Consider the following 72,089-nt stretch of genomic DNA (forward strand, 5'->3'; position numbering starts at 1 on the left):
AGTTGTGTCTGACTCTATGTGACCCCATGGACTGTAGCCCACCAGGCTCCTCTGTCCATGGGACTTTTCAAGCTAGAATACTGGAGTGGATTGCCATTTCCTCCTCCAGGGGATCTTCCCGACCCAGGGATCGAACCCCCGTCTCCTGCATCTCCTGTATTGCAGGCAGATTCCTAAAAGAACAGCAGAATATGCACTGAAATATGTTTGACTGTTTAAGCCAGACTCTTCCTACACTTACATACAGTTTCTACAATTACATACAGTTCCTACTGTGTCTCACTTTATCAGGATCTGTATTTACTGTATTTTAACACTCACATTGTGAGACAGGTATTACTGTCCACGTTTTACAAATGAGCATTAAGCTTCCTGAGGTGAACAGCTGTCATGGAGTAGAGCCAGGGTTTCAAATCAGGGCAGTCTGTCTCCCAAATCCATGCTGTCCACCGCTAAGCTCCACTTACTGTCTTTAAACTTCCAGGAGCAGGAGAACTCACAATCATCGAGGTTAGCATGTTCCATTGCTGAGCACTTCTGTTTCATCTATTCCCTTTCCTTGGTCTATAACTGGACTCTGAAACAGTTACAAAATACGGAACCTATATTTTTGCCAAGGTGTCCTTCTTGTCAAATTGAGCAAACTTTGTCCTTCCAAAGTTCTAGTTCCTTATGGACATCTTGAGAGAAAACTTGATGAAAAAGAGAAGACACAGGGCTGGCAGAGAGACCCAAAGAGAAAGAGAGATGACGCTAATGGCAGGAGAAAGCAGGTGTCTAACTGTTGGCCAAAATGTTAAATTACTAGAGCAATTCAGTTTCCCAATTTGCCATGATGCCAGCTACACGAAATAACAAAGACCTGCATCTATCAGCAAACAGCTGAAGATAATTTTCAGCAACACTGTGCCCAAAGCAAAGAAAGGCATCCGAAAGATCTCATTAAACCTTTAGAGCCTGAATGATCAACTGATTTCATTGTAAGCCACAGACTTTGCCTCCTGCACTCTTCAAAGCATCTCTTAGCTCAACATTTTCCTGGGAAAGTGATGTGTCACACTGAGCAAATCTACTTGGCAGGCATCGTAAGACTGGTCCATGCTATTCCTTGCTCAGGGATCTCAGAAACATCTCCCTCTGTCTGTCCTGTTTGAGGCTTGGGGTTGTGTTTTTTAGGGTCTGCTCTTTCCAAAGGGCCAAAGTATAAAAGATAATTCTTTGGATATGAGTGAAGTTTCTGATACGACTTATCCATTGAGGCAATCAGTGACAAAGATGTTTCTGAACCTTTCTGTAACATCAGTTTCCTACCACTTTAATTAGGAATATCAATACCTTTTCAATGGACATAAATTTGAGCAAACTCCAGGAGACAGTGATGGACAGGGAAGCCTGGCATGCTGCAGTCCACGAAGCAACTGAACAACAACAACTTTTCAGTGGCTTCCCAGGTAGCTCAGTGGTAAAGAATCCGCCTGCCAACATAGGAGATGTTGGGCTCGATCCCTTGGTCAGGAAGATCCCCTGGAGTAGGAAATGGTGACCCACTCACTATTCCTGCCTGGAGAATCCCAGGGACAAAGGAGCCTGGTGGGCTACAGTCCAAGGGGTCACAAAGAATCGGACATGACCTAGCACTCACTCACACACACCTTTTCAGAGTGATTTCATGTTTTAGAGAACCATCTTGAACTTTCTAAAGAAAAAGAAATGCTTCTCACAAGTATTTGGGCTGACTGGGTATCATTGAACTTGTATTTTAAGAGGCCTGGTGGTGTCCCCTCTCAAAATTCCTTCACTGCATGTGATAAAACACAATTCTCTTTCTCTCTCTCACACACACACATATATACATTTCAACAATTCTCCATCTCTAACCAAGTAACTGGGTTTAATGAATGTAAACTACTCTGAATTCCACCTTCCTACTGAGTGATCTCAGAGAAAATGTCCAACCCAGGGACACTTATTTCCATGACTCCAAGACTCTAAAATCGATGGAACCACTCTTTTATCCCTAGTTCTGCAGAGTTCAAATGGGACTAGGTTCCTCTTAAAGCTACTGCACTCTTATTCCAAATGTTAGTGGGAAGAGGGTAAGAATGCAGAAACAGGAGAAAGGCGAAGGAGCTGCTGAAAAATTGAGCTCCATCTGTGGATTTAGAGTATCTTTTGATCTCCTAAACTGTAGCCCTCAGGTCAACAGATTACCACATCTGCCTGCAATGTGGTTAGGTCTGCATCTGCCTTCCACACCTGCAACCAGCTAATCTGAATGACAGACCAACTCCCTTCCCAGGTAACTTTACCAGCCAACTGTTAGCTCTCAAGTGTCACATCAAATTTAGAAGACAAGATTTATGTATTACCCACAAAGAAAGAAACCACCCCCATAAAAAAAATTCTATCAAAAGAGAACAGCCCCGGCCCTGCTTTAAAAAAACTTAGTAGTAAGTAGAGTATCAATCTTGAACAGCATGTGAATGGCATTTGAAATAACAACAGAAGTCTTATTCACAAATGTATAAGAAAAATTCTTATAATGAAAATCTTCTCTGCCTTCCATCAACCCACTCACGGGATGGGAAACAGAAATTGGAAATTTTGTATTTTACATTTGTGTTTTTAGCTGCCTGGGGTTTTTAGTTGTTTTGGTTTTCTGGTTTGTTTTTTTTTTTTTTCGTTATTCTTGCTCATTTTTGTTTTTTTCTGGCTTGCTGCACTTTTGCTGGGTTCACAGACAATTTGTTCTTTTCACACTGGTGTCATCTTGATACCCTTTAAGACTATGGTTCCATAAAGGCAGAAAGACAGCAGGATATATCACACCGCATTTCTGAACAAACTTTGTTTACCAGCAAAATAACACAAATTCACTGTAATATTATGAGTGCCCCCCTCCCAAGTATTCTGACAGATCAGAAATGCAGCAACAAGAATCTTCAGCAAAACTTCTCTCCAAGTCATGGAGAAGGGAATGGCAACTCACTCTAGTATTTTTGCCTGGGAAATCCCATGGATAGAAGAGTTTGGCATACTGCAGTCCATGGGGAAATAAAGAGTTAGACATGACTTAGCAACTAAACAACAGTTTAGTTCAAGTCAAGACCAGTTTTTAAAGCACCAAAGAGTGATTTTTTTTCCCTGAGTTGGCCTGAGGGTTGACTGAAACTACTAAATATCTATATAGTTACACGGCCACGTGGGGAAACTAAAGAATTGCTAGAGCTGGGCCTCCTATGTCTTTTACCTGGAAGGCAATATCTTATGTTCTCCTAAATTTAGAATTAGGCCATTCTATCGTAGTGGTTAGATTTCCATCAAAATAAGGCATACAGAATGCCCTTACTTTGGAATTGAAGGGAGAGTTTTGAAAGTCTTCATATTGGAAGAAAGATTAAATATTCAACTTTTCAAATTCATTTAGATAAGAGAAAGCACACCCTCTCAATTTATAATAGCTGCCATAGCCTTGGCAAGTGAATGTTCTGTATATTCCGTCTAAAAATTATTTACAAGGCACCTTATCAAAGCTCAGCCTTATTTATTTCTGACAAGACAAATATCCAGAAATAAAAGACATCTTTTTATTCCTTCTGAATCTGTCAGTCTATTGCCTTCTATATCAGAAGCATGAATGATTGGGAACTTAATTCTGCGTGTGACACAAAGAGGCTAATATAGTCAGTGATGGGAAATAAACATAGAACATGATGGAAAATTGTCAGCTCCCCAAACTGGGGCTCTAACAGTCCCCTTCTAAAGAGGAAGGGTGTGAATGGAAAGGCTCTGGATTGACAGGATTCAGATTCTGATTCAGGGTTGTGAATCTAAAGCAAATCACAGTACTTTTCTGGGTCATCGTTTCTTTGTATACATAATAAAGTATATAAATTGGGCTCATTGTGCTTGTAAGTTATAGAGACTCAATTCAAAGTATTTTAGATTCTAAAAATTGCATTATCTCACGTAATCAAAATTTCTAGATCACATACTGCAGGAAAGGCTGAATCTAGGTGCTTAAGCAGGACACTACTGAACTGTCTCTCTTCACCCTTCACTCAGCGTCCTACGTATGAACTTCCTTTTCAGAGAGGCCCTTCTCAACAGGATATAAAAAAGGTCTTTGGAAACTTCAGCTGCTATTCTACCTGCTGTGTACGAGAGAACATTCCCCAGTAGTTTCAGCAAAGGACCTAGAGCTAGCAAGCCTAAGCTTTCACTCACCCAACCTGAACCCACATCGGCTCCTGAACCAACAACCATGACCAAGATGAGACCCGGGAACTTTGGCTTGACTGAGTCACATGCTCACAAATACAATTCAAAGAAGTACAGGTGCTATTAGAAGGGAAAATGCAAACATATGTCAGTGGGAAAAAAATACCAGATATTAACTACATGAAGGAGATGGATTAGAAGATACCAAAAGTTTCCCCACAGACCCTAATAATCTAAGAATCAGTCATTGTAGAATCCTCCTGGCTTTTAAATACTCAAAAATAAAGGAGAGAAAAAATTTTAACTTTATTACTTGCCCAAATTATTATTAATCTCTTTATATAATACATTACATGATTTATTCCAAACAAAATAACTGCATAAATAAAACACTATCCCCAAAATGGGGTAGTTGTGAATTATATAATTTTTAAAAAAAAAGAAAAATTATTTGGTGGAATTTATCAGATTTTTTCCCCCATAGATCTCCTTGTAGAGAAACATGTGGTCACCACTAAAGGTCAGTCTTTTGCCAAAGAGTAGGCCATTTGATTCATTATGGTAAACAATTGGAAATAAAATAAAAGACACTAGTATATGAAAAATCATTAATTCTCAAATGGACTGGGGAAAACTTAGAAACACTCCAGGAATCATAGCCATAATTCTTAATAATTGTGGAAAAACCCACTGTGTTCTAGCTAGGAGGCATGTGAACGAAATTCTTGTATGAAAAGCATGAGAGCAATTAATTGAGACTGCAGGCAGCTGAAGATATAGTTTTGCTGTTGCGGAAGACAATGGAAGAGACACTAACATTGCTACCAAGAGAAGAAAAACTAGCAGCCCCCATAGGAGGGGATTTCATGATCAGCATTTCAAGGATGGTGTTTAGGATGGTTAATTTTATGTCAACTTGACTGGGCTAAGGAATGCCCAGATAGTTGGCAAAATGTGATTTCTGGAGGTCTGTGAGGGCGTTTCTGGAAGCAATTGGTGCTTGAATCTACAAAAGTGAGTAAAGAAAATCTACCCTAAATAATGCAGACAGGCATCATCTAGTTCATTAAGGACTTGAACAAAAAGGGAGAGGAAAAGTATACGCTCATTCTTCTGGAGCTGGGACATCCATCTTCTCCTGTCCCCCTTCACGGGAACTCCTGGTTGATTTCAGACCTTTGGATTCTGGAATTTGCACCAATAGCTGGCAATGTACTCCCCTCCCTTCTCAGGCGTTCAGGCTTTCTCAGGCCTCAGACTGGGAGCTATATCATCATCTCCCCTGGTCTTTAGGCCTTTGAACTTGGACTGAATTATATCGCAACTTTCCTGATTCTTCAGCTTGTAAATGGCAGGGCCACATCATAGCATATCTGGTGCCTCTGTGATTGTATAAGCAAAATTTCCCCCCAAAATCTCCTCTTACATATCAATAATCTAGATTTTTATACCTATACCTATCTATATCCTTTTGGTTCTCTTGGGGTTCATATTTCATTTTCACTGGTTATTACATAAATGAAATTTCTAAAAGCTTTTTTTATTAGAAATTATTCCATGAAATTATGCAATATATGCAGGCAGCATTGATCTTTTTTCCTTCCCCTTACAAACCATAGCCCCTTTTCTTTCCATTTACTGTGACTGTTTGTAACTCTGTGAAGTAGTCACTGCACCCTTGTTTTTTCTCTATCAAGGTCATATTTGATAGAAGCATCAGCTCTGTGGAATCCAAGACTTTTCCTCCCAACAGAGGCAATCACTCTAGTACCTCAATATCACTATTAAGTATGCCACTAATATATATAATGATTTTTTTCAGTGCTTTGGGGATGTTTGTAAGAGATAATTGCTAGATTTTACACAGGCAAAGAAGATAGTATGGTCTTAAAATTCCTTTCAATATTGTTCAGACTACATTATGTATGTATGTAATTCACTTTTTTATTGATATAAAACAGCCACAACCAGCAACTACAACCAAAGTTCACTTATTCATGTGAGCAACAATAACAGATGAAAGACTTCCAAGGGATGGAAGCATCTCCCAGAAAATACTCAGTCCAAACATTTTCCATTTATCACTTGCATAACATCAAGGGCTATAAAACATTCACAATCAAAGCTGTGGGATTTTAAGAAAGCATTATTTTAGAGAGCAATATACGTTCTCACTCATATAGCTAGCCTGTTGTGCATCTGTATACATCTATGCATACAGCAAAAAAGCTGGCTTAAAACTCAACATTCAGATAACTAAGATCATGGCATTTCGTCCCATCAGTTCATAGCAAATAGATACGGAAACAATGAAAACAGTGACAGACTTTATTTTCTTCGGCTCCAAAATCACTGCAGATGGTGACTGCAGCCATGAAATTAAAAGACACTTGATCCTCGGAAGAAAAGCTATGACCAAACTAGACAGCATATTAAAAAGCGGAGACATTATTTTGCCAACAAAGGTCCATCTGGTCAAAGCAATGGTTTTTCCAGTAGTAATGTACAGAAGGATGTGAGAGTTGGATCATAAAGAAAGCTAAGTGCCGAAGAACTTATGCTTTTAAACTGTGGTGTTAGAGTCCCTTGGACTGCAAGGAGATCTAACCAGTCCATCCTAAAGGAAATCAGTCATGAATACTCATTGGAAAGACTGATGCTGAAGCTGAAGCTTCAATACTTTGGCCACCTGGTGCAAAGGACTGACTGCTTGGAAAAGACCCCAATGCTGGGAAAGACTGAAGGCAGGAGGAGAAGGGGATGACAGAGGATGAACTGGTTGGAGGAATCATTGATTCAATGGACATGAGTTTGAGCAAGTTCCAGGAGTTGGTGATGGACAGGGAAGCCTGGTGTGCTGCAGTCCATGGAGTTGCAAAGAGTCGGATATGGCTGAGCAACTGAACCAAACTGATACATCTATGTGATGATAGGTAGTAACTAAAATCCTTGAGCAATAAATTCCCTTGGTAGGTTGCTATCTCTCAGCAGAAGTTTTCTGTTCTTTGAAAACTGAACTTGAAAGAAGAACAGCAGAGACTGAGATCACCTCATAATTAGTATATACATGTGACCTCTTTGAGGCTTCCCAGGTGGCTCAGTGGCAAAGAATTTGCCTGCAATGCAGGAGACTCGGCTTTGATCCCAAGATCAGCAGGATCCCCTGAAGGAGGAAATGGCAACCCACATCAGTATTCTTGATGGGAAAATCCCATAGACAGAGGAACTTGGCGAACTACAGTCCATGGGGTTGCAGAGTTGGACATGACTTAGTGATTGTGCACGCATGCACATGACATGACCTTTATGCTGAGACACTGTATCTAGCAGTGTGAAATATCACACTGCATGGGTATCAGTCAGGCTTCCCAGCTGGCACTAGTGGAAAAGGACCTACCTGCAAATTAGGAGATGTAAGAGATGTAGGTTCGATCCCTGGATTGGGAAGATCCCCTGGAATACGGCATGGAAATCCACTCCAGTATTCTTGACTGGAGAATCCCATGGTCAGAGGGGCCTGGGGGCTGCAGTACATAGGGTCGCACACTCAGACACAACTGAAGCGACTTAGCATACATGCATGCATGGATATCAGTCAATAAAGGCTAGATGATGCTACAGCAACAATCTCCCAATTCTTTATAGCTTGAGAAATGAAGACTCATTTTTCACACTACATATTCATCATGGGTCTGGAAGGGGACTCTTTCCTCACTGAGAGACATAGTCTGATGGAAAAATCACCATCTTGAATGTTGCCAATCCAGTGGCCAGCCCAAAGGGAAAAGAGCACTCTGTAAAATTCCTTACAGGAATCAGAAATTCCTCCTGGAAGTGGCACATGTCACTTCCCCATTGTCAGAATTGACCACGCTGTCCCTTTAAAGTCATAACGTCCCTAAGAAAGGTTGTTGCTGAATCATGCAAAGATGCCAGGGTTCTTGGCCTCTGGAGGAGAAGAATTCAATCCGGGGCCAGAGACGAGGCTGGATCGCTCAGAGCTCTTGTGTAATAAAGTTTTATTAAAGTATAAATGAGATAGAGAAAGCTTCTGACACAGGCATCAGAAGGGGGCAGAAAGAGTGCCTCCTTGCTAGTGTTAGCAGTGGAGTTATATACTCTCCAATGAATCCAAAGAATGTCTGGAGGTTGCAAAGACCTCACCAGACCCACTCCCATACTTTACATTTCAAGATAACAGAATTAGCCAGAAGGTTTAATCCAGAGACTGTCTTCAGGCAGGATACATTATCGTTATATAATCGTAAGCAATGTAGAGGAAAAGAAAGTTTGTCCTTTCTTCCTCCTTGAGAATTCCAGACCCCTCTCTCCTTGGGTACCCCTAGACTTCTTATCAACCTGCCTAGGAAATGACTCTCTCACCTACTAACCACAAGAATCAGGAAGTACAATTCTATCATGTGTCTCAATGGAGGAAAGCTAGATGTACTCGATGAGAAACATTGATGACTACCAAGGAATTAGATTGCAATGGAGTAAAGCTCTGAAAAGTAGGATCAAAACTATATTATAGTTTTCATAAAAATAGAGGGTCCCTTGAATCCTGGTATGAAGGAAATGAACAGCAGTCTGGAAGTGAAGAGCAGTTCACATCATGATACATCATAAAATATTTGTTTCCTGTTTAACAGGCACTGTTCATTCAGTGGGTTCTATTTCTTTCACATTATCTTGCTTTCTTTACAAAATCTTCAACAAAAAGAAATTACACTGGCAATATTAAGCAAAGGCATCTGAATTCCTGAACTGGCCAATATCATTTCGTACGATAATAGAAAAGGTTATTAATATCTCCTACCTGATGATCTTGAATAACACAGATTCAAGCTATCTGTCTGTGAAGTTGCTTAGTCATGTCCGACTTTTTGCGACCCCCATGAACTGTAGCCTACCAGGCTCCTCAGTCCATGGAATTTTCCAGGCAAGAATACTGGAGTGGGTTGCCATTTCGTTCTCCAGGGGATCTTCCCAACCCAGGGATTGAACCCAGGTCTCCCACACTACAGGCAGATGCTTTACTGTCTGAGCCACCAGGGAAGCCCCCTGATTCAAGCTATAATTGTATTGAATATGTGTGATGGACACCCCTTTCCAAGGCATACATAAAGTATGTCATTGCTTGTCTTCTTACTGTACAAATTATGAAATTATGTAATTTAGTTGGTGTCAAATATGTTTTAAGCATTGTAGGAATTTTTTATGGGAACTTCTTGGACTGCAATCTCAGATTTTATCCCTGATTTGAAGGATTTCACTGCAGAGCTAATTCACCTCGCTGCCTCCTCAGGTGCTCCATCTCTGCACTGAGGGGCTGTATGTGCCCCTCTCATGATTCATAGTGGGGAATGGTTTTGATCAGAACATGCATCTTAATTTATATAGCTTTTAAAACATTGCCACATAGGGACTTCCCTGATTGTCTAGTGGTTGAAGCTTTGCCTTCCAATGCAGGGGGTGTGGGTTCAATCCCTAGTTGGGGAGCTAAGATCTCACATGCCCCATGGCCAAAAACCAAAACATAAAACCAAAACAATATTGTAACAAAAACAATAAAGACTAAAAATGGCCCACATCAAAAAAATCTTTAAAACAGTAAAACAAACAAAAAATAACCTTGCCACATTTACTCCATCCTGAGAATACAGGAAAATTCCCCTATCAGTCACCCACTCTTCCCAGACACATTTATTATAACAACATTTAGGTCTTGGTGTGACTATTTGAATGGTGCCAATTTTAGGAGTACTGGCAGGATATTTTGGTCTATGAAGCGAGGATGTGCTTACCTGGCCAACTTTATAGGACCTATTATGAAAAAAATGAAAAAGTAATTATATAGCCCACTACTTTTTATAGAGAGAGATAAATGATACATAGAAATGACATAATGGCCCTTTTGTTTCCTGACTCCCTACTTGATTTAGGATATCTTATTACATCTTCTCTGGCCCTGGGAATAGGATTTAAACTGTTGGTTCCCTTTATTCTTCTGCCTTCAAATTCACACTCAGACAAAAACCACAACCGACTTTCCTGAGTCTCCAAATGGCAGGTGGCAGGTCATGGGACCTAGTCTCCAAAATCACCTACCTTTATGACTGAAGGTCACTTTTGTAGAGTCCCTGTCTGCAGAGCCCTTCTTATTGGGTGGTTTCTTGTGAAGGGTTTAGACCACACATCTAGTGCCCCAACATTTAACACTGCCACCCAAAGGACAGGAACCCCAATCACCTAGGTCTGGAATTCAATGAGATTTACATTCCACAAATCCAACATGGCTATAGCAAACAATAAAGCAGTTGTTACGCGAATACTCATTGCATCCATCCCCCCAAGGCTCAGTGGTGACGGAGCAGGCCCAGAATATCCATCTCCCAGCTTTTACCCTGGAAGGTGTTGGGCTGCCTACTTTATAATCTGGATTCTTGAAATCACTTTTTTAGCAAGTAATGAATAGGTCGTCTCATATATTCTTCAGCTTGGTAGAAAACACTTAATATATCACCATCCCCAGTGACCAAGGCTGGCCCTGTAGCATCATCAACATATGCCCAGCTCGAGGAATTGGCAAATCTCCTAGCTGACCATGTGTTTTGAATTTTATACCGCATGTACATAAAACAGCAGCAGTGTGTCCCATCTTCAGAATTTTCAAGTCATCAGAACTTCCCCCAAAACCTACAGCGCCATCACACTGCTCTCACACACAGTACCCTCAACCGCATCCAAGAATAAACCTCCAGATGCTACTGTCCTCCACACTGCATCAATTACATGCCTAAAAGACCAAGTGTCAAGGACTGAGGGCAGAAGGCTTGAGATGTGCAAGAGGGCCAGAATGAGCAGAAGCAACAGAAGAAGCAGAGGCAAGGTCAACACCTGCACCGTGGCTCAGCGCTGGGCAGTCAACTTGAGAAAGATCACAGGCCCATTCGACCGGCACAAACCTAGCTGCTGGCCCCTACTTTCATTTCTGATTTTAATAATTTGAGGACTTTTTCCCCTTTAGTCTATGCTGCTAGCTGTCAATTTTGTTGATCTTTTTGAAGAACTGATTTTTCAGTGTCATTGATTTTCTCTATTGTTTTTCTACCCTATATTTCATTTGTACCTCCTTAATCTAATCTTTAATCTCTTTAATTTGTATTAATATGTCCTTCCTTCTTCTAGTTTGTTCTATTTCCTTAAGTTGTAAAGTCAGACTGTCAGGTGTTGATTTCAGATCTCTCTTCGTTTTTAAGGCAGGGATTCACAACTATAAATTCCCCCACCCCTCCACTTAGCACTGTTTTCACAGTGTCCCCTAACTTTTGGTATATTTTTGCTTCATTTGTCTCAAGATATTTCCTAGTTTCTCTTATGATTTTTTTTTTCTTCATCAATTGGCCATTAAAACTGCTCAGACAGTAAAGAGTCTGCCTGCAATGTGGGAGACCCGGCTTCCATCCCTGAGTCGGAAAGATCCCCTGGAGAAGGAAATGGCAACCCACTCCAGTACTCTTGCCAGGAGAATTCCGTGGACAGAGGACCTGGTGGGATGCAGTCCACAGGGTTACAAACAGTGGGACATCACTGAGCGACTTTCACTTTTTCTTTTTTTTCAGTGTATTTCCACAAATGTTGGATTTTCCAGTTTTCCTTCCATTATTGAAACCTAATTTTATCCTGTTGCAAGTCAGAGAAGATACTATGTATTAAATCTGTGTTTTTAAAATCTAATGAGACAATCTGTGGCCTAACAAATAGTCTCTCTTGAATATGTCCATGTATACTTAGAAAGAATGTATATTTTCTTGTTGTTGGGTTGGGTAGAGTGCTGGATTGAGTGTGCCTTGAAAGTTAGATCTAATGGGTTTATGGTGTTAAGTCCTACGATTCCTTACTTCATCTCCTATTTGGTTGTCCTATCCTTCATTGGTATTGAAATTTCCAACAGTTACTATAGAACTGTCCATTTCTTCCTTCGATTTTGTCCATTTTTGCTTCATATGTTTGGATGGTCTGGGGGTTTTGTGCATACATATCTATAATTGTTATATTTTCTTGCTGTATTGAAACTTGTATTTGTATATAATGTCTTCCTTTCCCCCCATGTAATCTTTCTATTTAATAGGCTTTTGATTTAAATCCTATTTTGTCTGATATTAATATATCTATCCCTGTCTCTTTCCGTTACTATTTGCATGAAATATGTGTTTTCATCCTCTCACTTTCAACCTATTTATGTCTTCAGATCTAAAGTGAATCTCTTATAGACAGCATATAGTTGGGCCATGTAATTTTATCCATTTTATCAATCTTTGTCTTTGGAAAGTTTAACCTGTTTACATTTAAAGTAACTTTGATAAGGAAAAACTTCCGCCACTTTGTTTCCGATATGGCTTACAGCTTTCTGTCCCTCATTTCCGGCATTACTCCTTTCTTTCTTAGTTGTGGGCTCAGTCGCTTCCAACTCTGCAACTCAACAGACTGCCGCCTGCCAGGCTCCTCTGTCCATGGAATTTTCCAGGCAAGAAGACTGGAACAAGTTGCCATTTCCTCCTCCAGGGGGTCTTCCTTACCCAGGGATCAAACCCATGTCTCCTGTGTCGGCACACAGATTCTTTATCACTTATGCCATCTTTCCTGTTTAGCTGGTTTTTATGTTTTCTGCAGTAAAACATTTTAACCCTCATTTCTTTTTGTGTGCATTCTATTTTCTCTATGGTTACCATGGAGATTACATTTAACATCCTAACATTATAATATTCTAATTTGAATTTATACCAGCTTAACTTTAACAACATACAAAACTGTGCTCCTATACAGCTGTATCCCGAACCCCCTTTCCATTATTGATTTCAGAAAATTACATCCTTGTATGTCGTGAATCTAAAAACATAAACTAATACTTTTTGTGCATTAATCTCTATAATATGTAGAGCAGAAAATGCAGAGTTACAAACCAAAGTTACAATAATGCTAACTTTTAGACTAATTTTTAAACACATTAGTCTCTTAAATCATGTAAAAAATAAAAAAGTATAGTTAACAAACAAAAGTTATAGTACCACTAGTTTTTATAAATGCTCTTGCATTTAATTTCACTGAGCTCTTTATTTCTTCATACAGCTTTGAGTTACTGTCTTGCCTTTTCATTTCAACTTGTAGGACTCCTTTTATTATTTCTCACGGGACAGATCTAGTGGTAATGAACACATAATCAGCTTCCATTTATCTGCAAATGTCTTAATTTTTCCCTCACTTTAAAGGACAGTTTTGCCAGATTTGGGATTCTTCATTGACAGATCTTTCTTTCAGTACTTTGAATATACCCACCCATTGCCTTCTGGCCTCCAAAGTTTCCAATGCAAAATATGCTATTTTTCTTACTGAGAAATCTTACATGTGAGGAAACACTTCTCTCTTCCTGCTTTCAAGATTCTCTCCGTCTTGGGCTTTTAACAGGTTGGTTATAAGTGCCTCAGTGTGGGTGTCTCCTCCTTTTCATCCTACTCGAGGTTCATTAAGCTTTTTGATGCTTATATTCATGTCTTTACCATCATGAATTTCACAGGTAGTTTTCCATGCCATTTTAAAATATTTTTAAGTTAATATATAACCATAAAGGAATATATAATGTTGCTTTTACATGTGATATTAAACTGGTGGCTCAGATGGTAAAGATTCCGCCTGCAATGCGGGAGACCTGGGTTTGATCCGTGGGTTTGGAAGATCCCCTTTAAGAGGTCATGGCAAAACCCACTCTAGTTTTCTTGCCTGGAGAAAACCCATGGACAGAGGAGCCTAGTAGGCTACAGTCCATGGGCTCGAAAAGAGTCGGACACAACTGAGCGACTAAGCACAGTACATACATTAAATATTAATATAAAATTATCATACACAACATGCTCTTCTGTAACCTGATACTTTTACCCATTTTTTAAAATCTGAACGCTATCTTCATTGATGATGTTTCCTTATAATGTCTGTATACTATGCCACCACATGAATTTACCACACATCATTTTTCAATCCATTTAACTTTCAAGTTGTTGTCCTTTTGCCTGTTAAAAACTATGCTTTATTTAAAACATTGAGTCCACAATTTTTTCTGGATATGTACAAAGGTTTCATTAGAGTTTATTCCTATAAGGAGAGTTGTTAGATCATAAAATATGAACATTTTCAAGTTTATAATATATTCAGTCTTGAACCATAGCAAAAATAAGTGTTAGTTGCTCAGCCATGTCCAACTCTTTGCGACCTTATGGACTGTAGCCCACCACACTCCTCTGTCCCTGGAATTCTCCAGGTAAGAATACTAGAGTGGGTTACCATTTCCTTCTCCAGAAGATCTTCCCGACCCAGGGATCAAACCCACATCTTTCTTGTCTCCTGCATTGACAGGCAGGTTCTTTATCACTAGTGCTACCTGGGAAGTCCAACAAAAATAAAGACCTGGACAAAAACCCAAAGCTTTAAAATTAGAAGAAAATTTAGGAGAAGGTCTTTGGGAGGGAATAATTAAACAAGACACAAAATGCACATATATTAAGACTCCTGAATTTGACCACATTAAAACTAAAAACTCCCATCCTCAGAGAAAGTTCATACACATAATTAAAAGGAAATCAAGACATTGGAAGATGATATTTACAATATTTTTAAAGAAATCATTGTAAATAATATATAAAGTAATTCTTTAAAGCAAATGAGATAAAATTACTTCTTAAAGCCAGAACATAAAAGACGAATCATAGAAGATGAAATCTGAACTAAAAATAAACAGATAAAAAAGCTTTTCAGCCTCATTAGTAATTGAGCACATTCAAATTAAAACAGTGAGTGCTATTTTTCAGCTATCACATTGACAATAACCAAAAAAACTGATCATTTCAATTACTGTGGAAGATGTAGAGAAACAGGACTTTTTACAACCTACCTCGAGAGTATAAATTGATATATTCCCTTTTAAAAAACTTGAATGTATTGGAAATTTGAAAATGTATTATACACACTACAGAATTACAATATTTAAAACAATGAGCTACTATTAAGAATAAATCAAAGAAAATTAATTGAAAGGCCAGATATATATGCCTGTTTTTAGAAAAGTGTACAAAAGTGGCATTCTCAGTGAGTAAGGAAAACATGAGTGGATTTACTCTGGCCACTGTGACTTCTTTTAAATGAGATATCTCCCTACTCTGTTCCCAAGTACTTCTAGATAAGGAAAGTTACTACAAATAATCCTTTACTGCAGAGAAAACCACTTGAGGCTTACCTCATTGAACTAGCACAGCATAATATTACAGTAGTTCTCTGTAAGGGAAGGTATAATTAGGGTGCCACAACACTGCTGGCATATATAACACAGATTATGGCTGAAGGGAGGTGGACCCAGTGTTGACAATCCCAAACGAGGGCTCCTCCCAGGAAAAGGAGAGGTTCAATTGACTTTTCTGTGGTATTTTTGGTGACAAAAGCCTCTGCTGTGAAAACAATTTTTTATTCAGGAATGGTGAGTCACATGAGGCTTAAATCCATGTAGGATCAAGACAAATTGTGGGATTTGGGGTTTCTGAGGGCCAATATTTCTTGCCACCTTTATTGATTCTTCTTATATTTAAATAGATGAACTGCCTCATGCTTTATGTCCTAGGTACTTCTGAGGCATGGAATTAATGTGGGTGTGTCAGACTCGCTGTTGAGAGACTTTTCTCAGGTGGAAGCTCGAGACAAGTGAAGTACAACTCTTCAAATATCCTAGTGGTTCAGAATACCAGTATTTCCTACACACAAGCTGGACCTTGACTTGGCTGCTAAGGCAAACGGATTGAAAGAGCCAAGTTGCAGTCAAGAATGTGTCCAAATTAGCTAAATTAAGACTTAATATGTCTTCTCAGCAGCAGCTTCAAACTGAATGCTCCTCTCCTCCTCTATTATAATGAGGAAGATAATAAAATTTGCCATGCTCACACTTTCAAATCATGGGAAAAGTGAAAATCCTTTCTCAGGAAATCTTTCTTACCCTTCATCACACCCATCTCCAATCTAGGGAAGGTAACCCTCTATTATACTCCCACAGACCCTTTATGTGCCCAATCATTGCAATCTGAACAACATATCATAATTGTCTGCTAAGTTTACCATCTCAGTTCAGTCGCTCAGTCATGTCCAACTCTTTGCGACCCCATGAATCGCAGCACACCAGGCCTCCCTGTCCATCACCAACTCACGGAGTTTACTCAAACTCATGCCCATCAAGTCAGTGATGCCATCCAGCCATCTCATCCTCTGTCGTCCCCTTCTCCTCCTGCCCCCAATCCCTCCCAGCATTAGGGTCTTTTCCAATGAGTCAACACTTTGCAGGAGGTGGCCAAAGTATTGGAGTTTCAGCTTCAGAATCAGTCCTTCCAATTAACACCCAGGACTGATCTCCTTTAGGATGGACTGGTTGGATCTCCTTACAGTCCAAGGGACTCTCAAGAGTCTTCTCCAACACCACAGTTAAAAAGCAACAATTTTTCGGCACTCAGCTTTCTTCACAGTCCAACTCTCACATCCATACATGACCACTGGAAAAACCATAGCCTTCTCACTAGACCATAAAGCCCATGAAGGGTATTTGTCTATTTCCAGCCCTACTCTCTGCACTTAGGATAGTGTCCAGAGCAGTGTTTAGTGATTAAATGTCTACTGAATGGCAGTGAGTAAATACGGTTGGCACTTATTCACATGTTCTACTCTTGAATAGAGCGATCTTCACTGTTGCTGTTCAGTGGCTAAGTCGTGTCCAACTCTTTCAACCCCATGGACTGCAGCACACCAGGATCCACTGTCCTTCACTATCTCCCTGAGCCTGCTCAAACTCATGTCCATTGAGTCGGTGATGCCATCCAACCATCTCATCCTCTGCTGTCCCCTTCTTCTCCTGCCCTCAATCTTTCCCAGCATTAGGGTCTTTTCTAATTAGTCATCTCTTCACATCAGGAGGCCAAAGTACTGGAGCTTTAGCTTCACCATTGGTCATTCCAGTGAATATTGAGGGTTGATTTCCTTTAGGATTGACTGGTTTGATCTCGTTGCTGTCTACAGGACTCTCAAGAGTCTTCTCCAGTAGCACAATTCAAAAGCTATCTGTACTATTACTCATATAAAGGACAGAGACCATACTAATAAAGTCACATTTACAGGGACTAGGCAATGGGCAGTGCTCATTTTCTTTTTGATTCTATTTGATGTGTAAAGCAGGGGAGAAGTTGTGTCAGAATCAGTGGAAGGAAGGAGGAGAGAGAGGGAAAAATGGGAAAAATTAGAAGGTAACTTCTGTACTGAATCTGCCAGATACTGAACTGTCTACACATATTTGAGGTTCAAATAGTTGAATAAGTGTTAAAGACCTCTTGCATGAATCTCTCTCTCCTGGGGAGCTATTTGTCTTTCCCTAGTGGTGGCTGTTTCTCCTAAGCCATTTTTCAATGTCTGCAGCGGTCATAATAGCAATCTGTCAGCCCCCAAAACCTTTAGCAAGCAGGCAGAATAAAAGGCTGAAGAAATTCACTGAGCCAGCAGTAGTTTAAGTCATGGCTGTTATGAGCCCAGTTTGACCATGCACACTCTTACACCCACATTGTTTTAACACCAGAAGTGCGTGTGTGTGTATGTGTATGTGTATTCTTTAAAGCAGTATATTTTCCCCCATAGGTGTTTAACACTGTTTTTCTTCCAAAGATCTGCAAATATTTTTAAAGTTGTATGGTTCTCAATATTCTATACACTAATAAAGAAAATCATTCCATACATGAAACTGTGAGACAAGCAATGTATTTTAAATTATGTTTATGATAAACAGTTATTAAACTATGCTAATGCTTGTAATGGAATCCATTGCTAATTCAAGAACTAATTATACAGATAATGATCCCTGCTTCCACTTGTCATTTAGCTACTTTAGAGCTTCCAACTTGTTTTATTTAGTGCTTAGAATAATCTAGGAATGGGACAGCACAAAATTAATGCATCAATAAAAGTTGTAATTACATATAGTATCTGTATAGCACAGTTTATACAAATCATTATTACCAATTTTCTCATTTGTTATAATGCTTTGAACAAAACTATGACATTTTACTATACAGATAAGAAAACTGAGATTAAAACTTCTGAATTATTTCCAGGGGAGTTATAGTCAGTAAGTGACAAATGTAGAGCTTAAACAAAAGCTTCCTATTCAGTGTCTTTCTACTTTCTAAGGAAACCCTTGGGTGTTTTTAAGGGTCTAAGATTTGCCTACTTCTTTCTTGAGGATAAGTGAGTGTTATGAGTTGACAGCAAGGAGACCAATCAATCCTAAAGGAAATCGACCTTCAATATTCAGTGGAAGGGCTGATGCTGATGCTGAAGCTCCAATACTCTGGCCACCGGATGAGAAGAGCCAACTCACTGGAAAAGATCCTGATGCTGGGAAAGATTGAGGGCAGGAGAAGGGGGAAAGAGAGGATGAGAGGGATGGATTGCATCACCGACTCAATGAACATGAGCTTGAGCAAGTTCCGGGAGATAGTGAAGGACAGGGAAGCCTAGCATGCTGCTGTCCATGAGGTTGCAAAGAGTCGGACACAGCTTAGCGACTAAACAACAACATAGCCCTGAAAAAGATGTTAAGGTCCTTCCTATCTCTCAGCATCTGTGACTATGACCTTATTTGGAAATAGGTTTTTATAGAGGAGATAATCAGGTTAAGATGAGGTCATTGGAGTGGGCCCTAGTCCCACGTGACTGTGTCCAAATAAAAAGGGAAAGTTTGTACATACAGGGAGACCTGGACAGAAGGAAGATGGTGTGAGGACGCATGGAGAATCCATCCACAAACCAAGGGATGCCTGATACTGTCACACACAAGGACACAGTCGTGCAACATTCTCCCTCACAGCCCTCACAAGGAACCAATCTTGCTAATGCTTGATTTTGGGGTTTTGGTCTTCAGAAGTGTAAGAAACTGAAAGAACTGTAGGAAAACAAACCTCTGTTTTCTAAGCCACCTAGTTTTTGGTATCTTGCTGAGGCATTCCACGGAGACTGTTACAGTCAATGACAGTCACTGATGACTTTGTATTTCACATGCAACCGTGGATTGGGTAGAGATTTTAAAAGTATATGACTCTGTACACTGTACTGCTTCTCACTTAAGGAATCCAGAACATAATTAAGGAAACTCTTTTATTTTATTGAAACCCTTCCTGTATGGGAATTGAACCAATCCTGAGCAAGACATAGTGTTCAATAAAACAGTTGATCACCATCAACAGAATTCATTTTATTGCCATTGGCCCAGCATGACAAAAAATGCTTTGAATGCAAAGAATGTTTGAATGCTAACTAACCTCACCTACCAGAATGTTTATCTTTAATGAACTGATATCTGGCCTTAAAAACCCTCCTCACCATTCCAAAGCCTCTACCAACACACAGGAATTAGAACTAGAGATGATACTCATTTGCCTACCCTTCTCTAGATCATGTGTTTACACATGTGTGCATGTATGCAGGGAGAAAATGAAACCTAGCTTTGCAGACCCATCCACAGCCACCCTTAAACTTTCACACCACACTTCTATGTCCATCCCACATTACACATCCCACACTACACTGCCATGTTGGTTCCATGTCTAAACCTGAGTTTCTGACTCATTTTCTTCTCTGTACCTTGTCCCTGCTGGCGATTAGACTTTTCGCTTAACCAAAGCCCGTGGTTTGGACTCCTGACACAACCTAGTTTTTGCCAATCTTTTCCCCAAACAGATGAGATGTTTCCACTGGAAGAAAATCTATTTTAAAATGAAAAACATACTAGAATGTTGATAGTGCTATGTCTTTTCTGTTTAGTCACTGTTCCTGAATATTCCAATGGTGTGCCCCACTCACCCTTAGTTAAGACTGCCTACTTACTTCAGACCCAAGCTCATTATGAAATGCAAGGGTGCTCAGTCGCTAAGCTGTGTCCAGCTCTTTTGCAACCCCATGGACCATAGCCCACCAGGACCCTCTGTCCATGGGATTTCCCAGGCAAGAATACTGGAACGGGTTGCCATCTCCTTCTTCAGAGGATCTTCCTGACCCAAGGATCGAAACCACATCTCCTGCATTGGCAGGATATCATGAAATCACTACCACTTATTGAGAAATTCTTATTACTATGATAAATACATAATTCATGTATATCACACAATAATCCTAAGAAATAGGCAAACTATTATTCAAATTTTGCAGAGAAAGAAACTTAAACTGTCAAACAAATGGATGATTTAAATACTGGTATTAATGTTGAGAAAATGAATGACTCTAATAACTGGATTTTTTTAAAATCCTATTATAAGTCAAGGAGTTGTCAATTCTTTGCCTTCAAGTAGATTGACTGAAGGACTTATCAGTTGACAGCTGTTCCTAAAAAATGTTTTTGATGATTAATCATTATATGATTTTTGTCAAGTATCTCAAAAAGATTTTAAACTGAGTGACATTTCCATCACAAAACTCCTTCCATTTCTATCTACTTGTCAGTAAATAATATTCCTCAGATATCTATAAAAATGAAAAATAAGAATAGAATTGATATTGATCTTTATCTCATTTAGCAATAACATAAATACATGAACTAATTGGAAATAAAAAGGATCCCATCAAAAGGTGCATCTCCAGAAAAATAATGACACTGGTATAGACACTAATCAAGAAATCAAAGAGCTGGACTGGCTCTCAGTTACTGACAGGATCATTTTGAGTGAGTCCAATGCCAGTCTTGGAAATCACCATGAAAGACCAGAACAGAGAATATTACATCTTACATCCACAGAACAGCCTTCTTAACCAGTTAGAGAAGTTTGATCAAGTCTGAGTAACTGACAGCCTCTGACATAAATATGATTATTTCCATCAACTTAAAGAAGGTTTAAATAGGTCAATAATAATCATTATTTCTCTCCCACTAAAGTTCAGTAGACCTGGGGTGGTAAAGAATAATCTGATAGCCCTCTGTGACAGCTTTCATGATCTAAGTTAAAACAATCTACTCAAATATACCAGTTCAGTGATACACCAAAATTTTCTAATCTGGCAATCATATCAAGAATAGAACTGGGAACAAATAATTTAATCTCTCAGAATTTATCCCAACATCTTAATAATGTGTCAAATTACAGATTGTTATGAGAATTAAAGAAATTATAGTATGTAAAAGTGAAAGTGTTAATCACTCAGTTGTGTCCAGCTCTTTGTGACCCCATGGACTATAGGCTGCCAGGCTCCTCTGTCCATGAGATTTCCCAGGCAAGAATACTGGAATGGGTTGCCATTTCCTTCTCCAGAGGATCTTCCTGACCCTGGGACCAAACCCAGGCCTTCTCACATGGCAGGCAGATTTTTTTACTGTCTGAGCCACCAGGAAAGCTCATGGTATGTAAAGCACCCACTATTTAACTTGTGATGACTGACACCATAAATAAGTACTGATAAGATTTAATTTTAACAGCTGATCAAGCAGGATCTAGGTTTGCTCCTTCTCATGATAATCCTGGTACAGGCTCTCTCTGGTACAGGCAGTACCAACACTAGAACAATCTACATTCATTATAAAAAGCATGGGGAAAAGAAGTATTTAAGTTTTGTCTTTGACTTAAGCATTAGAGATGCGCATTAAATAAACCCACTAAACGGGGACATGAAAGACATGTTTGTAATTCCATTCATTCATTAACAAAACATGTATTAGGCACCTGTATATACCAGGAAATAAGGCTGTAAACCTAAAGAGAAAATTAACCTTAAGAGACTCTTGAATAACCATGAAAATTAAACACGATATAAAATGTGCTTTAATAAATGGATATATTATGGTAAGGGCTTTCCTGGTGGCTCAGACAGTAAAGAATCTGCCTGCAATGTGAGAAGACCTGGGTTCTTTCCCTGCATCAGGAAGATCCCCTTGAGAAAGAAATGGCAACCCATTCCAGTATTCTTGTCTGGAAAATCCCATGGACAGAGGAGCCTGGCAGGCTAGAGTCCACGGGGTCGCAAAGAGTTCGACATGACTGAGTAATTAACACTTTCACACTTCTCACTTTCATGATAAAGGGGATGATTAAAACAAGTTAGTAGGATTACAAAAGAGGTGCTATTAGAGGTAAAATGTATAAAAGTCCTGGATTTTGCAAAAGGAGCAAGAAAAGAGACCGTGGCTGTTATGAGCACTACTGGCTGGCACATTTGTTGGCACTCAATAATCACTTACTACTTTTCAATGGGTTAAAAGGTGTATGAAAAAGAAAAATCTGTATGCTTAGATCTTAATATGTATGTTGGTTGACTTTAGATGAGCTGCAAAACTATTTGGGTTTCTTTGGCACAGGTCTATCTATAATTATTTAAATTTTACCCAGCATACCCTCTGGACGCATATAGAACAAATTCCTCTTTCACTAGGAAATGCTTGCACTATTTGCATAATGAGCTCTAATCTTCACTTCTCTGACTTAAATATTTCTAATATTTACAAAGATTTTCATCTGAATTCTAACCTTTTCACTATAGTTGTCATTTTTCCTTAGATATACACCAATGTCCATGGTGAAACTGAGTGTCCAACATTCAAACGTATTGTTACAGATACAAAAGCCAGTAGGACAGATGACAGTAGCTTCACCTACACACTATTTTCTACTAGAATGTGTCCCACTGGAGAAAACAAAGATGTCAACACAGACTATCTGGGCAAGATCTTTTCTTGTCATGATTTATTAAGTATTGTTTCTTTTCTTCTACTCTGTTTTTTCTATTGCTAGGAAGAAAACCCAACTTATACCCTGGAAATGCATTTTTTTCCCATTGGGATAACCCATTTATTACTACCATGTAACTTTAAAAGCCAGAACATTCCTTAAACATTACCCAGAAGCCCAGCAACCTCAAAGTTTGTGCCCAGATAAGACTCAGAAGAAAGAAAACCCCAAATTCACAAAAATGTCCTTATGTCATAATAATGATGTCTATTTTCCAGATGGCCCATCACCAGAGTCTCTTGATCCTGGTCATAAGCATGTTCATAGCCATATGTGGAGATGCATCTAGACCCTTTAATTCTGAAGCCTTGTCCTCTTTTCTTTCCTTACTTTGGGCCATTCTAGAGTCCCAAATATTTTCTCCCTATGAGGTTATAGTATTTTACCCTTTTGGGTATTAAGATAATCTGACATTTTTGTAAATAGCACAGTCAGAGCACTACAACTTCTTACTTTTAAAACTCAGGAGCCAGGAAATATAAATCAAATCCACAATATCACCTCACACTTATCAGATGGCTATCAAAAATACAAAAATATTAGCAACTGTTGATGACGATGTAGAGAAAAGGAAGCATGGAGCACTCGTACCCTTTTGGGTGGGAATGTAAATTGGTACAGCCAACTAGGGAAAATGGCATGAAGGTTCTCCAAGAAATTAAAAATAGAACTACCATATACCTTATCAATTTCACTCTTGGTTACTTATCCCAAGAAAATAAGAACACTGTTAGAAAAGATATATGTACTCTAATATTCATGGCACTATTATTTACAATAGCCAAGATATGGAAGCATCCTAGGTGCCGAGTCATAGACCAATGGATAAAGCAGGTGTGGTACACAAGTACAATGGACTAATACTCAGCCATAAAAAAGAGAGAAATATTGCCCATTGCAGCAACATGGATAGAGGATGTTATAGCTAGTGAAATAAGTCAGATGGAGAAAGACAAATACTGTATGTTTTCACTGATACGTGGAATCTAAAAAATGAAGAAACATAACAAAACAAAGACAAACTCATAGATACAAAGAACAAACTGGTGGTATCTGGGGGGGGCGGGGGGCAGGTGTCAATGAGTGACATAGTAAAGAGGAATAAGAGATACAAACTACCAGTTATGAAACAAATAAGTTATAATGATTTATTAAAAGACACTTACTCCTTGGGAGGAAAGTTATGACCAACCTAGATAGCATATTAAAAAGCAGAGACATTACTTTGTCAACAAAGGTCCATCTAATCAAGGCTATGGTTTTTCCAGGAATCATGTATGGATGTGAGAGTTGGACTATAAAGAAAGCTGAGTGCCGAAGAATTAATGCTTTTGAACTGTGGTGTTGGAAACGACTCTTCAGAGTCCCTTGGACTGCAAGGAGGTCCAACCAGTCCATCCTGAAGGAGATCAGTCCTGGGTGTTCATTGGAAGGACTGATGTTGAAACTGAAACTCCAATACTTTGGCCACCTGATGCGAAGAGCTGCCTCATTGGAAAAGACCCTGATGCTGGGAAAGATTGAAGGCAGGAGGAGAAGGGGATGACAGAGGATGAGATGGTTGGATGGCATCACCAACTCAATGGACATGAATTTGGGTAAACTCCGGGAGTTGGTGATGGACAGAGAGGCCTGGCGTGCTGCAGTTCATGGGGTCGCAAAGAGTTGGACGTAACTGAGCTGCTGAACTGAACTGAATATATAACATAGGAAATAACAGCTGATGTTTTATAATTTTGTCTAATATATAATCTATAAAAATATCAAATCACTATGTTGCATGCCTGAAACTAATAATATTTTAAGTCAATTATACTTCAATAAACTATTCAATAAAAATAAATAAATAAAAATAATATAGGAAGTTGCCACACAGCTCTAAAACAATGATTTTATATTAGTACATATGAGTTATGGATCAGTATGTGATTTTCTAATCTTATACATAGGCATGGTCACACCTGGAGACTGTCATCAATTATCCATTAAGGAGGTGAAGGCTTTTCTTCTCTTATGCCTCCATCTCTACTGAAATTCAGGTAATCTGTCATAAGCTCAAAAAAGCCAGTCATCTCTTGTAAACCATGAATGCCTATTATTCTTCATTTCTTTCTCTTTTTTTGATCCCCAACTTTCAGATAAGTCTTACACAAATAATGTAAACATCCCAACTTTGGCTTAACTCTCAATAGAAGGACAGCTTCCCTCTTAGACAAGAAAGTCCACAGGGAAACAATACCATACATCTATACCATCATCAAAATGGTGGCAACAGAAATTCCCAAGAAACACCCTCCAGAAAGGAAACAAAGTCTGGTTATAGATATGGAAATTCTCCCTTTGCTGCCAAATCTGAAGAATCTGGTTTCACCCAAGAAGATGTCAATGTATTTCTGCATTTGAGATTCTAACCAACTCTAAGCCTGTGGGATCCAAGGTCTTCCCATCAGTGCCCAACACTGGTTCACAACTCTAGCTGGGTTTCTGGACTCCTCTCTGTAAGACCTACCACCAACCCTCTAGATTCCTCAGCACCCTATTGTCCTTCAGACCTCTAGAGCTATGAAAGAACTGTAAAAAGATGGATTCCCTGGCTGATGACCTCAGAAATCCCCAAATCACATCCACTGAAATCCCGTCACATAACAAAATGACTCAGAGAAGGCTTTCCCTGTATAGAAAGCTCTCTATCAAAGCAAATCCATATTTCACTTCTATACCTGGGCAATTAGAGAAGATCCCATTTGGGTCCCTGTTTATCCACAATTGCTGGAATTAGGGACCTGTCTTCCTGCCTCTCTCTCTCACTGGGGATGATGTTTAGGGAACAGTTCCTTCTGCTGATCACCAGGACAAAGGATACTACCATGCTGAAACTTAAGAAAAGACTGAAATTTGAAAACAAATATCTCCCCTAATCCATTAAAATTTAGATAAGAGTCTCAAACATTCTCTCAAGAATCAACAGTCCAGGGCAGAAAAGTATCATGTAGCAAGAAAACAGAAATCACCACCCCACAAAGTTTTGCCTGGTTTCTAGAAATCTCCTAGCAATTCTATATAGATTCAAAGAACTACTTAACTGTGTAGATTTCTAAATACCATACATTTGATATTATCCTCCCAAATGGTGCAAAACTCATAAAAAAGCATTTGCTTCATTGCTTTCACACTTACAAGAGAAATGTTAGCTTCTGGGCTAAGGTTAGCCCTCAACCCACATAATCTAATCAAGAACACACCGCAAGATTCCCATGTCTTGAGTATATCAAGAAGAGTGGATAACACCATCGTCCAATTTCTACCCTTCCTCCATTTCCATATCATCTATAACAGGAAGTACATTTTAGATTTCCACACCCTGAAGACTTTAAAAGTAATTATAACTACCAGCTGAACTTCAAGAGATGTTCTGCTGAAACACAGCTTGGTTTGCTTCACACAAGTTCCTCATCAGAACAATCATATTAGGAAGATAAAAAAGATTTGCAAGAAATATCTTAGTTGCTGATCCTTAGGGCTTTAACTCTCCAAGCCTCTTTCTTACCTTTAAAAACCTTGGGGATTTTTCAGGTACCTAACTACAATATCATCTTTAATTCCACCGCTTACTTCTCTTGTGATAATATGCAGTAAATGAAATATGGGAGCGTCGAAAGATAAGTAAATGTCTTTTAAAAGTTTTACAAGTGTAAGTTTTGAATTAGATTGTTGTCTTCAGAAGAGCAGTGTTCAAAGGGCTAGATCATCTGTAGGTCCTTAAGAGACCTAGCAAGAAAATAACAATTCCTCTACCTTCTCCATCTCTTCCAAACTCTATCATGAGACTGGACATGAGTTCTAGGGTCTCCCTCTCCCCTCTTTAAAGAGAAAGCTAAATTCAGATCATCACCACATCTGCCACAAAAAGGATTGCAACCAGTACCTATAAGCTCTTGGATAGCTTCTTTGAGAGGCACAGATATACTGGGTTGGTCAAAAATTTTGTTCAGGGGAAAATCCTGAATGAGCTTTTTGGCCAACACAATACTTCTTTTGATTCTGCTTCCAGGTCAGAGATCCACATGACTCTTAAAAGCTCTGAAAACCTGGGATTCCTTTTCTCTCATACGATCTCATTCTCACGTCTTGAGCAAGTGGTTGCAATAATATGTCTACATCTGGGTTACAATCTCAAAAACTGTATGAGAATTCTGTACTCTTTTTTGAACGGAGCAGCAAATGTCAGCGTTCACGTGTTTGAAATGTTGTTTTAGCTAAATGCTCATCTGGGACTTGACAGTGTTCACTGGCCTCCTGGGGATATGAGCACACTCTACCAATACAGATTAAACTTAGGCCACTGAAGATCTTCAGCCCCATTATTTTCAGATATGTAACAAAAATGTCACTACTTCCACAGCACAGCTGCCTATCAGCAAAGAAAGAATTGCTCTTCATTTCTTCAGGGCCCTCCCAGTGCCTGACTCTGAACAATAAATCAAAAAGGAAAAATGACCAACCGGAGTAGCTGTCCTATGAGTTCTAACCACTGAGATGAACCAAGGAGTAGCACTTGATTTTTCGATCAGCACAGCCAAGGAACACGTTTTTAATTGCAGTGATACAATTTAATAACAGAAATTTTCCAAATGAAGAAGGTAGTCACTCTCCCATCCTTTCAAAAATACACATTTAATTTTTCTAAAAATGTATACTCTTCTATGGATATTTGTCATTCAGTCACTAAGTCGTGTCTGACTCTTTGTAATCCCCATGGATTGTACCACACCAGGATCCCCTGTCCTTCACTATGTCCCAGAGTTTGCTCAAACTCAACATCCATTGAGTCAGTGATGCCATTCAACCATCTCATCCTCTGTCACCCCCTTCTCTTCATGTCCTCAATCTTTCCCAGCATCAGGGTCTTTTCCAATGAGTTGGCTCTTTGCCAAAGTATTGGAGCTTCAGCTTCAACATCAGTCCTTCCAATGAATATCCAGGGTTGATTTCCTTTAGGATTGACTGGTTTGATCTCACTGTAGTCTGAAAGTCTGAGAGACTTCTGTGGATAAGTATATTCATATTGCTTGGTGTCTAGAGTTTTAATTTAACAGTTCAGGACAAAGCACTCAGGGCAGGTCCTGAGTCCCCGTGGGTCTCACCCACTCCCTAGGCCCTGCGTTGACTTGAGGCAAGGGTTCGGGATGGGGTGCTGTGGAAGAGTGGGGCCCAGATCTGTTCCCTCTAAACAAACCAGAAGCATCAGAACAATGGCCACCTCAGCCTGGGAGTGGAGAATTTTGGCAAGAGGAGGCAGGGAGTGCTCTGGGAGCTGACCTTGCCTCAGGTCCCCCATGTGAACACTGGACACAGATGTGGACACAGACTGGTCAGGTCAGGCTCTTCCAGTATTTTTTTTTTTGTAAGACACATTTTTTGCACACCAAAAAGCAAAAAATGCATTTAAAAAACCCACTAAACTCATTCTCAGTGTACTCAATGCTCAACCTGCACACTCAATTTATTTTTTCACATTTTGACAGTCAAATTGACACAGAATTTGAAACCACTTAAAATGAATCAGGAGCAGTCTGCCCAGAAAATACATCTATGTACCAAGAGATGCAGTCCCCGCAAAGCACCTAGTGATGAGTTTCCTGATCATTTGTCCTAAAGAAGATGGAGAGGGGCTCTCTGCTTATCTCCATGGTGACAACATTCAGATCTGAACAACTCCGACCTCAAAAAGAGCTATCTCTCTATTAGCCAATACAAAGCAGAGTGCTGGAGATATGGTGATTTTTCAAAAGCACTCTACTCTTCCAAATATTTGAAACTCTTTTGCATATACCTACACTGCTTCTAGATCTAAGATAAGTGGAAAATTTTAGTCGGTTATTTTTTTAATAAAAATGCACTTTGCTATTGAAGAACACATCGACTTTTTAAAAGAATTTTGGCACTGTATTAAAATATTACAATATGTGTTTAACATAGTTTGCTTATAAGTAATTGCCAAGTGTTTCTGACTCACAATGAAAGCTGGGTAATAAGAGGAAGACAAAAGGTGGGCAAAGTACCATGTGACACCCATGTTTAAGTAAGGAAAACACTTAAGAATGTTTCTCTGCTGAAACAGCCAGGCTGCTGGAAGGTCAATGTACATGACTCAGATAATGAAGATCATGTGGCTGTACTATGAAGAGGCACCAAAAGCCTCGATGATACATTTAAGCCTTCAATGCTTACGTTAGAAAAGGAGAAAAGTAAAAATTAATGTAACAAAGGAGAACAGAAATGAATGACACAAAGGAGATGAAAAAGTAAAGCCAACAATTATTTGGAAAAAAGTAGACAAATTGCTGAAGGGCATTATTATCAACTGTTCACTAATTGATCTCTTGACAACTCAATTTCCATCAAAATCTCAGCAAGGACCTGCATGGAAGTTAAGAAGTCTACTATGAAATTTATATGGAACAGTAAAGGGTGAAGAATTGCCAACAGACCAACTCTTTTCTTTAGGGAGAGTGTAGGGTGGAACTTACCTCCTCATAAAATGAGAAGAAGAAAAGCGAGGAGGAGAGCTGAGAAGACAGGACAGTGGGGCAGACCACATGTGTGTATGTATCTTGTGCATCACAAGACCTATAAAATGCTGTGCGTGTGCCATGGTAAATCGTTTCAGTCGTGTCTGACTCTGCGACCCCATAGACTGCAACCCTCAAGGCTCTTCTGTCCATGGGATTCTCCAGGCAAAAGTATTGGAATGGGTTTCCATGCCCTCCTCCAAATGATCTTCCCAACCCAGGGATCAAACCTGAGTCTCCAATGTCTCCTGCATTGGGCGGCGGGTTCTTTACCTCTAGTACCACCTGCCAAGTCCATCTAATGCTGAATCCTGATTAAAAATAAAAGTTGAAAAACCCCACTCAAGGCAAACTTGAACATGTGAAGAAATATGTTCAAGAAAGTCCACAGCAACACTACTGGAATAACTACAACAAAAAGCTACAAATATCTACCAAGAAGAAAATGGACACAATGCATTGATAAAGAGGGATACTAGTCAGCAGAAGAGAAGAAAGAACTACATTCATATCTCAAACATGAATTAATCTCAGAAACACATTAAATGAAAAATATAAGTTTGAGAAGAACACTTACACTACAATTGCATTTATATAGAAATTTGAAATCACTGCTAAGTAATTTATAGGTGCAAATTTTATAACAAAACTATAAAGAAAAATTTCTAAACCTATGGGAGGAGAGGAGAGGAAATAAAATGAAAACCTAATGGGAAAGCTACACAAAGGGTTTTAGAAATATTAGGAATCTATTCTTAAACTGGGTGGTAGGTATAGGCAGGGTTGATATTCAAAATATATAATAATCCAAACAGTCTAACTACCAACAAACCTAAAGGGAAAACTGCTATAGAAATGAGTCAGAGTCCAAACAGTGCGTTCTTTCCAGGCATTATATGTTTAAGGCCTGAATCTTGGAGACGTTCAGATCCACAGAGATGGGGCAGTGGGGTAAGAGGTACTTGGAGGTTCAGACCAGCAGCTAACTACCAGCCAGTATGGATACCCTTCAACAGTCACTGCAGCCACACTAGTGCCTACCATCTGAGGGAGAACCAGTCCTGGATATATGAGTATTCTTTATTCCTTGTAACACATAGTATATATTATATTTTTGTAGATATACAACAGCACTTCCAATAGTCATATAACATATGCCACATGTGTAAGTCATATATACAATTTTGAATTTTCTGTTAAGCCTCATTTTTAAAAGTAAAATGGGTAAAACTAACTTTAATAACATTTTGTTCAATATAACCAAAATATAATTTCAATAGACAACCAATATGGAAAAATTACTAATAGAATATTTTACATATCTTTGTCCTAAGATTCAATATGTGTATTTTACATATAGAGCACATCATAAGCTGAACTAGCCAATTTCAGGTACTAAATGTGACTGGAGGCTAAGGTCCTGACCATCACAAATACAGAATAAGAATTTTTATATGTGTAGATATGGATGGAAAGATCTCAGACATATTACTGAATTAAAAAAGATACAAAAGAGTACATACAGATAGTATAATTCAACATGCTTGAGTATATGGAAAATACACTTTTTTCTGGAAAACTATTAAAACTATTAGTAGCAGTGTTTTCTTGAAAAGAAGAGCTAGAGGACTCAATATTTTTTCTGAATTCTAAAGCCTCTGTGAACTTTAATTTTTTACAGCATGTATGTCTATTATTTTTTAGGGATAAAAAGTTAATAATGAGGCATATGAAAGTGAAAGTTGCTCAGTTGTATTAGACTCTGTGACCCCATGGACTATACAGTCCATGGAATTCTCCAGGCCCGAATACTGGAATGGGTAGCCATTCCCTTCTCCAGGGGATCTTCCCAACCCAGGGATCAAACCCAGGTCTCCTGCATTGCGGGTGGATTCTTTACCTGCTGAGCCCCAGGGGAAGCCCAGGAATACTGGAGTGGAGTGGGTAGCCTAACCCTTCCCCAGTGGATCTTACTGAGCCAGGAATCAAACCAGGGTCTCCTGCATTGCATATAACAGTGAGAAAAATACTATGAAATAGAAATAGCTAATTTAAGGGAGCCTCACTTACATTTCCTACCAAAACATCAAAACTCTAGATTTTGTAATGATGTGGTCATTTGCCCTTCTCTATCTGCTTTGACAGACAGGTAGCCCAGACACACCACAGTGATCACTTGCCCTGTGAACACTCTGCTTTTCTCCACATTGCAAGTCCTGATATAACTGAAGATAGATGGCAGATTAGGGAATTAAGCAAACCTAGAAGGAAAAATGTCTGAAACTTTAATGGCCTGTGGTTGTACAGATTTGAATTCAAATGCTTTGGTATATGCAAGATGTCCAAGATGCCCTAACTCTCCCCTGGAATTGCTAATTATGTAGTCCTTTGAAAGAAGGAAGTGAACTTCTATCTGACCTAATTTGTTCCTGACACAGTCATATTCATGATTAATGCTTCCCTTTAAGTGGGTCGAAAACAACTTTTATGAAGAATCTTATTAAATTTCTTCCTAGGGGCCCCATCAGCATTATTGAATCATATTCCACAGTCTTTTACTTTTCATTTTTGGAAAATCAAGACTACCTAGTTACATCTTTACTTCTGACTCCTTTCTTGTTTTCTGCATATCCTTAAAATCATCAGCATTATTTAGGAATCCCTCATAAGTTCTATCAGGGTTCTTAAATAATTTAACACTGATCAAGAGAGTTGAACACTTTGAGGGTGGCCCTGTTTTACTCCTTTAATAATACCAGTTGTGTGATCTTTACCCTGTAGTACACTTTTTTATGCAATCAAAATTTTAATAACAAAGATGTTATTTTTTAACATGGTCACATATACTCACCTAAGTCTAGATTTGAAAACAAAAATATCTGGCCCAACATTACAACCATAAGCTTTGTACAGAACATTCCATAGATCAACAGAAAATACATTTGAGCATAAAAATAAAAAATATTTATAGAGAATCTCTAAGAAACATTTTATTTCTGCAGAACAAACATGTAGTACTGATTAAATATTTACAAGTGCTTTTCCTTTATAAAAATACATATATTCTTAACAGATGAAGTTGTTAACAATGACCTGGCAATTTTTCACTTCAATTTGAATGATTTGTAAGCTAAATCTTGCAACCACAAAAAGGTTTTTATTTGTATTAATATATTAAGATATTACCACTTTTGACCAAAAAAAGCTTAAAATACTTTACATTTCAAAGGAAAATTAGCAATATAACTGTACAATATAGTCTATGATGGTTTTAATGGGAAAAAAAGATTTAGGATTTGAGTGACAAAGCCTCCATTTTATCATATGTTGATACTACACTACCATCCCCAAATGGTAAACCTGTATATTGTCACCCTGCTTACTTAACTTTTATGCAGAGTACATCAGTGAAATGCCAGCCAAATGAAGCTCAAGCTAGAATCAAGGTTGCTGGGAGAAATATCAATGACCTCAATATGCAGATGACACCACCCTTATGGCAGAAAGTGAAGAGGAACTAAAGAGCCTCTTGATGAAAGTGAAAGAGGAGAGTGTAAAAGCTGACTTAAAATTCAACATTCGAAAAACTAAGATTATGGCATCTGGTCCCATCATTTCATGGCAAATAGATGGGGAAACAATGGAAACAGTGACAGACTTTATTTTCTTGGGCTCCAAAATCACTGTAGATGGTGACTGTACCCATGAAATTAAAAGATGCTTGTTCCTTGGGAAAAAAGCTATGACAAACCTAGATAGAGTATTAAAAAGCAGAGGCATCACTTAGATGACAAAAGTCCATGTAGTCAAAACTATGTTCTATCCCAGTGTCCTTAAAATATATCATGGAGGCCATCATCACCAATGAGCCATCCCAACAGTTTCTGATCCAAGACGTCTAGAGTCAACCCCAGGAATTTATATTTGATCAAACATACAAATTAGTTGAACTAATTCATATTAAAGTTTCAGAACCATGTCTAATCCCTAATGAATTCCACACAGTTTAGTTATTTAACAATATTTTATCTTTCATGATGTATTATTACTATTGTTTACAGTCACGGACATTGGTAACTTTTATCTCCCATTAAAAATCCGCCCCCCAACCCCGCGTGCCTTAGGGATCTGAGAGTCTTATTTTTTCTCATTTCTAAACCTACTTATTCAGATAGCAACAATCTTAGAGGCCATAGAAAATAATAAAAGAAACATAATGAGTTTTGGAAACAGACAAACCTTTCCCAACCCTGTTTTTCTCAATAATATGAAGATAATATACAATATAGGATTTCCCAGGTGGCTCAAGGGTAAAGAATTTACCTGCCAATGCAGGAGCCACAGGAGACTCGGGTTTGATCACTGGATTGGGAAGATCCCCTGGAGGAGGAAATGGCAACCCACTCCAGTATTTTTACCGGGATAATCCCAAGGACAGGGGAGGCTGGCAGACCGCAGTCTAGGGGATCACAGAGGAGGACATGACTGAAGCAGCTGAGCGCGAGTTCACAATACATAACAAAGCTGATATGAGGATTAATGAGCTGATACATATTCATCACTTGGTGTAGTGATAGAATGACTGTAGACTCAATAAATGTTCATTTTAGTCCTTCTACTATTCCTCACAGTAACTAGAGGCATGTAATCCTCACGGCTCCCTAGGACTCCTCTCCAACAGTTCAACTTTGAAAAACAATGACTCAGACCCTCTTGCTGAGTACCACAGGTAGAGGAGAGACGGGTGCTAGCTCTGCCTGCGACACAGGTCTGAAGGAAAAGGATAGGAAAAGAAAGGGGTAGCAGATATCCCTCTGCAAAGTAATGAGCTTCAGTTTTAAAAAAAAAAAAAGGGATTCAGGTGAGCTGTAGACTTTAATAATTCTTAAGAGCTATATTAAAAATAAATATCAAATGGTATAATATTTTAACTCAACAAGTTATTCTACTTAAAACTTATGTGCAAACTCAATAGTCTACAAAAAAATGTTTACCACAATTTATTAGGGCTTCCCTGGTGGCTCAGTTGGTAAAGAAATTGCCTGCAATGCAGGAGACCCTGGGTTTGATCCATGGGTTGGGAAGATCCCCTGGAGAAGGAAATGGCACCCCACTTCAGTTATTTTGCCTGGAGAATCCCACGGGCAGAGGAGCCTGGCAGGCTACAGTCCATGGGGTAGCAGAGTCAGACACGACTGAGCAACTAAACCACCACCACCACCACAATTTATTATCTATTTGTGCAAATGAAAGAACAAAATCAAGATGAACATATTTTTTATACATATTGGTTATTAAAATAACTGGCAAACCATCATTATTTGTCCATGGAAAGTGAAAGTGTTAGTCACTCAGTCATATCAAACTCCTTTGACGCTGTGGACTGTAGCCTGCCATACTCCTCTGTCCATGGAATTCTCCAGGCAAGAATACCAGAGTGGGTAGCCATTCCCTTTTCCAGGGAACCTTCCCAATCCAGGAATCAAACCCATGTTTTTGCATTGGCAGGCAGATTCTTGACGACTGAGTCGCCAGTGAAGCCCATTTGTCATGGAGGCAACCACTAAAATAAGCAACCAACCACAAGCTTGTATCAGTATGGGGTGTGAAAAATAAACAGTCCTTGAAAATTCCCTGGCAGTCCAGTGATTAGGACTCTGGACTTTCACTGCTGAAAGCACAGGTTCAATCCCTGGTTGGGGAACTAAGATCCTATAAGCCACAAAGCACAGCCAGAAGGAAATAAAGAAAAAGGAAAAAGAAGCATAGTCCAAATAAATAAGAAAGAAATACATATGGTAAAATTATATCACATATCAGAAGCCAAATTACTTGTTATTCTGTGTAGTTTAGCAAAGTAGTTCAAATGAAAGTTAAAAGGAATTATTAATTTAGCTCAATGGCTACAGCTATAGGTAACTACCAAATCTATAATTCCCTTACCTCCACAGACCTCTAATTGCAATGACAAAAAGAGTGAATAAAAGCCCTTGAAAACTGCAGATGCAATTTTCGCAAATTTATTTCAGAGTTGGAATTATTTTTTGATAAATATTCCAGAAAGAAAGGTGATTAAAATTTCTCTACATCACCCTATTACAGGGCATGACGTGATATCTCTTCTTGGAGCCTCAGTTTCCTCATCTGTGAAGGGTTTACAAGTTTATTCAAACATCTCTAGCACATAAGTTAGTAACTAGTCCACTGTAAATCTATGATGGGTCTCTTTCCAGAGATTCCTTTACATCACATAATGGCCCCTGTAATATAATATCCAAGTACAGATGTCAGTGTTTACAATACTGTCTTCCTCTAAAGTTTCTCAATAATATGGGGTAGAAGTGATTAATTTGTATTGTATACTTCTTCAGCACAGTATCAGAAAGAGTGTTCAGGTGAGCATTAGTAGCTAATGAATTTTTCCACATAGAGATTTCCAGTAATTTCCCCCTTGTGCTTTCATCATAGATAAACCATATTTATTGAGTACCTATAGCTGGTTAGCTCCACTGACTAGATCAAAACACAGGAAGGTCAAAATCACAGAACTCACTTCACTTCAGTTCAGTTCAGTCACTCAGTCATGTCCGACTCTTTGCGACCCCATGAATCGCAGCACACCAGACCTCCCGGTCTGTCACCAACTCCCAGAGTCTACCCAAAACCTTGTCCATCGAGTCAGTGATGCGATCCAGCCATCTCATCCTCTGTCGTCCCCTTCTCCTCCTGCCCCCAATCCTTCCCAGCATTAGGGTCTTTTCCAATGAGTCAACGCTTCGTATGAGGTGGCCAAAGTCCTGGAGTTTCAGCTTCAACATCAGTCCTTCCAATGAACACCCAGGACTGATCTCCTTTAGGATGGACTGGTTGGATCTCCTTGCAGTCCAAGGGACTCTCAAGAGTCTTCTCCAACACCACAGTTCAAAAGCATCAATTCTTCAGTGCTCAGCTTTCTTCACCGTCCAACTCTCACATCCATACATGACCACTGGGAAAACCATAGCCTTGACTAGATGGACCTTTGTTGGCAAGGTAATGTCTCTGCTGTTAAATATGCTATCTAGATTGGTCATTTAGGTACTGAAAAAATGCTCCTAGGATGTTGAGAAAAGGGAACACTTGCACGTTATTGGTGGGAGTATAAATTAAAACAGCTGCTATAGAAACAGTATTGAGGTCCCTCAAAAACTTAAAAATAAAATACCATATGATTGAGTAATACCATTTCTAGAATTGAAATTAGGATTTTGAATGTGTATCTGTTTTTCTATGTTTATTGCAGCAGTATTCACTATAGCCAAGATATGGAAAAAATCCAAATGTCCATGATGAATGGATAAAGAAAATATGGTGTGTGTGTATATATATCTATCATATATATAGATATATATATACACACACACACACACACCCCACACACAATGGAACATTATTCAGCCTGTAAAAGGAAGGAAATTCTAATATTTGCCAGCTAGAAAAAGAAGCAAAGAAAGCCCAGAGCCAGTAGAAGGAAAGACATCATAAAGATCAGAGCAGAAATGAATAAAATAGAGACTTGAAAAGCCACAGGAAAGGCCGATGACAGTGAGAGCTGATTCTCTGAAAATATAAACAAAATTGATAAACCTTTAGCCAGACTCATCAAGTAAAAAAAGAGTGATGGCCCAAATCAATAAAGTCAGAAATGAAAAAGGAGAGGTTACAACCAATACCAGAGGAATACAAAGGACAGTAAAAGACCACTAAGAACAGCTATATACCAATGAAAGGACAACCTAAAAGAGATGGACAAATTTCTAGAAGTGTACAGTCTCCCAAGACTGAGATAGGAAGAATTAGAAAATATGAACAGACCAATTACTAGTAATGAAATTGAATCAGTTTAATAAAAACAAAAACAAACTTCCCAACAACAAAATGTTCACAACTAAATGCCTTCACAGGTGAATTCTACAAATATTTAGAGAAAAGTTAACACATATCCTTCTCAAAGTGTTTTTTTTTAATTGCAGGGGAAGGAGTACTTCTGAACTCATTCTGCAAGGCCATTATTCACCCCAATACCAAAAACAAAGATATCACAAAAAAATGAAATTTAAAGGTCAATATCAATGATGAACATAGATGCAAAAATTCTCAACAAAATATCAGCAAACTGAATCAAATAATATATTAACAGGGTTATACATCATGATCAAGTGGAATTTATCCCAAAGATGCAAGGATTTTTCAATAACTGCAAATCAATTTTATGTACCACATTAACAAATTGAATAAAAACCATATAATCATCTCAATAGATGCAGAAAAAGCTTTTGGATGAAATTAAGCAACCATTTATAATTAAAAAAAAAACTCTACAGAAAGTGAGCAAAGTAAAAACATACCTAAACATAATAAAAGCAATATATGAAAAGCCCACAGGGAATATTATATTCAAAGGTGAAAAGCTGAAAGCATTTATTTTAAGGTCAGGAACAAGGCGACAACGCCCACTCTCACCACTTTTTTTGAACAAAGTATTAGAAGTCCTAGCCACAAAAATCATGCGAGAAAAAGAAATAAAAGAGAATCCAAATTCAAAAGGAATAAATAAAACTGCTACTGTTCTCAGATGACATGATACTATACAAAGAAGGTCCTGAAGGTGATACCAGAAAACTATAAGAGCTCATCAATGAATATAGTAAAGTTCTAGGGTACAAAATTAATATCACCGAAATCTGCTGCATTTCTATACACTAAAATGAAAGATGAGAAAGTGAAATTAAGAAAACGATTTCATGTATCTTAAAGAATAAAACACCATTTTCCTTTAGTGAAAGGAACTTCCTTTAATATTTCTTGTAGTACAGGTCTGCTAACAATAAATGCTCTCAGATTCTGCTTGTCTAAAAATGTCCCTTTAGGTATGGAGAGAAGGGAGCTCTCCTAAACTCTTGGTGGGAATGTAAATTGGTACAGCCACTAGGGAGAAAAGTATGGAGGTTTCTTAAAAGACGAAAAATAGAGCTACCATATGACCCTGCAGTCCCCCTCCCGGGATGGATCTGGAGAAAAACATATCCCCAAAAGATCCACGCCCCCTAATGTTCACTGCAGCACTGTTTACAACAGCCAAGAGATTGAAGTAACCTAAATGTCCACTGACAGGAATGGATAAAAAAGATGTGGTGTGTATATATATACAATGGAACGTTACTCAGCCATTAAAAAGAATGAAACGATGCCATTTGCAGCAACACAGAAGGACCTAGAGAGTGTCAGACTGAGTGAAGTAAGTCAGAGAGGGAGAAATGTCATATGATGTCCTTTATAGGTGGAATCTAAAAAGAAATGATACAAATGAACTTACAAAACAGACTCACAGGCTTAGAAGATGAACTTAAAGTTGCTGGGTTGAAGGATGGGGGGGAAGGGATAGTTAGGGAGTTTGGGATTGACATGTACACACTGCTATTTTTAAATGGATAACCAACCAGGACCTACTGTATGCAGTCTGGAACTCTGTTCAATGTTGTGTGGCAGCCTAGACAGGATGTGAGTTTGGGGAAGAAATGATGCATGCATATGCATGGCTGGGTCCCTTTACTGTTCACCGGAAATTATCACAGCACTGTTAATCAGCTATACCTCAATACAAAATAAAAAGTTTAAAAAATTAAAATGTCCCTTTATTTTTTTGCCTTCTGTTACCCATTTTTGCTGAATATACAATTCTACTTTGATTTTTTTTCCCCTTTCTTGGTGTTGAATATAATGAGACTGCTTTCTTTAGAGTTCTAAGGGTGTCCAAATCTGGCTCAGTCTTGAAGGGAATCAGAAGAGGAACAGATAAGAGTATGACTCCAGTTCAGTTGCCTCAGTTTAGTACATGTCATAGTAGCCGTAATAAGTGTAGGAGTAAGACTCCACACTGGGTCTGGCCAGCTAAGAACTTCTAAGTCAGGAAGTCATATTAATCAAACTTATGAAGTTTCAACTCTCCATGGCTCTAAAGGATAAGGTTCTACGGAGTCTAGAAGAGATTCTGCTGGTTTATAAATTCCTAAATCTTCTGTAGAGGTTAAGTGTACAAATAAATCTTTTTTTTTTCCTTGCCAGAGAACTGGCCAATCGGCTTCCGAGGAGCCAAGATTCATCCATTTGAAAAAGACATAAGACTGCCCCATCAGCTACCTTTTCACTTGCACATGGTCCTCCTTTACTCTCCCTGGACCTAAGAAAACTTAATCATAAATGACATTAGAGACCCTACTGGCTAAGTATACATTTAGAAATATGTTTGCTTTCTAGTGATGTTTTAACACTAGAATAGCAATTTTATTTCTCTTTCCCAGCCATAACTCTTGACCTTAGACACAAAGACCAGCCAAAAAGACAGAATTAGTCTAACAAATAAGTTAGTGATTATTTTGGCTAATGAGATCAAGGAGAGGAGAACTGCAAACTCACTCTCTTCTTTGTCTGAGACTCTAACTTAGATATAAAAAAAGACTTGACCATGAGTTGCCCTTGAAGATAAAAGTTTCACTAAAAATTTTCCCTCCTGTGTGCTTCGCTTTGGAGGTGCCTAAGAAATCTATCACCAGCCTACGAATAGCTGGCTTTCTTAGCATTTACTGGTTGCCTCAAAGGTGGTTCAGTAGTAAAGAATTCACCTGCCAACGCAGGAGACACGTGTTCGATCCCTGACCCCTGGAAGAGCCTACATGCCATGGAGCAACTAAGCCCGGGCACCGCAACTACCGAGTCTGCTCTAGAGCTCAGAGGCTGCAACCGCTGAGCCCGCGGGCCACAACTACGGATGCCTGTGCACCTAGAGCCCAAGCTCTGCAACAAGAGAAGCCACCACAATGAGAAGCCCAAGCGCTACAACTAGAGAGGAGCCTCTGCTTGCAGAGAGAAAAGCCCACCAGCACCAAAGACCCAGCACAGTCAAAAAAAACAAAAAACTTATCTGGCCAGCAGGGAGCAGAACAAACCAGAGAGGAGCCCAGCTCGGGGCTTCCCTGGTGGTTCAGATGCTAAAGACTCTGCCTGCAGTGCAGGAGACCCCGGTTCGATCCCTGGATTGGGAAGGTCCCCTGGAGAAGGAAATGGCAACCCATTCCATATTCTTGCCTGGAGCATTCCATGGACAGAGGAGCCTGGCATGCTGCAATCCATGTGGTTGCAAAGAGTCGGACATGACTGAGCAACTAATACACTGGAGCTTAGAGACACAGCTAAGGGCCTTGCTGCTGTCTAGAATGGACAGATGTAAGTTTTCATTGTAACAGGTCAGGATATCAATGGATGGTTGGCATAAATCTTTACCATTCTTGGTAAAACTAGAATTATATGTTCTACAGTCTATGATAGAGGGAAAAGTTCTACTGGATATCACAGATCATAACTTCTTTCCAGGGTCACACTATTCTACAACAGTGGATCTTAACTTTGAGGGCGGGACATGGATCCCTTTGAGAATATCATGATAATATTTTTCCCTTTCAGAAAAAATCCTATTCTCTCTCTCGACACACACCATGAGGGAAGCATGAGCTTCAGGCAACAAATTATTAGTTCTTATCAAATTATTAATTAATAAGAATTCCTAAAATTAATCCTTATTAATTGATGACAATCACTACCAAAACATAATAGAACAGAATGTGATATTGATTCCCCTTCAACATTCTGACCCAAGAAAGAACAAGTGGTTCTCTAAATAACTCAGTCTTACCTATAAAACATCAAAGACTCCATGAAGGCTAGGGAATCTACAAACAAATAAATTATAACTAAATGAGCTGATTTACCAGGCATGTCTGCCATCCAAAGATAGTGGTTCCATCACCTCAGCTCTACAAAGCCCAAACTAAACAAAGGGAGACTCCAAGAAAACAGAGAATCATAGTTGTAAGCTTTTGAGGGACAAAAAGGAAAAGTCCAGCTTTATATTACCTTCTGTGCTATGCATGTTAAGTCGTTTCAGTCATGTTCAACTCTTTGTGATCCCATGGACTGCAGCCCACCAGACTCCTCTGTCCATGGGATTCTCCAGGCAAGAACACTGGAGTGGGCTGCTGTGCCCTCCTCTAGCAGATCTTCCCAACCCAGGGATCAAACCCACATCTCCTGTGACTTCTGCATTGCAGGCGGATTCTTTACCACTGAGTCTACAAATATGACACCTGACAGGCTTTCATGTAATCTACAACCAAAATGAAGTCAGTTGTTAAAATGTGTGCAAAATTTTTATTCTGTCTAAATCAACAGTTGCAAAGACAGGCCACTTAGACAAGAGGTGAATACAGGCTGAGATAAAAACCCCTGAGTGTAACTATAACAGGTAGTTCCTCTATCTTACGATGACTTAGAAAGCAAAGTGAAAGTGAAAGTAGCTCAGTCCTTTCTGACTCTTTGAGATCCCATGGACTATACAGTCCATGGATTTCTCCAGGCCAGAATAATGGAGTGGGTAGCCTTTCCCATCTCCAGGGGATCTTCCCAACCCAGGGATCAAACCCAGGCCTCCCGCATTGCAGGTGGAATCTTTACCAGCTGAGCTACCAGGGAAGCAAAACCTGCCATGATATTTCTAGCACATAGAGCAGAGGTCCCCCACCTCCAGGATCTAATGCCAGATGATCTGAGGTAGAGCTGATGTAATAACAATAGAAATAAAGGACACTATAAATGTGTAATGCACTTAATCATCCTCAAACCATCCCCTCACCCTGGTCCTTTGAAAAACTACCTTCCACGAAACAGGTCCTTGGTGCCAAAAATGTTGGGGACCACTGACTTAGAGGACTTATTTGAGGGAGTTTCTGAGAGATCTATGGCCAGATTGAGGAAAGCCATATTTTTTTGCATTCAAGATTATCTATTGTACCTTGCTCCCCTTGTAGCAACGGAGGCTTGAAAGACATCAGAGAGCACAGCAAAAGGCGGCGGCCTTTCTGGGAAAGAGGGAACCAACTCGTAGTGTGAATGAGTATAAGAACAATGGGTATTGACCAGTCAGACACCTAAAAGTGCAGGCAGGGTTATTTGGAAAGAGGATTTAGGAATCCCTTGCTTTATCTGAACCCTTTTCATCTACTTTCAGTTGTAATAGAGTCCAAGATGTCATGAGAAAGTGGGTTAATTACAGCAGAAATAAATATGCTAAAGGACCTGGGCTCTGGTGTGCCTCTGTAACATCACCAAATCCAAGGGGACATGGATCCAGCTGTACCTAGCAGAGGGATGAGTTTATTAGGCTCCTGAGGGTTACAAATGTTGAGATGAAGGAGTCTGGAAGCCTGAGGGTCCTGTGAACCCAGAAACAAGAGAAAACTGAAATGAGATGGCAAAGAATAAAGCCATTTTTGTATAGAACTTAGCTCCATCTTATTTCAGTATTCTTTGGACCTCGGAAAGAGTATAAGAGAATTGAGTAGATCAATCAGTAGGCATGCATGAAGTGAAGCAATCTGAAAGGGGCCACCTGAGGCATCTCTGGGTATACAGGGAAGCATACGGTTCATGGCCACTTAAGGTGACTTAATTCATTTAACGAAAACCAGGGCTTAAAAAAAAGAAAAGACTGATTACAAATGCAGAAGATGTTCAGATAGTTGAGAGATGAGAGTACTGCAGCCTGTAGGCACTTTCTGTGAAGAAAAGCCCACAGCTGACTAAAGCACCAGGGAGCCAGCTCAAACATGAATGTGTCAAGGTGACAGGCCCTGAATCTCCTACTGTGGATTCTTGAGAGAGACAGGCATGCATAAAATCATGTGTTCTTTTGCTCAGTGCTAAGGCAGTCCTTCAATCCTTCATCTTTTCAACTAGAAAGAAAACTTAAGCAGAGAATCACACACTTGGAAGGGCCCTTAGAGATGATGTAGTCAAACTTTCATTTTACAGTTGAAGAAACTGAATGAGGCCAGAGGAGGTGGAGTGATTTGCCCAAGGTCACATACATGGTTGGTTCATGATAGATCAGGAATTTAAGCCCTTAGGTCACCTCTTTTACTCGAATATTCTTTGCAAGACACTCTATTTTGATCTGTGCCACAAATTCATCTAACTACTATAAAGGTAAAACTCGAGAAGCAAAGACAATGGATTATCACAGACAACCTCCATGTAGATTCATCTGATCTCTTTAGCCTGTCAACGTCTGTCTGGCCCTGCTGTTGTTTTAGCAGCTAAGTTCTATCTGACTCTTTGTGACCCCGTTTATTATAGCCCACTTAGGCTCCTCTGTCCATGAGATTTCCCAGGCAAGAATGCTGGAATGGGTTGCAATGGCAACCCATCTTTCTCCAGGGGACCTTCCCAATCCAGGGATTGAACCCGCATCTCCTACTTGGTAGATAGATTCTTTACCGCTGAGCACCTGGGAAGACCCTATCTGGCCTAAGAGCTAATAAAATCAACTAGTGATAAGGCACGTGATTGGGCACGTCTATCTGTCATATGCAAATCAGCCACTTCACCTGCATACGACTAATGCTGCAAAATAGACATCTTTTTTCTGTTTGACTAACCATAGTAAAGATCACCAATATACATAGGATTTTAAGCATTGTTAGGGTGTTGGCTTATGATTATAAGGAGATTCTTAATGTGAGATATTTTACCATGCTGATTTTCTCTTTGGGATTTAACCATAAGAAGAAAACAAAGACAAATTCAAGAGACATTTAAGTTTCTTCTCATATGAAAGCAAATTTTGATTTCTCATGGCTTCCTAAATACTTCATAAAACATTGTGAACATATACACACAACTATATATAAAATACATAACCAACAAGGAAGCTACACTCGATATTTTATAATAACCTACAAAGGAAAAGGATTTGAAAAAGAATACATATAACGATCACTTTGCCTGTATAACTGACACTAACACAACATTGTAAATCAACTGTACTTCAATAAAAAAAATAGAAAAAAATATCATGAACAGAACACAGACTTTTAAAACTTTATAATGAGCGCTGTTAAAAATCACAGTGTAAGGAAGCAGGAGAAATTCTTCAAATCTTCGTGTATGGACATTTCAAAAACTAGAATTTACTTTCCTCTTTAGGATAGAGTTTGGTTAGGAAGGAGGAAGGTGACTTCATGCTTTTGAGTTTACCAAGGACAGTGATTTAATAGAAGGAATTCATCCTATTAGCAGAATCACAAGCACTGTAAGAAAGGCAGAGTGGATCGTTCCAGAGAACTATGTGCTCCCATATCACTAACAGCGGCCACACATACAAACTGAAAGGTATTCAGATTTGACTAAGAAGTCTGCTGATGGTGATGGTGTGCTCAATCACGTCTGTCTCTTTGAAACCCCATGGACTGTAACCCATCAGGCTCCTCTGCCTACAGAATTTTCTAGGCAAGAATACTGGAGTGGGTTGCCATTTCCTACTTCAGGGAATCTTCCTGACCCACGGATCGAATCTCTGTTTCTTGTGTCTCCTGCATTGTCAGGCAGATTCTAAACCACTAGCGTCACCTGGGAAGCCCAAGCTATTATGATTGAGGGAGTTTACAAGGGCTAATATCCAGAATATGAAGAACTATTGCCATACAGAATACAGCAGCAGGACAAATCAGAATGAAACAGATGACTATTTTAATACAATCTGCCCTTGAGCCTTGTATGGTTATTTATGAGGAGAAGTGGATGGAACACTCCTGTAATTACAGATACAAGAGTAAAGGCAAAATAAACGGTATCACATACTCATATGCAGGAAGAGTGGTTATCAAGTTTTGGTTTTGCTGCTCTTCCCACTGCCTCTCCTGTACCTCTCACAGGATGACTGAAGATACCAGGACGGAGGGCTAAACACCCAGAAGGAGGAGCATCTTGGTTTCCCTGTGTGTACTAAGGAGCTGTGCTTATGGTGAATGGGAAAAGTAGGTCATCAGAGAGCACTCTTACCTCCTATTCATGTATCCATTGGATTTCTGATGCAACACCATCGTTGATTTTCTGAGTGTCTCTGGTGACAAAGTTATCATATTTGATAGGTTCCTTTTAACAGGATCCTCCAAGTCATCTTTGATTCCCTTTGGCATCACTGACCTTCTACTTACTCTTGAAGCTCTCCTGACTTGGATGACATTAAGGTGATTCCCATCTGTGGCCAACATTTCTCAGTTCTTTTACCAGCGACTCTCCCCCAGACCCATCAATGCAGGCATTCCCTGACAATCCTGATGCAACTCCTTGTACTTACTGTCTTGGCAATCCCGTTAGTTCTCCTGTCACAAATACATCATCAGCTCTCTCCATATAATTATACTTTATCTTTGTCTTAGTCACTCAGTCATGTCCAATTCTTTATGACCCCATGGACTGGGGCCCACCAGGCTCCTCTGTCCATGGAATCTCTAGGCAAGAACTCTGAAGTGCATTGCCATGCCCTTCTCTAGGGGATCTTCCTGACCCATGGATCAAACCCAGGTCTACTGCATTGCAGGCAGATTCTTTACTGTTTGAGCCACCAGAAGTTTTACAAAATGAACATAGTAATTCCTTTAATACTCCCCAAAACCTACTCTTCTTTTATTATACAGAGAAGGAAACTGCAAGACTCAGACAGGTGAAGTCATCTGCCCAGGGGTTCAAAGTGAAAGGTTGTTGCTGAACGATAAGACGCGGGATTCTTGGCCTCCGGAGGAGACGAATTCAATCCGGGGCCAGAGACGAGGCTGGATCGCTCAGAGCTTTTGTGTAATAAAGTTTTATTAAAGTATAAAGGAGATAGAGAAAGCTTCTGACATAGGCATCAGAAGGGGGCAAAAGAGTACCCCCCTCCTAGTCTTTAGCTGTATGGTATATAGTCACTCACAGTCCGTTAATGAAAAGAAAGGAATGTCATAAAATCTAGAATGGCACCAGATAATTCATCCCAGGCCATAAAACTATTGACTTGCACCTTGTACCAACAAATAGTTTCGTTTACATAGATTAGGGGAACAATACCTGAACAAGTAAGTTAGGCCCTTTGGCGGAACCAACTTGAAGATGGAGTCTGGGGTTCATTAACATAGCTTAAGACAACATTTCCATACGAAAAAGAAATGTATTGGTTAACTCAAGGTTTGGGAGTAGTTAGCTTTAGGTGAGACCAGGTGTCATGGCCACACAGAATGTTAGGAGAAACCTCCTTTTAATTTTGTATAGAGAAGGAAAAACAGATCGCTGGTTTGTTCTTTTCTGCCGGTTAAGAGAGATAAAAATGTCTGGCACTTACAGTCTCATACCTCCATTTGGAGACCCCTGGCCTTCCTGCCTGTTACTCTCTCATTCCCCCCTTTTCTTTTAGGAGAATTATGTTGCCTAGGGAAAAGGGGCGTCGTTTTCATTCCATAACTGCTTCTGAGCTGACAAGGGGCGTTGTCCCTAAATTGGTGAGGCAACATATTCTCCTAATCCTCATAGTGAGGATGTCTGATCCAGGGGCCCCAAATAGTAATCGGAAGAAGCTGCAGTGATAGCAGGAGTTTGAGCAACCATTTGTAACTTAAAAGCTTTCATGCGACTAGAAACAAATCCAGTTACACAGTTACAGATGCAGGGAGCAAAGAGCAAAAACAAAACAATCAGAATTATTGTAATTAAGATAGTTTTCCACCATGGGGAACTAGTTAATGTCTCCCAAAGTGAGGCGATTGAGGCTTCAGGAGTATCCATGGCCCCAATCATCTTGTTCATGTGTTTAGTAAAATGAGTAACATTAGTGCTCATATCAGGTATATATGTACAGCATTGAGTATGAATGATGGCACAAGTTCCTCCTTGTGCAGCAAAATAGTGATTAAACTGAGACAGTGTATAATCAAAATTAAAAGTCACATTATGTCCATAGTTAAGGTACAGAGTATTACACCAGTCCATTCTAGGGTTGTTAGATGTCATCAGATGAAGAAGAGGCATCACATGTGATTGTTGTCGAAGGTATTCGCAGACTTGGAGAAAGTCTTTTCCTTGAAGTGGAGATGTCCACCATGGGAAGCCTTCCACTGATGAAGAGGGGAGTGCTCCGCAGACCCAACAGTTAGACCGATTGTGGAATGCAGCATAGGAGTGAGCCCAGGACAGGAAGGCACTGTCTTGAGGATCAAAGGGCAGACTCAGGATTTCTGGAGTCAGCAGAAGTAGGCTCACATAGATTATCAGGCCCATCTGAAACATACAAAGTCAGAGCATAGAAAGTAAAAACATAAAATGACATCACTTAGTTCTGGTCAGGGTGCCACCTCTTGACTCGAGTGTGATGTACCCAAGAATCAATTCCTGGCACTTTGACAGCTGTGGGAGAAGAAAGAATAACCTGGTAAGGGCCTTCCCAGAGGGGCTCGAGGGATGAGCCCCCAGATCCCAATGTTTTTATGAGGACCTCGGTTCCTGGCTCAAATAGAGGCTTGCTGGATTCAGAGGCTGGGTCAGGAGTCGTCTCCCGGAGTTCTGTTAATGCCTGTTGAAAAGCTGAGAGCTGAGTTACATAATTAGTTAACTCCAAGGCTTCAGGATCTATAACAATGTCTGTGCGTAAGAAAGGCCTTCCATAAATACATTCAAAGGGGGACAGTCCCTCCTTTTTTGGGGCAGTTCGAGCCCTCATTAAAGCTATGGGTAGGACTTTAATCCAGTTGTCCTGCGTTTCTTGAGTTAATTTGCGCAGATGTCTTTTGATAATGTCATTAGCTTTTTCAACCTTTCCTGAGGATTGGGGTCTCCAGGAACAGTGTAAGTGATACTCTATTCCTAGAGCTTTAGATACCCCCTGAGTTACAGCAGCTTTAAAGGCGGAGCCATTGTCACTCTGAAGGCTCCGTGGCAGCCCAAACCTGGGGATAATTTCATGGATTAAAATCTTTATAACTTCCTTAGCTTGTTCACTACGACAGGGGAACGCCTCAATCCATCCAGTAAAAGTATCCACCCAAACTTGTAAGCAAGAATATCCATTAGCTTTTGGCATATGAGTAAAATCAATTTCCCAGTCTTCTCCAGGATACTTTCCCTTTCGTTGTAATCCAGATTTTGCTAGCTTTTCCGTCTTTGGGTTATTCTTTTGACAAACCTCACACCGTTTGATAATGTTTTTTAAAGTTTTCATTATATTTTTACCTTCAAACAAACGAGAAGTCATCTGGTAAGTGCTTTCTACACCCAAATGAAAACTCTGATGTAAACCCTTAAGAATTTTCCACTGAGCATTTTCAGGAATTATTAATCGTCCATCCTCGGACTGTAACCATCCTTTATCAGTAATCTTTGCTCCTCTTTTCTCATATTTTTCTAATTCTTCCTCAGTATATTGTGGTTTTTCTTGTTCTACAGGACCTGTCCATATCAAAGGCGTCTGTAGGGAGGGGGTTTCATAAAGTGCCGCTTTTTTGGCTTGAGAGTCTGCTAACAGGTTACCGGCGGCCACTTTACTCCCATCCCTGCTGTGCCCTTTACAATGCATAACCGCTACTTCTTTAGGACAATAGACAGCAGTTAAAAGTCTCTCAATCTCTCTGAAATGCTTAATAGGTTCTCCTGTTGCTGTTTTAAACTGTCTTTCTTTCCATACTGCAGCATGAGCATGTAAAGTCAAATAAGCATACTTAGAATCAGTGTAGACATTTACTCGCTGCCCTTTGCTTAACTCTAGAGCTCGGGTCAGAGCCACAAGCTCCGCTAACTGGGCGCTGGTTTCCTGGGGGAGAGATTTTGCTTCTAAAACCTGTTCAGCCGTCACCACAGCATAACCTGCTTTACACTTTCCATCCCGAACAAAAGAACTGCCATCTGTGAATATTTCCATGTCAGGATTGTCTAATGGGGTATCCATTAGATCTTCCCGAGCTGCATAGTTTAAAGTTAGAAATTGGGAACAATCGTGATCAGGTGTTTCATCTTCCTTCTCAGGAAGGAAAGTAGCAGGATTTAAATTTCTACAAACTTAAAGCTTAGTTACTGGTCCTTCTAACAACAGTGACTGATATTTAAGAAGCCTACTGTCTGTCATCCAAATGTTAACCTTAGAATTTAAGATTCCACTCACATCATGAGAAGTCAGTACAGTAAGGTTTCGTCCAGTAATTATTTTTAAAGCTTCAGGTGCTAATAAAGCAGCTGCCCCAATTACTCTTAGGCAGTGGGGCCACCCACGTGCAATTACATCTAATTCTTTGCTTAGATAAGCAATAGGTAGCTGGTGAGGCCCCCGGGGTTGTGTCAAAACTCCCAAGGCCATACCTTTCCTTTCAGTGACAAACAAGTTAAATTCTGACCCTGTGGGCAAACTCAAAGCTGGAGCTTGCAGGAGAGCAGTCTGAAGAACCTTAAAAGCCTTTTGAGTATCTGGAGACCAAACCAGTTTGTCAGTTTGGGCCTGCTGAGTTTCAGCTATAAGTTTATATAAAGGCCGGGCAAGTTCTCCATAACCCGGAATCCAAATACGACAGTAGCCTGTGATTCCCAAAAATCCTCTCAATTGCCTTAAAGTCATAGGTAGGGGATGGTTTAGTATAGGTTTAATTCTCTCGGGGCCTATGGCCCTAGTCCCTTCTGATATGATTAGGCCCAGATATCTAACAGATTGTTGACAAAGCTGAGCCTTTTCTCTTGATGCCTTGTAACCGCAGCCTGCCAGAAAGTTTAAGAAATCTTCTGAGGCTCGTGAACAAGCTTCCTCTGTCTCAGCACAGAGCAAAATATCATCTACATATTGTAACACTACTGCTTTAGAGCTATTAAAGTTTTGTAGATCCCGTGACAAACTTTGTCCAAATAAGTGGGGACTGTCACGAAATCCCTGGGGCAAAACTGTCCAGGTTAACTGAGAAGCTGGCTGAGTAGGGTCTTCAAAGGCAAATAGAAATTGACTTTCCTCTGCCAAAGGCACTGAAGAGAAGGCATCTTTTAAATCAATTACTGAAAAATATTTGGCTCGTTCAGGAATTTCAGACAATAGCGTATAAGGATTAGGCACCACGGGGTGTAAAGGAACCACAGCCTCATTTATTATTCGTAAATCTTGAACTAATCTCCACTTATCATTTGATTTTTTTACACCCAAAATAGGAGTGTTGCATGGACTGTTACAGGGAACTAATAGTCCCTGCTCCTTTAAATTTTCAATGATGGGTTTTAACCCTTCCTTAACTTCAGGTTTCAGTGGATACTGCTTCTTATGTGGGAATAAGTGTGGGTCTTTGGAGCTTGACAACTACAGGAACAGCATTTTGTGCTCGACCCACAGATTTTCCATCAGCCCATACTCTAGGATTTACATTTTGTTCAACTAAAGGGAGAGAAAGGGAGGGCTCCATATTCATGAAAACAGAGGCATGGACCTTGCTCAGTATATCTCTCCCCAAAAGGGGTGAGGGTGATTCTGGCACGATAAGAAACTCGTGTGAAAATAGCACAGAATCCCAGTTGCACGATAGAGAATAACTGAAGTAATACCTTTTGGCTCGTCCAGACAGTCCCATTACGGAAGCGGATCGGGAAGAAAGTGGGCCAGGGGCTTCAGTAAGCACGGAGTAAGTTGCCCCAGTATCTAAAAGGAAATTGACGGATTGGCCTCCCACCGTTATCAATACCCAGGGTTCCTCAGGTGTAATTAGGACGGGAGCTTGTGTGGGGACCCCCGGGCACCTTCAGTCCTGATTGTCTTGAGAGTCAGACCCCTGAGACCTACACCTCTGGGGGCAGTCTCTCCTCCAGTGTGGTCCCTTGCAGACCGGACATGGAGCCGGGGGCGGCTCAGACGCCTGAGGGCAATCCCGCTTGAGATGCCCCTCCTTTCCACAGCCATAGCAAGCCCATCCCTTTTCACCTGGGTCCCTCTGGGCATTTTTCTCAGGCTGTTTAAGAACGGTTTTCATAGCCATTGCGAGGGCTTCCGCCTTTTCCTTCGTCTTTCTCTGCCTTTCTTTCTTTTCCTCATATTCCCTACCATAATAGACTGTCTGAGCCAGTTGTAACAGATTATCTAAAGACTGATTTGGTCCATACGCCCGTTTTGATAACTTACGGCGAATATCTGGAGCCGACTGAGTGAGAAATCTATCCTTCAAGATCACTTTCCCCTCTTCACTTTCGGGATCAATCTCAGTGAATCTGCGAAGGGCTTCTCTCAGTCTGTCTAGGAATTTACCAGGAGCTTCCTTCTCTTCTTGTTCTATGTCTGCCAGTTTGCCATAGTTTAAAGGCTTAGAACGCGCCTGCCTGAGTCCTTCAAGAATACATCTGACAAAATGACTCTGATCCCATCTTCCTTTAGCAGTGTTAGAGTCCCAGTCTGGTTCTGTAGCTGGGACCGCCTGACTCCCAGTGGGGAGGGCAGTCATCTCGTCCTCCCTCTTTCCCACTGATTCATTACCAAGCCATTCATCTCCATAAGCAACCGCTTTACCCAAAACTCGAGGCTTTGAGTCGGCAGTCAACGTTTGTCCCAAGATATACATCACATCCTTCCAAGTAAGGTCATAATGCAGAGTAACACCTTTAAAAGCTCTAATACACTCTAATATACACTACTTCTACCCAATTCCCTTGCTTTTTACAGAACTGTTTTAATTGTAAAACAGTATTATACTTAAGAGACCCTCCAACTGGCCACCGTTCGCCATCCTCCAGTGGGTACCGCGGCCATGCAGTATCACATAGGAAGACCAGGTGTGTCTTCTTTAAGCCCTGGGGATCACATCTATCCCAGTTTTGCAGGATACAGTTCAAAGGAGTGAGGCTGGAATTGTTAGCTCCCATCTGTAAGAGAGAAAAAAAGCGACCAGCGCCATTTTTCTACCGGAGGCGTCCCTCCCTGCTCTAGATGGGGGTGTAGACAGACATTACACCAAAAGCTTTTCCTTCCTGGTCGGACTTAGTCTGTCCCTTACCGACGCAGGCGTCACACTCGTCCCTCCCGGTTCTACCACCGAGACGGGGTGGGGATGCACCCAGGGTAGACCTGATGGCATCCCTGACTGACGTCCAGCTCTTCACCTCACTTGCCTCTGATGCCACCCAGGGTGCAATCAGAGTAACCTTCCGGAATGCCTCCCAAGCCAAGACCTCTGGGGGACACATTCGTCACCTGAGTGCCTGTGCACGACCCGGAGTATATTCCTGACCACAATAAGACTGATACAAACATGAAACTGAGATGTTCCTTCCAAGAGTCACCACACCGGTATAAGAGCCTCCTCTGCTCCAGTAAGAGCCAGTGTTACCAAAAGAAAAAAACCATTGCAGTTCCAATCCAAGTAACCTTTAACATCAGAGATGCTCTGGGAGTTAGAGCTCCATCTAGCTTCCAAACTTTCCATGCCTAGCGAGGCTAGGCGCTTCCTAACTACCAATCCAAGTTTGAGACCTAGACCACAGTAGAGTAGCAACATAGGTTACAAGTCTCTTGAAAGCCTAAGATCCGAGAGATAAGGTTAGTACTTTTAATTCCCAAGGAGTTATGAAATGGTCAGAGACCGAAAAGTTTGACCGAGAAAAAAGAGTTCGGTCCACATGCTTTGCCCGTTTCTGGTCGGCTCCCAAAGGGGACACTGGTTGCCTCTTGGCATTGGCAGGTCGGTATAAACCCCCGACAAGTTTCTGCCATAAGCCTTATGAGGTCGCCGAGGAAGCGCAGAGCAGGGCCTTTCATTCATTCACACAAGCACACCTTAGAGTTAGTAAAGAACAGCGGAAAACGTGTTCGCTAGGAGAACAAAGAAGTAGAGCTCCAAGCATCCTTACCTTGTCCTGAAGGATCCCGGACGAGCCCTCAAGATGAAAGGTTGTTGCTGAACGATAAGACGCGGGATTCTTGGCCTCCGGAGGAGACGAATTCAATCCGGGGCCAGAGACGAGGCTGGATCGCTCAGAGCTTTTGTGTAATAAAGTTTTATTAAAGTATAAAGGAGATAGAGAAAGCTTCTGACATAGGCATCAGAAGGGGGCAAAAGAGTACCCCCCTCCTAGTCTTTAGCTGTATGGTATATAGTCACTCACAGTCCGTTAATGAAAAGAAAGGAATGTCATAAAATCTAGAATGGCACCAGATAATTCATCCCAGGCCATAAAACTATTGACTTGCACCTTGTACCAACAAATAGTTTCGTTTACATAGATTAGGGGAACAATACCTGAACAAGTAAGTTAGGCCCTTTGGCGGAACCAACTTGAAGATGGAGTCTGGGGTTCATTAACATAGCTTAAGACAACATTTCCATACGAAAAAGAAATGTATTGGTTAACTCAAGGTTTGGGAGTAGTTAGCTTTAGGTGAGACCAGGTGTCATGGCCACACAGAATGTTAGGAGAAACCTCCTTTTAATTTTGTATAGAGAAGGAAAAACAGATCGCTGGTTTGTTCTTTTCTGCCGGTTAAGAGAGATAAAAATGTCTGGCACTTACAGTCTCATACCTCCATTTGGAGACCCCTGGCCTTCCTGCCTGTTACTCTCTCAAAAGTTAGAAGGTAGCCAGGTCTATAAACTAATCCCAGCTCTTAAGTCTACTGCTTTTTCACCACACCATAAAGGTAGTGCCTCCAAACATTTCCAAATATATACACTAACACTCCATCTTCTTCACCAAGTCCCAGACAAATAGCAGTTCACCCACTTAACAAGAAACTATATCCCAATATCCTTATAACTTGCCATATTCCCCAAGAGCTTCCTCTATTTACCGCAATTTTCTTAACTGAAATACAATTGACATGTAGCATTGTATTAGTTTCAGGTATACAACACAGTGATTAGATATTTATATATATTGCAAATTTATAGAAATCTAGATGCGAAAAACTGACTCACTTGAAAAGACCCTGATAATGGGAAAGATTGAAGGTGGGAAGAGAAGGGGACGACAGAGGATGAGACGGTTCGATGGCATCACCGACTCAATGGACACAAGTCTGAGTAAACTCTGGGAGTTGGTCATGGACAGGAAGGCCTGGTGTGCTGCAGTCCATGGGGTCGAAAAGAGTCAGACACAACTGAGAGACTGAACTGACCTGAAGTCTAGTTAACATCTTTCATCATAGTTCTTTTTTTCTTGTGACTTTCCTAGTAACTTTCAAATTTACAATATAATTAGCTATGGTCACCATGCCATATATTACATCCCTGGGACTTATTTTAGAATCACAAGCTTATACTTTTTAAACCCTTTCACTTATTTCATTTACCCCCTGCCTCTGGCAACTGCCAATCCGTTCTCAGTATCCATGAGCTCAGTTTTGGGGATTTTTATTTGTTTGACTGATTTAGATTCCACACGAAAGTGAGATCAGACAGAACTTGTCTTTCTCTGACTTATCCACTTAGCATAATGCCTTCAAGGTCTACTCACGTCATTACAAATAGCAAGATTTCCTTCTTTTTAGGGCTGGATACTATCCCATTATATGTACATATTTGTGCGTGTATATATATTTATACAGACCACATTTTCCTTACCCATTCATCCATCAATAGACTTTCTATCTTTTATAATGCAATCAGTATATCCCTGGTTACAAGTACTCGAATGTATCTTTGATGTCTCTATTTGTTACCAATCAGTTGCTACATTTAAGAGATTGCACCTTTTGATATCTCTTGTCTCTCCCACCCAACACTTTCAATGCACAATGCTCCTGTCTTTGTTCTGGTTTGTAGATTGCTTTCCTAAAGATCTATACTTGTGTACTATTAACCTAATATGTACTCATATGCTAGTAATGTTCCTATCGCCTGTCTCTCCTCTAATTTATTCTATGTCCTGCCTCTGAAATAATCTTCCTTCACTTGCTTTCAGTGGCTCTGCACTGCCTTTAAAAGAAAGTCCAAAGGCTCAAAGTCCCATATGATTAAGGCCCAAGTCTATAAAGAACTTGATCCACACTTCCTTACCTCATGCACTCTCCACTGAGGCACTCCAGACTATTAAGTGCACATACAAAGATATTTTCTGGTGGTAGGTGATCAAAAAATATTTGTTACATTATTGGGTTGACGACAAATTTCGTTCTGGTTTTTCCATAAAATGTTATAGAAAAAGCCAAATGAAACTTGTGGCCAACACAATAAATCAAACCTGTTTGGAATGAATTGGTTTTATTTCACTATTTGAGAGTCAAGAGATTCAAAATCACTTCCTTTTAAGTTGCCGTTCTCACTAGTTGGCCCTTCTTTGGATAAGTGTCCTAAAGCTGTCTTCTTTCCCTGCTCTTAGACATCTGTACGTGCATATTTGCTTTCATCGCACAAATGAGTAACTTAAAAATTTGCAGACATCTGTTGTTGTACTTCAGCCAAGACACTACATTGTATGCCAACCAAAATTATTAAAATGATACAAAATTGGTGATATATTCATTTTCCATGAAAAAAATACTGTAAATGCTGAAAACTCATTGTAATAGCTTTTATTCTCACCCAGCATGTAAAATAAATTATTCTCTTCTGTATAATAGCTAAAGTGCAGTTCTAGAAAACTTTGGATTTCAGAAATGTATATGTAAAGTTAACAAAAATAATTTGTTAAATCTGCTCATATCAGACGCATTCAAATAATTACAAACTAGAATAAGTGGAGAGGCCTCAACAGTCACACAATCCCTGAGTGAGATACAAAGTCTCTATGGTCTCTTAGGCTGTTATCTAGATAGATGTGCTAAGAAATAAAATCCTGAAGAGGGAGCAAAATAGTAAGTCAACAGAATAAAGCCTCCATTTATGCTGTGTTATATCTTAAAATGTTAGTATCAAAAAATAGCTTAATTATATCATGTTGTATCTTGCTGGCTATAGCTCATTTGACTCGACATACAGGGAGGGCAAGAACAGTGAAGGCAAACATCTTGCACTAGATGTCAATTACTTTAACAACACACAATAGTGGGCATTCTATTCTGCCTAATGCCTCTTAAGAAAAATTCATCTTATGCAATTAGAATATTGAGACTATCAAAAAAAAAAGGAATTTACTTAAAGATGCAAAATGGCAAAGGAATATTACTGAGCCATAAAATGAATGAAATAATACCATTAGTAGCAACATGGATGGATCTAGAGATTGTCATACTGAGTGAAGTCAGACAAAGACAAATATTACATGATAACTGCTTATATGTGGATTCTATTTTGGGGGTTCCAAAATCACTGTGGATGGTGACTGTAGCCATGAAATTAAAAGATGCTTGCTCCTTGGAAGAAAAGCTATGATAAACCCAGACAGCATATTAAAAAACAGAGACATCACTTTTCTGACAAAAGTCCACATCATGAAAGGATGGCCTTTCCAGTAGTCATGTATGGGTGTGAGAGCTGGACCATAAAGAAGGCTGAGCACTGAAGAACTGATGCTTTTGATTTGTGCTGCTGGAGGACTCTTGGGAGTCCCTTGGACTGCAAGGAGAACCAACCAGTCCATCCTAAAGGAAATCAGTCCTGAATATTCATTGGAAGGACTGATGTTGAAGCGCCAATACTTTGTCCACCTGATGCAAAGAGCGACTCATCGGAAAAGATCCTGAAGCTGGGAAAGATTGAAGGCAAAGGGAGAAGGGGCCAACAAAGGATTAGATGGTTGGATGTCATCACCGACTTAATGGATATGAGTTTGAACAACCTTTGGGGGATAGTGGAGGACAGGGAAGCCTGGCATGCTGCAGTCCATGGGATCTCAAAGAGGGACACAACTTAGCGACTGAACAACAACAGTATGTGAAATCTTTTTCTAAAAAATGGTACAAATGAACCTATTTACAAAACAGAAACAGAGTCACAGATGTAGAAGACAAACTTATGCTTATGAGGGAGGAATGGGTGGGGAGGGACAAACTGGGAGATTGGGACTGCCATACACCCACTACTATATATAAAATAGCTAATAAGGACCTACTATATAGCAAAGGGAATTCTACTCAATACTCTGTACTGGCCTATATGGGAAAAGAATCTAAACAAGAGTGGATATATGTATAACTGAATCATTTTGCTGTATGTTAGAAACTAACACAACATTGTAAATGAACTATACTCAAAAAAATAAATAAATAAAAGATACAAAATAACACTGCAAATATGTCCTTGGCTCCCCAGGACACCAAGTTATCTAAAAGGTTCCCAAAAAATGCTGCAGAACTGTATTCCTCTACTCTGTTCAGGAGGACATCTCCAACTGTGTCATTTAAGGAGAAATTTCTGGGGACTGATCCACTCTGCTGCTTCTCCAAACAACTCCTTTGGGCCAAAGCTTACAACTGGAGTCTCAAGCTACCCATCGTCTTCCTGTAGAAGCAGGCAGGCCAGTCCATAGCCCAGCCCTATGCTTACACTACTCCTCCATTCCCTCCATTGGCTCTGCTTCCTTCTGTTTCCTTGTCCAGAGCCTTTTCTGGGAAAGACCATCACATACAAAAGTGAATTAGGAAGTTAGAATCATGGTCCTAACTTTACCCTTAACTGGCAGAGTGGCCTTAGCCAATTTCCTTATCTTTTAAAAAAAAAAAAAAATTTTTTTTAATGTGGACAATTTTTTAAGTCTTTATTGAATTTGTTACAGTATTGCTTCTGTTTTATGTTTTGCTTCTTTTGTATGTGTGTTTTGGTGTTTTTGTTTTTTTTTTTTAGCCACTAGGCATGTCGGATCTTAGCTCCCCAATCAGGGATCAAACCCACACATGATCTATCTTTATTTTTCTTTCCTTATATGTAATAACTGGAAACACATTTCTCATTACTGTTGTGAGAATCCAATGAAATACAGCCGAATAAATCATTTGAAAAAGAACACAAGTACCCACGTCTCTGGCCCACCATCTTTCAGCCTATAAACACCTATATTGACAGTGTTCTGAACTTAAAAGGGTATACAAACTGAGGTGTGGAGAGTGACATTCCTAGCACAGTATAAGAAAAAAAATTAATCAATATAATTCCTGTTTTCTGATTTCAGATCTTGGTATTTTTTTTTAAAGACCGTGAAGGGCTTCTTAATTCCTCTGCCACTAAATCTTTTCACAGAAAGAGGTCTGCTGTTAGAAGTGGCCAAAGACTGTGACGAATTGGAAAGGAAGAGATTCAGAAGGCAAAGAAGTGTGCTCTAGCAATCAATTACTCTAAGGGATGAGAGCAGATTCCTGAAATTTTTGTGGAGGTACAAAATTAGACTTTAGGGTGTTAGAAAGGTAAAGGAACTATAAAAGAAAGAAAATGAATGTGGAAAATTACTAAAGGTTAAAGAGCTGCCTTAGATTTCATCATTGATCCTTTGAGGAAACAATGAAATATCCTACAAAAGGTCACAATATGGCCCTCTTCTAACACCCTTTTCTTTGCACTTAATCTCATATACCCTCTACTGTAGCTGCCTTAACATCCCAGAGATCCTCAGAGGCAGCCAGTTTTCTCTCTATTCTTACTGACTTTGACTGGCTTGAATCATCTGCCTGGAATTCCTTTGGCTTGTTTGATTCTTTTCCTAATTGCACAAAAAGTTAAAAGCTTTGATGCAGGGAAGGACGACACATTCCAAAAAAGTTGCTATCCCCCAATTTGCCTCTCAGAACCTTCAACTGCAGGTAATAGGTAACAAGTGCCCCATTCTCTAATAAAAGGTGCTAGACAAACTATGTTTGTTGTTTAGTCACTAAGTCATGTCCAATTCTTTTGCCACCCATCAGGCTCCTCTGTCCATGGGATTTCCCAGGCAAGAATACTGGAGTGGGTTGCCATTTCCTTCTCCAAGGGATCTTCCCAACCCAGGAATGCCTGCTGCATTTGCAGGTAGATTCTTTATCACTGAGCCGTCAGGGAAGCTCAGACGCCCTATAGGACTTCCCTATTAAAGACAGTGAAATGGGTTAAGGTAGCTTTGTCCAACACACACACCCAAGAAGGCTACAGAATCACTGAGGAGAATAATCAGAGCAGATTTATTTGCAGCGATTTAGTTACTGACCTCGGAGGATGAGTCTAAGGCATTTCCCATCGCCTGTCTTCTTCTGCCTTAAGGTAAGTGAAAGGAGCCTCAAAAGCAACACGATGTGTAGGGGACAGGATAGGGGCTAGGAGAGTCCTTGCCAGAGGGCTCTCTGCTTGCTCAGTGCCCCAGGCTAGAGGTTTGATGAGCTGAGCACATACACCCACTGGCCTGCCTGTCAGAGCGGAGGGAGAACAAGTTCTTTGAAGCAAGTCACCCTTCCTGAGTCTGACAAGACAGGGAGGCAAATATCTCCTGTGGCCTCGGTAACACAGAAAATCACTGAGCCTGAGTCATCTTGAAAGCTGATTGCTGAAGAGGACACCCAACTGAAAAGGGATCACAACAGAAAGACTGGTGGTTCCCAAGGGGCAAGGGGGTGGGGAGGGATGAATTGGGAGTTTGGGATGAGCGGATGCAACCTATTACATATTAAATGAATGAACAAGGTCCTACTGTACAGAACAGAGAATTATAAGCAATATCCCAGGATAAACCATAATGGAAAAGAATATTTTAAAAATAATGTATATATAAGTATAACTGAATCAATCTGCTGAATAGCAGAAATGAATACAACATAGCAAATCAACTATATTTCAGTAAAAAGAAATATTAAAAGTGAAAAAAATTCTGTGGGAAAATATAAAAGTTAAAACTAGAAAATAAAAGCTTAAAAAAAAAAAAAAAAAAAGAGTCCATCAGAAAAGAATATTTGAGGTTTTGTGGGGCCTGGCTGACATACATCTAGAATTTGGGAGAGTCTACTTTTACGTATATCAAACCAGCCACAAAAGTAAAGGTTTATTCGGAATAAGAAAATAAGGAGGGCTTCCCTGGCGGCTCAGTGTAAAGAATCCGCCTGCCAATGTGCGAGACATGGGGTTCGATCCCTGACGCAGGAAGATCCCACATGCCTCGGAGCAGCTAAGCCCACGTACTACAACTATTGAGCCTGTGCTCTGGAGCTGGGGAGCTGCAACAGCTGAGCCCACGTGTCAAGGCTACTGGAGCCCAAGCGCCCTGCAGCCTGTGCTCTGCAACAAGAGAAGCCACCACAATGACAAGTCCGTGCACTGTATCTAGAGAGTAACCTCTGTTCACCACAACCAGAGAAAAGACCTCACAACAATGAAGACCCAGTGCAGCCAAAAAAAACCCATTGTTCAAAAAACTTAAATAATGAAACGCAAATTTGTAAAAGCTGACAAATGCCTCCAACAGCACAAATCCAGAAAATAATATTTTCATTAATAGTCTGACACTCTTCCATAATAGTTTCTCCCCTAAAATTTTTTTCGGCTGCATACTTTCAAAACCTGCTCCCTATGAAACAAGAAAAGAATTGAAAGATCACTTAGTCTTCCCTTGGGTATCACTGAATTAACTTTTTGAAACTGTTTATTGCTGAGACAGTTTCTTTCTGCTTTAAATATTATTTTATTGATGCTATGTGAGTTTTTAAGACTATCATCAAGTTGGGGAAACTGAACAGTTTCTTTCATATCTGTAATATCTGGAAGGGTTTTTCACACACTACCTCTGAGCCTCCTGTGTTTCAAATCCTGCTTCTTCTCCATGGCCACATGCTGTGGCCAGGTACCATCAGACACAATTTTAGTAAGACCTCTGCCCCTGAGGCTTCCCATGACAGTGACAGACTGGAATATCTCTAGAAGCCAGTTCACATTGGCTGGATAACAAAATCTTGTGACTTTTGAACCACACAAATATATCCCTCTCCACCCTAACTAAATAAATCTCAAATCAACTTCCTCTTGGTCAGCTCCCCCAAGCTCCCATAAGCCCTCCCAGTTCACTAGCCATCAGGAGAAGTATTTTAGAGGAAAAACAAAGCCAACAGCTGTTTGTGTCAAAACAGCACCCTCTTCCACATTTTACAAAAGCACATGACCCTGTGAACACACTGCTAGGACGCTTCCCAGGGCCTTGACCAGAGCCTGTCCAGGTGAAGGGCGTTGAGGCAGAGTCATCATTAGCCTCTGGGTGCATCCACTTCCGCATATGGTCATGTAATTGGTGTAGGCAGTGAGGAGGAGACAGAAGATGTCAGCTCCGTCAGTTCAGTTGTGTCTGACTCTTTGTGACCCCATGGACTGCAGCATGCCAGGCTTCCCTGTCCATCACCAACTCCCAGAGCTTGCTCAAACTCATGTCCATCGAGTTGATGATGCCATCCAACCACCTCATCCTCTGTCATCCCCATCTCCTCCTGCCTTCAATCTTTCCCAGCATCAGGGTCTTTTCCATGTCAGCTAGAGAGTGTATAATGCACACCCGGGAACTGTCCATGGTTAGGGTCCACAGGCTTTCCCAAAATCCACTAAGTTATGCCCTGAAAGAGCAGGCCAGCGTCTGTAATGACGAAGGGCATTAATGGTCAAGAAACAAACCACACCAGCCAAGTAGAAGTCATGTCTGCCTCTCTCTGCCATTCTCTTCCTTCCCAACCACAAAGGAACCAGCAAACAGCATCATGAACGGGAGACAAGGGGAAGGTAAGAAATGGGGGTAGGGCGCAGGGATTAAAGCTACCAGCATGGCTGAGAGGAGAGTGAAGCAAGACAGGCATTCAGGAGTCAGATGAAGGCGGGGCTCCTCTCAGTCCAAGCTCGGAGACTATACCTACCCTCTTCCCCTTCCCCGTCTCCTGCACCTAGGTCAGGTTCTAGCTGTGGTCAAGGGAAGATGTCCGCAGGCGGAGGAATGGGAGTTTTCATCCGCAGCACATGAGAGCTTCTAATGAGGTTCTGATCATTTACAACTGAAAGCAACAGAAAGCTGTGAAATCTTCCCAACTGAGGCAGAGATACCGATCAGATTTAGAGGACAATGGCAGAATTAAGCTATTTCCTGATTGGACCTTAATGAGCACTTTCTGTTCAATCAACTGCCTACCTGTAAAGAAAGAAGCGACTGCTCTTGTGGCAAACAGGGTAAGACCAAACTCCTCAGCCTGGCATGCACGAGCATCCATCTTGTCCTCCCCCACCTTCTCTGGTCCAGCCTGCTCCTCACCACCGTGATACAACCCAGCACGCCCTGTCAGCCTGGACTTCTGATTCATGCCTTGAATACCCTTCCCCTCTTCCTCTCATCTCCTTTTCTACCTTTGGGGCAAGGTTAGATGCCATCTCCTCAAGAAAATGTTGCTTTACAACCTCAGACAAATGAGTGGTTCCTTCCTCTGAGCTCCACCACATTCTTTATAGGCCTTTATTAGGACCCTTAACACACCGCAGGATCTTCTGTTTCCAGGCTGACTTTTCCCCTAGGCTGTCATACCCTTCCACGTAGAGTGTTATTTAGTCAAGCTTATACTATACTGTCTTTACTACATATCCCAGAACAAATGGTTTGTTTCAATAAATGTTAGTTACATGAATGAATGCCTTCCTTTTTTTGCCCCATGTAAAAGAACTATATTGGTGGCTCAGTGGTAAAGAATCCGCCTCCTAATGCAGGAGATGCAGGTTCAATCCCCGAGTCAGGAAGATCCCTTGGAGAAGGAAATGGCAACCCACTCCAGTATTCTTGCCTGAGAAATCCCATGGACAGTGGAGCCTGGCGGGCTACAGTTCATGAGGTCGCAAAGGAGTTGGACATGACTGAGCAACTAGACAACAGCAGAACTGTACAACTGGCCACTAATTCTGTGGGAAGAGGCTCCCTTTGCTTAGTGAACACATTCACCTAATAATTACTACTGTTTAAGAATGCTTGAGCCATCCATCCCCAGAGATGTCATAATCGAGGGGGAAACCTGAAATAAACTCTTCCATTCCCAACTATTAAGTCATTTCAGTTTAGAAAATTGCTTAATCAGGCACAAATAACAAGCAATCCTCTTAGGTGAAATGATCAATATTTAAACACCATTACCAGAGAGCTCTGGTGATTTTATGAGGGGAAGAAAATGCTCTAAGATCCAAAGATTTCAGACTCCCAGCAAGTAATAGCTAAGTTATTGATGACACACAACTTCCCCAGGCCAATCTCCCTGAAAGTATTCTTCCTTCCCTTCCTTCTGCAACACAGCCAGCTCCTCTGAGGTAGCAGATCTTTGTTTTCACTAATAACCTAATTTACTTTTAATCAAACTATCACAATCAGATAAACTGAGAAAGTGTACTCTAAGAATTGCTTGAGGTGGAGATGTAGGTTGTTAAAGATATTCTGATTGCTGTACAATTCCATTGATTTCAAACCCTCCATGTCTCCTATCTCCCTTGAACCCTAAACATTTGAGCTCATCCTGAGTGTTCGAAAACCTCTGCCTTTATCACGTTTCCAAATGACTTTAGCTATAAGCCAGATGGACTTGTCATTCCTTGTACGAATCTGTCTTTAGAACAGGGTAATGTTCACGAGAAACATATTTTCACAGCTTACTAGGCCAGAAGAGCAATATGGATTCTCTTTTTTTTAGAGTTTTAGAGTCATAACTAGAAGGTCATAACAATATTCCAGAAGCTTAACTTTGACATGTGTCATTTGTTAGGATTATACAACACAAACTACACAGCAATGAAATGTGGTAAGGCTTCCATGAGAGGCTTTAATGAATATAATAGAAAAAAATACTTTCCTGGAGTATGTTCTTATGTACATTTTACATCTCCCTTAATAATTGAAACTATATTTGAGTGAGAGGCTTAAGTCACCAGGCTACTCTCTCCCTGGACGCAGACCTAGGAGAGGCCAGCTTCTCTATCTAAAGTTCTGGAAAAGTACGTATAAGAAGGAGGGAGGGTGGGGATGGGATCCAAATGCAAGTCTTAATTGTTTGAGATAAGAGAACAACTCTAGCCCACCATACTCCTAACTGCTACCAGGCTGAGCTGAGGAGAGTTGGTAGAGGTATGGCCAGGCCAGCATATGCTGAATATGATTTGTTTGTGGCACAGAAGACAAGTCTTTCTCCTCCCATTTTAAAACCTAAATAATAAAGTATGATATTAATGCAGCAGAACTGCAGAATTCTGTTTCCCTGAAAGAGCACTGCTAAAAGGACAGCACTTCCCTTTTATGCACATCCCTACTGACCAGAGTCACAATACTATTATTTCTCTTCCTCTCCCCAGCACCACTTCTCACGACAACCTCCATTTCATTGATTGCTTGTTGGATGGAAAACTCCAGCCATCCTCAGCAGCACTCCTTGATTTTTCAAAACTGATTTATATGTCCCTCCTCTGCTTACCTCGCATTCTGTGCCCATCCCTATCGGGACACATCACACCACACAATAAACTTTGGCTTTCTTTTCTGGCCATTTCTCTTGACTCTGTGCTACTTAAGGAGGAGAACTGCATCTATTCAATTCTATGTCCCCAAGATCCAACACAGTGAATGGCAATAAATGAACACTTGACTGCCCTGGTGGTCCAGTGTCTAATACTCCACGCTTCCAATGCAGGGGGCCCCGGTTCAATCCCTGGTCAGGAAACTAGATTCCACATGCCATAACTGAGAGTGTGCATGTTGCAATGAAGACAGAAGATCTTGTGTGCCACGACTAAGGCTCAAAGCAGTCAAATAAACAATTTTTTAAAAAGAATGCTACAATATTAATAAATTAAAAAATTGATGAATTTCACAAAAAGAACAAATGCATGTATGAGTATCATAATAAATATAGGTATACTCAATTCTTGAAGTCTGCTTGTCCTGAATCTTCCCTGTCAAGCAGATAACACAATACCCTCCAGTTTCCTTGAGGTCTGTGACATTTCTCACATGTCTGCTTTGAGTACCCTACTTGGAGTAATTCATTATCCTTTGCAATGAAAATGGGAAACCATGAAGAAGAGTTGTATCAGGCCTCACAGACATTGGGCTTGCTACATCTGAGTACCCAAGATGCAAATGGACTCTAACCAGACCAATGTCCATAGTGACTCAGGACCCATTGTCACTGAGTGAGGGAGTTTGTCATCAGGTTGAAAGAAGCAGTGTGCCTGGGAAAGAATAAAATCTGAAGAACCTACCCTTAGAAATGAAAGATGGGAGCAGGACCTTATGAGAACTTCTGGACATCCATGTGCAAAAAGTGAAAGCAAGGCTAAGGGCCACAGGAACTAAGATTTTTCAAATCTCTGTCACTTGCCAAAGTATACAATTTTTGGTTATTTTATGTCTACTGCTAAAGCCAGAAGTCAATAATCAAAAGGAAAACTCCCTGGAAAGAAAGAAGCTCAGGAGACATCACGTCCTCAGTCAGGCCCCCGGCTCAACTGCCTGGCCTCATGAGATCCCTCCCTCAGTCAGCCTGACTCGGTCCCCAGGGATGGACCCGCCTGCTCTTACCCTGGGTTATGGCTCCATATTGACTTCCTCATTCCCCATCGCACAGTTCTCACAACAGCATACTGGTCTGCAGTCAGCGCCGGCATATACATGCACTCTCTTTTATCTCTTCCTATGGGGAGAAAAACCTACAGACCCATGATTTTACCTCCTCACTGAGGGTATACGTGATTTATCATCCAAGATGAAATACTTCTGAAAGTGAAAGGGAATGCTAGTCATAATTATACTGGGACAGTAGTAAATTCTACCTCTCCTAGGCAAATCCAGAAGAATGCTCACCCAACTTGTAACACCAAAAGTAAACACTGACAGAAGGAATGGAAGTGCAGTCAAGGAAAAAAACAGAATATTAAATTTAAAGAGGGAGAAAACCCCTTTTCTCATCCTCCTAAGGCCTGCTCTTTCATCATATATAAGAAACCACCTTCCATGGGGGCCCCATAGGCACCGGCAATTTAAAGATAAAACAGCTACAGCAATATTATTCATAGCAACTTTTTCTCCCCTTGGGGGTAGGGACACTTCCCTAACGCAGTCCCAGCCCAGGATACTCCTCACAGCCCTCTCTTTTTGGGCTTCGGAGGTGGGGGGACAGAATATACTGGCCTGTCTTCTACCAAGTCATCTCTACAAATGTCCTCAAGGCTTCTCGGCCAATGGCTCAGGATCTTCTACTTTGGCTTTTTGCTGGTGAACAGAGAAACTTTTTGTTCATGTCTATAAATGGCAGGGCTCAAAGTAAAACTCGGAATTATGTAAACCAAATAGTGGTGTATCTATTTGCTATTAAATATAAGCCCACAATTCAACACCCAGTCAGAGCTGACCATGAAGAGTAACATTAAATCAGAACCAGAGAAGGGTCTTATGTATCTATTCTGAATCAGTAGATCGCATTCTTTCAGTCTAAGTCATTTACTCTTTTTCAGGAGATAGTTTATACATCTCCACTTTCAAAAAAGTGTTGAGGCAGCTGACACTAAAATATGAGCACCTGTTCATAAGATAAAAAATTGATACCAACAGAAAACAAAGATTCAGAAATAGTACAAAGAAGAGGAGTATTATGTCAACAACAAAAAATTTACTCTTCAGTTTCTAGGTAGTTAGGAGACATGAAAAAGGAATGGTTGATCTGTTGGAATTAAACTGTTCTATCAGAAAATACAATTTTTACTTGGGTGCTATAGGTAACTATTCCCACGATTGATTGCTATTAAAGTTATATTTCAAAGAAACACAAAACACTCCTCCTTTTCCTTACCTCATTCCCCACGTACAAAATCGTCCTCTCTTCTAATCTTTCATTCCTCTTAATTTGAGTCACAGTATTGATAGCACAGGAAATGTATGATTTTCCAGAACACTCAGATAAGGCAATAGGAGATCCTATTTTGGAAAATGAGAGACCAGTGACATTGAAGTCTGTCTCCTAGCCACTGCCTCAGGAGTAGGGTAATTACCAGGAACACTGAAATGAATCCTTTAGAGTGGTACTATCTTGAGAGGCAGGAAATGAGAGGGCACGAGAAACATGAAACGTGTGCCTTTGAGCTGATACATTAGCAAATCTCCGATGGTAAAGGTTCGTAGCTGCCAAGCTGGAGTGAGGAACAGGGAAGGAAGGGCAGCCCTGATCGCTGATTGACACGCGTTCCCAGAGCAGAGCAGCGGAATTATTTCAAGGCACCTCAAGTGGGCTTTGATTGCACATCCTAATGAAGCACCAGTATAAATGATTCCCATTTCCTGGTGGCCAGAGTGGTTACAGAACTGACCAGTAATTTGTTGCCTCCGACGTTTTAACATTTCTGAATTCAAAGCAGCATCTCCTGGTGAGTTGTAAGTCCTACATCTGATGAGTCCTGTAATTAAAGACCCACATCACCTTGAAGCAGCCACTTCAGGTCTGCTGCATTTTGTGCTCAATTTACTTTTTCACTTGAGGTGAAAAATCTAATTATATGAACAACAAATAGTGTTATTTTTTTTGCCTCTTAGCAATAGCCCCATGTTAAGTGTCACCAATTATTTTGCTAGTCATAACTCCATGCATGGCACTGCTCACCCCTTAAGAGCATCAAACTATTCTGGGTCAAGCAGCTCACTCTCCCTTAGTTGTTGATGAATTTCTTTTCTTGGATTCATCAGGTATGACCCCCAGACACACGTCAAGGAGCTACTTTAGCATAAAAATTGTCACCTGGATAGACGACATACACTCTGCGGCAGGCAGAAGTAAGAAAGCTTCACATTAGACAGAACTGGCTTCAAATCCAGTAGATTTACTCATTCACTAATTTAGTGACACACCATTTGAAAGTTGCTATGTAATGCCTAAAAAGTTTATTATTCAAGATGATGAAATCTTAGAGATTTGCTGTAGAATACTGTCCCCATAGTCACCAGTGTTGTATACTATATTTAAAACTTGTACAGGGGGTAAATCTCATGCCAAGTGTCCTCATCACAATAAAAAAAAATATTCAGCAAATACTTATCGAGACCCTACCATGTTGCCAGTGCTATCACTTACTAATTATGTAACATGAGAAAAATTACTTACTCTCACGAGCCTTATTTTCTCTAAGTGCAGGACAGACATCATAGTATTTTGATCTCATGGCTGTTTTGTTAAAATCAAAAAAGACTGTAATAATTATATACTGATTCAGTATGTTTAATGTATTTAGTGCTGACTCTCTGCTAAACACTTATGCTAAGCATTCCAGACATATGAACATAATATTTATAGTAGCTATTCAACAAGCACTTTCTACAAGCACTCTGAACAAATAACTTGCTAGACATTAGCACTGTTTGTCTCGATTTTTCAGAAAATCTTATGCTGCTCTGCTTCTTTGAGACAAAAATTCAATTCACTATTAGCATGGGAGGTGAAAAGGCCATCAGGAAAATATAAATATGTTACAGGGCATGTATACCAGAGGAGTTGGATGACTTCAAAATGGTATTTCTAACTCCTTTTTCAGTCTGTTTATGAAATAAGCAGGTGATAGCAGTTTCCATTGTGAAGCTTGAAATCCATCAAATGAAAAAAATAAAAGGAGAAATGAGAAAAATATCTAACCCATCTTGCAGTTCATTTCCTTGCCATTTCTTAAAATTTTTTTTTTTTACCAAGAACATCCTCAGGGTGAACATTTCCCAGCAGGCAATCCCTCTTTTCACACAATCAGCTTACTTTGGAGATTTTCCCCTTACGTTCCTCTTGCTTCCTTGTATTTTTCTGCACGTCACAATGAGACAAAGAACAATTCAGAAACACTCAGTTGGAGTAGCTGGCACAGCGAACAACAGTCCAGGGGCCAAATTCAGCTTTTTTCTGCTTCTGTACAGCCCATGAGCTAAGAATTGTTTTTACATTAACAAATGGTTAAAATAAATCAAAAGAATAATATTCAATAACAGAATACTATATACAAAAACCAAATTTCACTACCTGTAAGTAACAGGTAGCATCACCAAGGGAGGTCTTTCCTGATTTCCTCTCCACATCATAAGAATAAGTAACAAATACTATTGGACAATACACGGCTGAGAAAATCCTACAACACAAGAGCGAGGCAGAAGCACATCCCCTCCACCGCAGAGACCACGACAGACTATGTTAGAAAAGTAAAAGATCTGCCTACACAAGGACCACAGGCTTCCCAAGTGGTAAATGGTAAAGAATCTACCTGCCAAATGCAGCAGACACAAGAAACACAGGTTCGATCCCTTGGGTCGGAAGATCCCCTGGAACAGGAAATGGCAACCCCCTCCAGTATCCTTGCCTGGAGAATTCTGTGGACAGAGCAGCCTGGTGAGCTACAGTTCACAGGGTTTCAAAGAGTTGGACCCGACTGAGCACACATGGACACACACACACACACGATGACCACATCCCCCTCCCCCAGGTGGACATAATACCACACCCAAGAGGTCTCCCTTGAGAACACAGCTCTTCATGAGGAAAACAGAGCCAAGGGTGGACCCGCAGCTCCTGCAGTGTTGTGAGTCCATTTGTGAGCTTCTCTGTTCAGGCTGTGCCACCAGGGGGGTGAGGGGGGTGTCTCTGTGGAATCTGCAGGGCTTGACCAATGGGAACTTGATTGAGACAAAGAAGGGGGAAGAACTTTACAATGATCAGAACTTGGATCTCAGCAGACCACTTTCCTACCTGCAGTGTGGAAATAGCAGTACCAACCAGCAGCTTGGCTCAGGTGTAGAGCCAGAGTTGAGTTTCCTGTCTGACCAGGTAACTCAGCAGGATTCCTGAGTCAGGCCCTCAAAGGAAGAACCTTTCCAGTCCTGGAGCCTGATCTGTCCCCGCCCAGAAAGAGGCGTTGACTTACAGTCTGGCTTACTGCTAAGTGTAGCCCCTGGCCCTAACTAGCCAGAAACATTAGCCACCACATCTAGAAGTGACTTAACCAGCAATGTTCAAGCAGAGAGTATACTGCGCAGAATTGAGCATCTAGAGTGAAGCCAGGGGCACTATTCAGCCAGGAGCTTGGGGAGCATCTTGGCTTGAGTCAAGATCACAATAAAGAGCCTTTCCAGGCTTGAAGACATCCCCTGCTCCACCTAGGCAGGGGACCTAATTCATAATCCCACCTACTGCCGAGTGTAGTGTCTGGCTCCTCCCAATTAGTAAGTCTAAATAGGAACATCCAGAGGCTTCTTGAAGTGGTCCTTCCACTCTTCCTAGGCAGAGAAGCTAACTCACAGTCTAAAGGAGACTTGCTTTAGATTTAGACACACACAAAGGCTGAAAGTAAAGGGTGGAAAAAGATATTTCAAATAAATGGCAAAAAAAAAAAAAAAGCAGAGGTAACTCTACTTATATAGGACAAAAAAGACTTTAAATATTGCAAAAAGAGACAAAGAAGTTTGTTATATAATGATAAAGGAGTCAATCCATCAAGAAGATATAACAACTACAAACATCTATGCACCCAACATCAGAGCACATAAAGAATATAAAGCAAAAGCTAACAGAGCTGAAAGCAGAAATAAACAGCAATACAAAAATGACTGGGGACTTTATTACCCCCATTTTAAATAATAAATAGATCACCTAAAGAATCAATAAGGAAACCGCAGACTTGAACAACAATTATTAAATGATACTATAGAAACACAAAGGATTATGAGAGTCTACTAAGAACAGCTGCTGCTGCTGCTGCTGCTAAGTCGCTTCAGTCGTGTCCGACTCTGTGCGACCCCATAGACGGCAGCCCACCAGGCTCCTCTGTCCCTGGGATTCTCCAGGCAAGAACACTGGAGTGGGTTGCCATTTCCTTCTCCAGTGCATGAAAGGGAAAAATGAAAGGGAAGTCGCTTAGTCGTGACTGACTGTTAGCGACCCCATGGATTGCAGCCTACCAGGCTCCTCCATCCATGGGATTTTCCAGGCAAGAGTGGCTCAAAGAACAGCTACACTCTATCAAAACTGGCCAACCAAGAAGAAATAGAAAAATTCTCAGAAACATACCACCTACCAAGAGTGAATCAGTAAGGACTAGAAGTACCGTCAGGCCAATTACTAGTAAGGAGACTGAATCAGTGATCAAAACTCTCCCGATGGAACAGAGTTCAGGACCAGATAGCCTCACTGGTGAGTTTTACTAAACATTTATGAAGAATTAATTCCAATCCTTTGCAAATGATTTCAAAAAATCAAAGAGGGAATACTACAAGAAAAGAAAACTACAGGCCAATACCCCTGGTGAATATTGATGAAAAAATTCTCAATAAAATACCAGCAAACTGAATCTGCGACACATTAAAACTATCATTTATCAGGATCAAGTGGGATTTATCCCTCAGATGCAAGGGTGATTCATTACACACAAATCAATAAATGTGATACATCACATCAACAGAATGAAAGAAAAAAAATCTTATGATCACCTCAGCAGACACAGAAGATGCTTTTGACAAAATTCAGCATTCATTCATGATAAAAACAACAACAACAACCTCCTCTTAACAAGTCAGGTATAGAGGAAATGTACCTCAACAAAATAAAGGCGATATATATCATGCCCACAGCAAACCTCATACTCAATGATGAAAAGTTGAAGGATTTTCCTCTAAGGTCAGGAGCAAGGGGAGGGTGCTCATTCACTGCTCCTACTCGACATGG

The sequence above is a fragment of the Muntiacus reevesi genome, chromosome 17 (assembly GCF_963930625.1).
Source record: "Muntiacus reevesi chromosome 17, mMunRee1.1, whole genome shotgun sequence".
NCBI lineage: Eukaryota > Metazoa > Chordata > Mammalia > Artiodactyla > Cervidae > Muntiacus > Muntiacus reevesi.